This window comes from Peromyscus leucopus, chromosome 7 (genome assembly GCF_004664715.2).
Source record: "Peromyscus leucopus breed LL Stock chromosome 7, UCI_PerLeu_2.1, whole genome shotgun sequence".
Classification (NCBI taxonomy): domain Eukaryota; kingdom Metazoa; phylum Chordata; class Mammalia; order Rodentia; family Cricetidae; genus Peromyscus; species Peromyscus leucopus.
The window spans coordinates 23998626-24062230 of record NC_051069.1 but is presented as its reverse complement, the minus strand read 5'-3'; the positions used below and the strand labels follow the sequence as shown (position 1 = coordinate 24062230).

Here is a 63605-nt window from a genome sequence, read left to right as displayed (position 1 = left end):
ATCCCTGGCATTGGAGTTATAAATGGTTATGAGTGTCATGGTTACCTGCATGGAGGTCCTCTGCAAGAGCATAAGTACTCTTAACCATTGAACCATCTCTCTAACCCCTGTGGCACTTATTTTTAAGACAGGATGTTACCATGTAGCCCAGGTCAGCCTCACCAGCCTCCTGCTTCTGCCTCTTCCTGGGTGCTGGGATTACATACGTGCATTACCGTGTCCAACGTAATACATTATGTTTCTTCTTCTTCTTCTTCTTCTTCTTCTTCTTCTTCTTCTTCTTCTTCTTCTTCTTCTTCTTCTTCTCTTCTTCCTCTTCCTCTTCCTCTTCTTTTTTCTTTTTTCAAGACAGGGTTTCTCTGTGTAGCCCTGGCTGTTCTGGAACTCCCTCTGGAGACCAGGCTGGCCTCAAACTCACAGAGATCCACCTGCCTCTGCCTCCTGAGTGCTGGGATGGAAGGCGTGCGCCACTAACCCAGCATAATGCACTGTGCGTTGAAGAGAAGGAAGGGCCTGGCTATGTGGCACAATGGCTAAAGAGCCTGATGCCGAGTCTGACAACCTGAGTTTAATCCTTGTGACACACACATACACACACAAATAAAATATGGCTAAACCCAAGACATCCCCTCCTGTTTCATGAAGTCTGCATTTTTTTTCAATACACCATTGAGTAAAATGAATGTTCTAGAAAGGGAACACACTAACTCTGGCTCTGAGTGCACCTGGCATACTGCTCAGCCCCTCCTGGGATGCAGCCTCTCTAGACTGGAAGTTTGGTGTGAATTTGTTCTATAGCATCTGTGTTCCGTGATGGTTAGCTTTAAAGGAGCACGAAGGAATTGATCCAGCTAGAAAGAACCTGATGTGTTTGGGTGTACAGCATTCAGGAAGGTAGCTTCGGGAAGGAAGACCTCAATGGGGAAGGGTCCTCTGGACGGTGTGATGATGTGAGTGGGGAGGAGGAAGGAGCAAGGGGCGACTTAGACAAACTTTGGCTGGTGTGCCATCTACCAAATTCCATCTTGCTGCTCAAAGGCTGAGTGAGGGGCTGGGGCTGTAGCAAGACACACCTTGGAAGAAGAAGGCATTTACCTAGAGCTGAGAAGCCAAGACTCACCAAGGGAGCAGGGAAAGAAAACCTGCCCATAGCACCTACTCTTCCTGGCTCTCAGCCTGGAGCTCTGAAAAAAGGATGAGCAGGTGATCAGGGAGACCAGGAGCAGAGTGGTCCCTGGTGATACCCAGGATGGCCAATAACCCCATGTAGCTCAGGTGAGCCCTAGGTCTTTGGAACTGAATGCTAGGCTGCAGGAAAAGTAAGAAAGCAAGGTAAAGGTGAGAAAGTGACTCCCTCCATCCAGCAGTGTCTTCCAGCCCCTGCAGAAAGCTGCTCTGTGATTCCCGCTTTATGGCCTCTGCCAAATGAAGCACAAATTTAACTACATCACTTGCCCAACAGGACAGGGGAGAGGATGGGAGTGTCGTGCTGGGCTCCTTCAGCCCCCTAATCTAATCACTGGTGTGGGTCATTTCAATTACGGACAGCAGAGAGCAGTAGGGGACGTGGCTGCTCATAAAAGCTTCGTGCTGGGGCTCAGCTAATTATGAAGTTTCCACCGTCTCTGCAGGTAAATAACTCAGAACTGAGCAGTGGCAACATCCAAGGAGTCAGAACTGGGGGGGACTGAACAGGACATAGACAAGACAGGAATAGACATAGACAAGGTGACAAGGAGAGTGAGGCGGGGTTCCCGGACAGAGGGTGAGGATTCAGAGGATAGAAGGAGGCCCGTCCTTCCCAGAGAAACATATACGAGAACCTGAGTCTGTCCTGGGCTGACTGTCCACCATCGAAGGACTCTGTCTTGAAGCCACACACTCCTTTCAGGTCTACTCTGTGTCACCTTGTACTCTCCTTCTTACCCTGGGAGTGAGGCCACAGGAGACTTGCTATGTAAGGAGATTTCAATGCTAAAAGACTCAGCTTCTTCTACCCACCTCTAGAAAGTCTGTGAAAGGTGGTAGGGGTATCCCTTGTGTCCAGGGACACCCTCTGTCATTTCATTATTTGCAACACAAAAAGGCTAGGGAGGTAGCTCGGTTGGTAGAGTGTTTCTCTAGAATGCACAGGGCCCTGGTTTATTCACAGTACCATAAGAAACCAGGTGTGGTGGCGCATGCCTATAATCCCAGTATTTCGGAGGGAGAGGCAGGAGGATCAGAAGATGAACGTCATCTTCAGATGAATAGCAAGGTAGAGGTGAGTCTGGGCTGCATGAGACCCCATCTTTAAAAAAATCGAGACAACAAAACAAAACAAACAAGGACAAAACAAACAACAAACAAACCAGGCTACTAAGCTCAGGAAGGTTACCACAGCAGGCAGCTCTCTGAAAGTTATCTTGAGATATTAGGATGAAATAGAGGCCTCTTGGCTGGCCTGGGACCTGTGCTTTTCTCTCTTTGTATTCTAGACATCACCCTGGAGCTGTGATTTCTTAGATGGTGGGGACAGCAGATGGCAGGAGCCATCACAGCTGGGAGAATCCCATTTTTGTTCTGTTCCTCAGTTTCCTTCCTCTCTGAAACAAAACTTATGAAGAGAATGAGCATGTGGAAGGGCTAAGCTAAAATTGTTCTGTAAACCAGGACTGCTGGCAATCCCGTTCCTTCCAGGGCAGAGCACCGTAGAGACCTCCGTAGAGTCATGTACTCATGATGCTACTGCTTTGGGCTGCAGATCTGGCCCTTGTGGGGAGGGGGCTACCAGTTGATATCAGGGCCATGGGACTCTAGACGGAAGTAGTCTAGTTAGTGCTCAGGTTCCACCAAGGAAGGACTGCTTCTGAAAGAATGTTATAAAGAGCCTGGGTAACTGGGATTGCAGTAAAGTGAGCCAGGCAGGATGTGGGATGGGAAGTCTCTTCCAGGGCCCTTCACTACAAAGGGGGCCGTTGATGGCATCAACCCTTGATCTTTAGATCCCATAATAAGGTCACTCCTTGGGAGAAGCAGAGTCCATACTTAAGTCCTGATAGAGATTGCTGGAAATCAGACCCCACACCGAAGGCTCCCGACCGGAACCTCACTCTGTTGATAGCAGGCAGGCCCTTGTTCATTTTGTCATCTATTATTGACTTTTTAAAATGTCATTAAGATGTCTCATTTTGCCGTCAGAACTCTGTGACATGGAGATAGTAAATATTTATAGCATCAATTTCAAGTCCGTCTAATTGTAGTCTGAGAAATGAAGTTCAAGCTCCCCTGGGTAAACAATGATGGAACCAGGACCAGAATCAGACCTCCTGGCTCTGACTCTGGCACTTTCTCTAGCATGCAGTGAGAGAGGAGGAGGCTCCACAGCCATGCCTTCCTTACCTTCCCCTCTGTTGACAGAGGGAGAAAGTTGAGAAGGCCAGGATCAGTGTAGAGGCTAACACAGAGTACCATCGAGGCCGAAGAGGCCAGTGGTAGAAAGTAGGAAGTGAAGAAGGAAACAGGTGGAGTTGGCATGGACACTTCCTGTTCACAAACTTTTTTGCGTTCCCCATTTCATTAACAGCAGCAGTGGAATTTCATGGACAATTGGCGTCGAGCACTAACTGGGAGGTAATGAAAGAGGGAGGCTGTTGGAATTTAAATTCTTTTTCTTCAGGGTGGGGATGGGAGGGCAGATTTTTTTTGAAGGCAATTTTAGTCCTGGAATAGGTTCCTAGAAAACAGCTTTGGACTTTCATGGCCTGTGCTGGCAGCATCGGGGTGGATGACTGCCTCTAAGCCTTGCTTTGTCTTTCTGCCCACCAGGCTCCTGAAGACTACCCTCAGTGAGGGTGGAGATGTGAATGCCTGAGGACTGGATAGCTGACCTTGGGTAGATTTTGTCCCTCTGACTTGGGAAAGCACATCAGATATGAGTCCATCAAGCAGCGAGCTAGAATGAGCAATTATTACTGCATAACCCCTACATGTAGAACTCTGTGGACCAGGGTGGGCTAGCTATGGGGAAAGCAGAAAGAGAAAACAGAAAGCCAGAAGCCCACACTCACACCAAAGACTCAGACCAGAATCCATCTCTGTCAATTGATAGCAGGCAAGTCTCAGATATATTTTTGTCATTGACGATTTACTTTTCAAAATGTTGAGTTATTTTGCTCTCATAATTCTATGATATGGAGAGAGTAAACATTAACAGCCCCTACTTTAAATAAGGCAGAATGAAGTCTGAGAAGTGGAGTTTAAGGTCTCCTGGGTGAACAGTGACAGAACCAGGCTCTGGAAGCGTGTCGTCTATTGGGTAATCTCTGTCTATCTGTCTGTCATCTGTCTGTCTATTCCTCTTCCTCCTCACATATACACATGCATTAAAGAGGCTACCAAACATTTAAAGGGAGAAGGATATAAGGTAATATGAGACCAAAGACAGAATGGAGGAGACAGAGCCATGGGTTGATGATCCTGGAGGAATGAAGCTGTTTTTAACTGGGCTCGAGGTTAAGTTGACACATAGACTGTTAAAGCAGAATATATCAAATGGAGCTGGGCATGGTGGCACAGTATGTACAATCTCAGCACTTGGAAGGCAGAGGTAGGAGTATCAAGAGTCATCCTTGGCTGCATAGTGTTCAAGGTTAGCCTAGACTACAAGAGACGTCGCTTCAGAATTCTAAAACCAAACTTTTTTGCTTAAGCCTAAGTATGTACGGTCACTAATGGTGGTCTAGGGGAAGTGAGAGCTTGCTTGTTACTGTATACTCTATTCTCTTTATACATCTTTATTATGAATATGTATGTTTACTGGTTCAGTCAATAACCAATAAGATGCTCCTCTGTGTAGTCACTGAAAAGAGACAATGGAGTCTGGGAGACATTTTTTAAACCAACTCACTCTTTCCCTTTCAGCCCCTCTCCAAACACTGTTCAGCCTGCCTCAGCGTTGTGACCCCATAGTGAGAGCAGCAGGCTCCATTGTCACATTCTGCTCCACAGTGCCCAGAGAGTGCACAAGGTGACAGTATAGAGCCCCAGCACAGCAAGGTAGATTCGGAAGAGCAGCTGATCGAAGCGGTAAAGGATGGCCAGCCACTCCACCTCCTTCTGGTAAACCTGATCCCGAGTTCGGAGGGAGTTGTTGATGGATTGGAGCTGGAGCCAAACTTCCTTCAGGGTATCCGGCTGAACCTGGTGCTCCTGATGGACTGGGGACTCTGTGAGATGGAGGAAAATACTCTAGATGAACTGGGAGCTGCGTATTCTTACTCTTTAAGGAAGAGTCTTTGCTAGAGTTGGGGACTCTCATCTTGTCTGCCTAGGAGAGGCACAGCTGTGCTGAGGGAAGGCCCAGAGAACATGGCAGAGCTGTACTGTGTCAAGAGGGGTGTGTGAAAGCTAAATCTATCTAGGAGATTTCCTGAGCTAGGATGGTTCTTAAACTCCTTTATATAATGCAGCCAGAACCCAACTATTCATATTCCTCCCCACTTTTGTGTTTGTAGCGTGTGTATAATGTGATTTGTGTGTGTATATGTGTAGGATGTGTGGTGTGTGTGTGTGTGTGTGTGTGTTATGATGTGTGTATACAGTGGGATGTGTGGACTGTGGGGCATATGTGTGGTGTGATGTGTGTGTGTGGTGTGTGTGTGTGTGTGTGTGTGTGTGTGTGTGTGTGTGTGTACAGTGGGCTGTGTACTGTGTGTGGTGTGTGTGTATGTGTATGTGTGCGTGTATTCATGCACATGTGCTTGTATGCCAGAATTCTACAAATTTTGAGTTTGTAGCTCAGTCACTATGGTAGAAATGCAGCAAACTAGAGGTGACTGAAGACCTGACCTTCAAGCTAAAATCATCTCCAGCAGGAAGTTGCCTTCGGTCTGCAGAAGAAATATCAAACACAGAACAGGGCCTGAAAAGCAGGTGTTTCCCATTGTCCACACAGTTCAGCCATGGCCTGCTGCTGCCCCAGTGGACCCAGGTGCAGACAAAGCAAACAGGATGGGGATCTCAAGGCTTCTCACAAACCTGTTGTCTCAGCACTGGGAGCCCTGGGGTGCAATCCAGGCTCATCAGCATCAGAGTCTCCTCGAAGGCAAAGAAGAGGCCGTTCGTGTCCACTGTGTCTCTCCTCGTGGAGGAATTTGATCAACAAGATGGACTTGGATAAGCTGAGAACCAAAAGGGCCATGCAGACTGTAAAGAAGACCCCTGGGAAAGGACCGGAGCAGAGAAAAGGGATTAGTCTACCATCTACATGCACATCAGGTCTTGGCCAGGAGTGGTCTAGGAGGGTGTCCGGTGCCACTGGGGCTGCTTACCAATGAGAGACGTGCACCCTGCGCTCCTTGGCACCTCATCAGACATGTTGACCCTGAAGACTGTGTAGCCCACCAGCACATTGGTCTTGAATACAATTCTTGCACGGCAGTTGGGGGGCAGGTAGAAGCTCCCCAGGTCCACGAGCATCAGGAAGATGCTGGGAATCAAGAGGCTCACAACATAGGCCAACGGGCATCTGCGAATCACCACCTGGCAGAAGACAGGGAAGCTGATCCGTCTAAGCAAAAGGTCTAACACTTGGCTGAGTCCCTAGTCCTGAAGTCCCTGCCCTGTGTGTAATGCAAAATGGCTACATAGTTTATGGTAGGAATGTATTTGAGGCAGCTGGGTGTGCTGGTAACTGCCTGTAATCTCAGAATGTGGGGAGGTGAAGCAGGAGGATTGCTATGAGTGGGAAGCCAGCTTGGACTACATAATAAGACCCTGTTTCAAACAACAACAACAACAACAACACACACACACACACACACACACACACACACACACACACACGAGGCTACTTTGTGGTTCTAAAAGATGGAAAGTTTTCACATTTCATAGACTAATAATGTGTGTGTGTGTGTGTGTGTATGTGTGTGTGGTTGTACAAAGTTGTAGATATATTAAAAGACAGGAGGAGTGCTCTAAGACCAAGGATTTTTGTCCCAAGTATAGAGTGTGTCTGTCTGATTTACGCACATAGACACATGTCCATTTATACGCATGCAAAAACCAAATCAGGATGCCAGGTGTCTTCCTTTCTCATTCTTTGCCTCATTGCCTGCTACAGGGTATCCCTCTAAACCAGAAGCTCAGTGTTTTGGCTTGCTTGTGAGTTCTCTGGATCTGCCCATCTTTGTCCACCAGTGCTGGGCTTATAACTTGGGGGTGTAGCTCAGTTGATAAAGTGCCTGCCTAACATGTACAAAGCCCTGGATTCTATCCCCAAAACCACATAAACTAGGTGTGCTGGTACACACCTGTAATCCCAGCATTTGGGAGGTAGAGGCAAGATCAAGGTCCCATCTCCAAAGTGGTGATTTCCCCTCAGGGTTGATAACAAGACCTCTCTTGTGGTGTATATTCAATAAAGCCTGATGGGGCAAACCAGTATCCTGCTCCCTTTACTGTTGGATTTGCACCAGCACACTGCTTAACAGCTCCTGTTCCTTGGATTTGCCAGACAATGTGACACTTGACTACCTGCTATGTGTTAAACCACGTGCTGGGTGCTTTTACATCTATCATACCATTTATCTTATTCTCATTATCAATTTGTTGGATAGATAACATCCTCCATCTCATCGATTTTCAAAGCACTGCACCCTTAAGTAAGTTGAGTCAGTGGCCAAGCTGTGAGGTAGCCCCACATCTTCTGATCCCTGGTGCTCCTTCTGCTACAGCCTAACAACAAGTCTGGATCTGCCTAGGTGTGAGAGAGGAGACATTTATTCATTTTTTTCTTTTTCACCTCCATCTCTTGCTCTGGGAGAAAAGTACAAAGAAATGAGCACACAGAGGAGGTATAGAGGCCAGTGATGGAGTGGGGCAGGGCAGCTTGGCTGGGGGAAATCACACACCTTGTTGATGAGAGCTGAGGCTCCCTAGCCATCAGATCTGGGAACTTGTCCCGACTCAGTGGAGCTTGGCACACCAGAGCTGTTTGGTAAATTGTAGTATGGCTGTTGTCTTCCACATTAAACAAAATTGGCTGGAAATATCTACACCAGTGCACCACATGTTGCTTTGCAATAATTCGGTTAGAACACATTTCTACCAAAGTGCAGCCAACAAGAGAAAAAACAACACAATGAACTGTCATCAGCCTGCATCTCTGTTGGGCTGTGATGGAGATAGTTGTGGGAAGAGGAAGGGCATTGAGTGGGCAAAGCCCCTGGGAGGTTTATGTTGTGATCCAGCTTGGGATGCTGGTGGTCTGGTCTCTTAGAGTAGAGGATGGAGGGATCATCCATCCTGATCAGGTGGGAGGAAGAAATGGGATCACCCTTGGAGACTTCATGACAGAAATTGCATGAGATGGGGGTATGGGGGAGTCTATGAGAATCACCCTAAAGAAAAGCACAAGGCATGTTGGTTAAGGGGGAAGGGCCCAGATCTGTAGTCAAGGAAATAGAGCCTATGTATGTAAATCTATGTGATCCTGTGTGGGGCAGCCAACCTCTCCCTGCCTCAATTCCTCCTTCCTTTCTTTTGTATGTGTGTGTATAATGCATGTATGTATATATGTGTGCATGGGGGAGGGTTGTGTGTACATATGAATGTGTGCATGTGGAGGCCAGAGAGAAACTTTAGGTGTCATTCCAGAGGAACCATCCTCATTTTCTTTAGACAGTGCCTGCCATTGGCTTGAAACTTACTAAGTTGACTAAGCTGACTAGCTAGGGAGCCCCAGGGCTCTGCCTGTCTCTACCTCCCCAGTGATGGGATTACAAGCACATGGCCACACCAGCTTCTCATGTTCTGGGAACTGAAGTCAGGTCCTTCTGTTTGCAAGTCAAGCACTCTACCAGCCGAACTATCTCCTCAGCTCCTCTCCACTTCTTTTAAAGAAGCAGTGTGCTTTTGCTTTGCCAAACATCCCAGGTACAATCAAGTTGTTGTGCTTCAAAAGAGAGTTCTGATGTAATAGCACAGGTAGAGATGATTCCTCTCCATCATGTTCAGATGCAGACCTGAAACATAAATCTAGGCTGAAACCAAAGGTGAGTGGTGTGGTTCCTCAATGATCCTGATTTCCAAGGAAGCATAGATTTATCAGGTCAAAGGTTCCCAAGGTTTCAGGGGTTGAAAGAGGTCTGAGAAGAATTATGAGGTTCGTTGGCTTTTGACCTGTGCCTCTATACATGGTCCTGAACTTGGAAGGACCTTCACTGGATCTCAGTAGATGCTGAAAGCAGAAGGCAAAGACACAGGTAGCCCGTTAGGTAGTTAGCTTCTGCTGTGACATAAAACACAGAAACTCCCCTTGTCCATCTGTCTTACAAAACTGGAAAGCTGACTATGCCTTCTAAAACTACCTCACGTATATTCTCCTGTCTTCAATAAGGATGTTACCATTCTTAAGAGACGCCAAGTAGTAACACAGTTTGGGGTTTCTTCTAGAATAAAGGGTCCACCTTTTTCTTTGTTTTAGAGGCAATGCCTTCTAAGGATTAAATTAATGTTCTCTACAAGCCTGGTACAGCCAAAAACAAAAACAACAACAAAATGAGCTAGAAACAAAACAAACCTCTAATTTTATTTTTGCTTTCTAAAACTTTTATTGTTATCTCAGCCATTCTTCAGCTTTCTATTCCTTTGTTCAACAGACATGGAGCAGGAAGAGGCGGCTGACACACTACTGTAGATACTAGGGGCCTAGTGCCATGAGTGGGCAAGTCCCTGTCCTTGCCTGGTCTTAGGAGTTCAGGAGCCAGACTCTGGTGTGGCTGACGTTTGGTAAGTCTATGGGGCAGAAAGAAACCTTGCTCCAGAATGAACCAAAACCAGAGTCCCTATCTCATTTGCATGATGCCACTAAAGACTTCCTAAGCTTAGCTGCTATTCTATGCAGAGATTGAACCTAGAGCTTCCTGCATGCTAGACAAATGCCCTACCAACGGAGCTATAGCTCCTTGGGCAGATTTTGATGTCTATGACAGATACCAAGAGCTTTTCTGTCTTTTTTGTTTTGTTTTGTTTTGTTGTTTGTTTTTTGTTTTTCAAGACAGAGGCCAGCCTGATCTACAGAGCGAGATCCAAGAGCCTTTCTTATTCCTCTTTGTACTTTATATGTCTGTCATTGTCCTTGTTAGCTTAAATAGTCAATTTGACACAGCCTAGAGTCATCTGAGTGGAAAACCTTGACTGAGAAATTGTCTAGATCAGATTGGTCTATGGGAATGTCTGTGGGAGATTGTCTTGATTATTACTTGATGCAGGAGGGCCCTGCCCATTGTGAGTGGCACCATCCCTAGGAAGGTGGTCCTGGGCTGTATAAGAAAACTAGGCATGAGCCTGGGATTAAACAAACCAGAGAGCAAGCCAGCAAGCAGAGTTCCTCCATGGTTTCTGCTTTAGTTTCCTGCCTTGAGTTCCTACCCTGACTTCCTTTGATAATAGATTGTAACCTGGAAGTATGAGCCAAATAAACCTTTTCCTTCCCAGGAGGCTTTTGGTCGCAGTACTTTGCCCCAGCAACAGGAGATCAAACTCTAACAATCATTGATGCTTAGAAGATGTTCACTGAGCTACATCAGAATCTGTTAATAATGCTACTTTTTGCTTCAATAGACTGGAGATGTGAGATTAGCCCAAATTGGGGGAGGCATGCCATTGGGGTCAGTCTTCATATGGGCCTCCTCTCATAGATCACATGAGAGCTAATGACTCCTGCTTCTGCCCAGGGGAATGTGTCACCTGCTCAGTGTGACACTGTTCTTTGTAAGCCTGCCCTACCCAGAGCCCATCATTCCTAATGGACTAGAGGAGCTGGTGCCTTTAAATTCCACAGAAAAGGAAGAAAAAGCACTTTAGTTTCAGCCCGTGTTCTCCATTAGACACCCTTCAGGTGTTAGCAATATTATGCCACAATTTCATTATCCATTAAAGCCAGGTAATAATAAGTACACAAAGGTATTTGGAGCCTATTGATGTTAATGAAAGAGATCAATCTAATTCAGAATGTGTGTGTGGAGAGCTCCTTGGAGATGGAATAGGCCCCAAGGTTAGCCTCTAATTGCCTCCTTGACGGTAGACCCCACCAGTACTCAATTTTGCATGACCGTCTTTATGACATACTTGGAATTTTGACGCCCAGACTCATGCTCCATACAGAAGCCCATTTTCCTCCCCTCCCAAGTCCCTCCCAACACCCCTGGTTCAGAAGGAATGGGAAAGTTGTTGCCATTTAAGTGAGAGCCTTTTACCAGAGTGAGGGCTTTGGGGATGTAGATTGTGGGTTGGGCTGGATTAACAGAAAGTTTGTGATTCCTGTATTCCTTGAGCAACCCTAGGATGATTCTAGAGTTTAAGATTCCCTGCCCCTCCCTCCTTCCCTCTCCTTCCCTTCTCCTCTTTGGAAAGCTATCCTGTCAAGTATGAACTGCATTCACATTATTGATCAAGAATCTTTGAAAGACATAAGAATGCCTTGGATTCAATGGAAACCTCAATAAAATTGTCCCAATCCAGAAAAGACATAAGAATCATGATAAAAAAGAGATTGAGCAAGGCGTCTCTCTTTCTCAAATCTCCCTTTTCATTTCCCCAGTACTCTGTGAGTTTCCAGTGCCTGGTGAGTCCCTCACTCATTGTCAGAGCATCTTGATTGGCCCTATCCCTCCAAAATGACTTCTAGATTTTCTCCCTACCTCTGCCCACTCCTGCAAGGTCCTACAGAAACTGAATGTCTATCCTGCTGTTTTCTGGGAACCAGCACCTCCAATAATGTATTGGAAGAAATCTCCCCTCCTATGGCTGGTGGATTGGGTCCCAGGCTGTACACAAACATCCTTGCAGGGAGGAGAGCTTTGTCTAGGCCCCCCTATGGAATGTAGTTGGATTCTAAACCATCAGTGGTACCCTGTGATAAGCAGCATGTGTCCCAACACCAGTAACTGTGATTGTGTTAGCTGGAGCTAATGGAATCCTAAGCATCTGATGCCAGATAAATGGTAGCCGTGTGTGTTAGCTTGGGATGATGCTGTGTTTTGAAGAGAATGTTGTCTCTCTTGCCTGCTCCAACTGTCCCAGCTTGGTCTGGGACACAACAGGTGATTCGATTAAGAGGAAGATAGTCCTTTACCATCAGGACACCAGTAAGCACACTGTTGGCACAGAGTTGGACTCCAAATGCTACAACACTGGCCAAGGGCTTTTGAATGACACCAGGACACCTTGGATGCTAAATGCAGAATGTCTCCTGTGGTATGAAAACAATGAAGCCAGGCATGGGGCATGTGGCTGCCACGGGGAAGGTGTGGAGGTTGGGAGATGGAAACCAGTGAGTGTTCTGGAACATGAGAGTCTTTCCAAAGCTGCAGGATCACTTCTGAGTCTGGACCACTATGATCTGTGACTTTACTTAGGATTTTGGGGGATTTGGTTCCAGAGAATCAGGTGAAAGCCAGCCTTGGCCCTCAGAGCAAAGACACCTCGGAGAAAACTTCCAGGGCACGAAAACAAATGCATGTCTCCCTACCTCCAGCGTGCCTCTGTAGAAACACCATAACAGAGAGGGGTGTGGTGATGAAGAGGGCAAAGGAAGTGGACCATGGTTCCTACATGGAGGGACACCTCCCATGAAGCAGTGCTTACCTTCTCTCCTATTCCAAATGGACCCAGCTGCTCTCAAGAAGACAAGCTAATATTTAGGAGAAGGGATGACATGTCATTGCAGGGGGAGACCGAGCGAGGGCACGCAGGGGTATAGCCACACTCACGCTAACATTTCCCGCCACCTCTTGCCTTTGTCTGTCTCCGTGCAGTGTAGGTAATGATGTGTGCAGCACTCCGTGGAGCGCTTGGTAGGTGACTGGTTCCACCTTGCGCGTGCCGTTCCCTCACGTTTCCCTTTAATTCTCTCCATTATTTGGGCTGCATTAATAATGTTTGCAGGCTGATATCTTTAAAATTAATGAGGTGTTTACTCTTAGCCAAGAAACTCATTGAAATTTAAAAAAAAAAAAAAAAAGGTTTCTTCCCCCTACTTTCTTCTCTTACTGAAAACAAGTGGACAAGAACTAGGGATGTGGCTCAAGGGAAGAGTGCTTGCCTAGTGTGAGCAAGGTCCCTGTCTGAGTCCTAGGATCACAAAACAAAGAAGAAAGAGTGGGCAGGCCACAGGCCACAGGCCACAGTGAACACCTCCTTGAATTCTAAGTTAGAAAGAATTCCAGTCCCAAATCCCCTGCTTCACAGGCATGTTTTTTTTGATGGGCTGCTAACAAACAGGTTAGCTGTGAGGGAGGCTCCAACCCCAGTGCTTAGGGCTCTGGTTTAATGGGAGTTCTTCTAGAAAACACACACCTTTCGGCCAATGGAGGCCACTCATGCCCCTCAGGAACAGCTAATCTCACTCTTTGCACCAGCCCTCAATCTTGTCCGCAGGCACCTCATTCCCATGGCCTGATTCTGGAGGAATCCATGTCACCTGCACTCTTTAGTTATTTCCAAACACACACAGAACTGACTACGAGGTGGTAGTGGCCATGAGACTCAAAGCTAGACTTAGGGAAAAAAAGGATAGAGTATTTCCCTGTTTGCAGTCTCTAATTTTCCACTGGATTCATTCTTTGTCATGAACACCACCCTCTCACCCTGTCACCAGTGCCACCTTCACATTGTGGAGTGAAGCAGGACTCTCTGCCGAATTCTAGCACTGAGAGTCTATTGCTGATATGAACCTTCCCGTGACCATGGCAGAGTGGTTTGCCAGGAAAGCCAGAGAAGCAGAAGCTTGGCAGGGAAAGTGGTGGGCACCACTGTCCTTCTTCCCAGAGCCCCTCAGGCCAGATAAATTTCTCTGGGTACAGTTTGGCCAAGAGCACTCCCAGGGATGTATCAGAGCATCATGGGTTCCACCAAGCCCTGGTTAGCAGTTGTTCCCTCTGACCCTGAAGCCACTAGTACCTTGCTTGTTCTGTGTCTGTCAGTTTGTCTGCCTTCCTCCTTCCCTCCCTCCCTCCCTCCCTCCCTTTCTCTCTTTCTTTCTCTCCTCTTTCTTTCTCTTTTTTCCCCCTCCTTACCTCCCGCCCTCTCCTTTCCTTTTTTTTTTCTTTTTATGAAATAGGATCTCATGTAGCCCAGACAGGCCTCTACCCTCCTAGTGCTGGCATCACAGGTGTGAGTCGCCATGCTTGGTGTATGTGTGCCAGTGATCAACCCCAGGGATCCATGTAAGTTACCAACTCAGCTACATCCCCAGTCCTACTGGTTGTTTCTATGGGTCATGCAGATGACTATCAGCTCATCCCTTCAGATATTCGAGTTAGTAATATGATCATTTTATGCATCTGCATCTGAAATTAATTGATACTTTTCTCAATTAAAAATGGGACAATTATGCTGATGAGACAATTTTTTTGTTTTGTTTCCAATTCGTTGTAATGCTGATGGTGTGTACATCGCTTTGGGCTTTATTCTCAGTGGCAATTAGATGTGATAATGTTTGTGTAAGCCAAAAGGTTTGAAGACTTCTGCTGTGAGGTGAGCCCGATCTCTGGAGTTCTGCACACCACTCTCTCTGATTGCCTTGTAAATTACAGTGGTGGCTCCATAGCTCAGGACCTCGGCTCTCAAATACTGCAGCACAGGGGAATGGGCAGAGCCAGCTCCACACACTGTCCTCAGGTGACAATGAGAATATGCAATAGAGTAGATTCCACAGCTCAATAGAAAAGGCCATGGACTGCAGAGCCATGGGTAACAGGTAGGAAGGAGAACCTACGTTAAACCGAATCTGAGCGAAGTTTCCAACGCTGCTCCGCAGGATGTGGTATGCGGAGGACACTGAAAGAAGTTGCCACTCACTGTCATTCAGAAACACCCTTTTGTCATTCTCGATGTCTTCTCTATTCCTCAGGAAGCCCAGGTCTATGTCTTCCACTAAAAAATAACCGTAACAATGGACTTGTAGGGGGAGAAACAGGGGCCAGCATCCCCCCACTTTCCCAAACCCAGCTTGAGCCCTTCCTTTTGTCCTGACTCACACACACAGTATTCCCAGTATTTGAGCTAGAGAGTAGAGGTGGGGGACAAAAAAATTTCTAATCTTTTATTAAACCATAAATTTAGAATTGGAGCCTGCTCTCCACAGTCTATGAAGTGTCCTGTAGCTTTTAGAATGTTCTCAGTAGTGATAGAATCCTGATATCATAACGACAAATGAACAGCTCTGGTGGGTTATAGCATTGTACCTTGTCTGAATTCTAGAAACACCCACTACCACAAGACATTTTTTTTTTGAGGCAGAGTCTCATGTGTTCCAGCTAAACTAAAGCTCTCTATAGCCAAGAATGATCTTGAATTTCTGATCCTCCTGCCTCCACCTCCCAAGTGCTGCTGGGATTTCAAGCATGTGCTACCACATCCATCTAAAGTTTAGATTTTTTAAACAATCATGTGTAAGAGTAAAATAGACCTGAAGTTAATATCATTTCACCTATGTATGCCCACACAGCATAGGTATTCCCAGCAGACTGTGTCTCTTGTGATTATTTACCTGTATGCAGCATGCTATTGAAGGTGAGACTGCAATTCTGGATATCGAAGGGAAAAGCATACGTCTGCAAACTGCATGCAGAGACCACCTGGATGGGCTTGTGGTTACTAATGGTTCCAGAGGAGTTCACATATACATAGGGAAGGTCAGGAGATCTTTCAAGGTCCACACTATATGAAACACAAAAGAACCTATTATGGAGAGGACCTTCATTATTTCCAAACACACACAGAACTGACTACGAGGCGGTAGTGGCCATGAGACTCAAAGCTAGACTTAGGGAAAAAAAGATAGAGTATTTCCCATGAGATGATTCTCCCTGACACACACTCTCAGAAATGACAAGTCTCATCAATTAACTCACCTGCTACAGCTACAACATAAACAGTAACTCCAAGCACCATTAATCAAATATGTATCTTTTTCTAGAGTATTTTATCTTAAATCATATGTTTATAGGGATAATGTGCTCACGTGAGTGCAGGTACCCACAGAGACTAGAAAAGGGTATCAGATCCCCAGGAGCCGAGTTACAGGAGGTTATGAGCTACCCAATGTAGGTGCTGGGAACTGAACCCCTGGTCCTCTAGAAAAGCAGTACAGACTCTTAACTACTAAGCCATCTCTCCAGCCTTCAAATCTATATCTTCAATGGTGTCAACTCATGACAATCCCATCCTGAATATTCCCAGCAGTATGACCCCAGTAACCAGAGAAAACGAAAAGTATAACAACAATGACTGGAATTAAATGATGTTTGGCCTGAACAGGTAAACAATCCAAAGGTCACAGAAATATACCCCAGAACACTTACAACTCATTGATGATGATATCTGGGGCCCAGATGGCACTGAGAGGGAGAGAGATTTCTTGAATCTCATCAAACAGGCTAGAGTTCCAGGACAAAAACTCATCATTCCAAACCTGTTAGGAGTAGCCAAGTGGTAAACAACAACATGAGAAAGCTTAAGTGCACTGATGTAACTGAGTACTGATCCAATTCATCAGCCCCGTGATGCACTCTATTAGGGGGAAGGAAATCCTGTCTATGGCTACATCCTTGCATGGATTCTAATAAACTAGGCCTGCTCTGAGCTAAAGGACTATGCCTTAAGGCAGTACCTCCACCTTAAAACATCCACATTTTGTGGTAGATCCCCATCAGGAACCCAGCATGCTGAGAGGGAAGGAGAATTAGTTACCTCTTGGTACCACACACTTGTCTTTAATTTTTGATTCTGTACGTCCTGCAGAGAGAGAAAAAAAAAAAATAGAACATTCACACAGAATCTGAGCAAGCAAAGGCAAGTTCAAGAGCATCCCCATATCCCCTCAACACATCAATTATCAGAGGCAAGCGCAACCATCTGACAATTTAAGAGAGAGGAAAATCAAATGCAACCAACCAATGCTGATTTTAAAAACATTGCCTAGCTTCCTTGATACCCGAGTAGTCTCAGTTCCCGCTTATCATGCACACCTGTGGCTTTGAATGTTGCTCTATTATCCAGGACAAAATAGCAGTCTAACTGCACTTAACATTTTGAGTGATTTTCTAATCTCTTTTCCTGCTCTAATTAGTTACTCTGTCATTAATCAAACTAAAAAAAAAAATGATATGTAAGTCTTAGCCAATATTGAGCTGAAAAGATGAGACCAAACTTCTACTTCTAATCAAGATATTATTCATAATCTTTCAATGAAATCTATCTGCACTGACACATGCAGTCATTTCTGTTAAGTTACTTTGTGTTTAAATTTATCTGCTTATGAAACAGACTGATGAGCTCAATATAGGTGAGGTGTACTTCCTTGGCAACAGATGTGATTTTCCACGTCTGCAATAACTCGGTGAATTTTTTTTAATTAAAGAAAGTATTTTATGTGTATGAGACTTACACCTTCATGTATATCTGTGCACCATGTTCATGCCTGATGCCCATGAAAGCCAGAAAAGGACAGTGGACTCCCTGAAATTGGAGCTACAGACAACTGTGACCTATCATGTGGGTGATGGGAATCGAACCCAGATCCTCTGGAAGAGCAGCCAGTGTTCTTAACCATCGAGTCACCTCCCAAGCCCCTTGGTGATCTTTTTGTTAAGGATCCTCCCCAAACAGCAGATGTTGTGGAATATTAGTTGAAGATGTGTTACATTTGTTTATGCTGTGGAACAGCTGTTTAATAATAAAAAGATGTGTTGCATTCTTTTATGTCATATTTGTTTAACTCTGTGAAGCTGTGTTACCTTGCCTGTCTAAAACACCTGATTGGTCTGATAAAGAGCTAAATGGCCAATAGCCAGGCAGAGAGAAATAGGCAGGGCTGGATACAGAGAGAATAAATAGGAGGAGAAATCTGGAAAGAGGGTTTGGTTCAAGAAACAAGAAAAGGGGAAGAGGAGAATTCTAAGGCCCAGCCACTCAGCTACACAGCAAGTCACAGAGTAAGAAGTAAAGAAAGGTGTATAGACTAGAGAGAGAAAAATAAAAGTCTAGAGGCAAAAGATAGATGGGATAATTTAAGTTAAGAGAAGCTGGTTAGAAATAAGTCAAGCTCAGGCTGGGCATTCATAAGAAAGAATAAGACTCTGTGTGGTTATTTGGGAGCTGGGTGGTGGGCCCCTCAAAGAGTAAAGAGTAAAAATAATCAACGACAAGCAACAGCAGTAACAACGAAACTGTCTTTACCAAGATTTTTCATATCTAACCTAGTAGAGGACATTCCAAAAATAAGATGTTCTCGGGTATTAAAAGAGAAGGATTATTTCATCCATATAGTATCTAACAACTATTAACTATAAAAATGAATCACTGCTGTGGATATCGCTCTGTATAAATAAATGCTGATTGACTAGTAGCCAGGCAAGAAGTATAGGCAGGACAAGCAGAGAAGAGAATTCTGGGAAGTGGAAGGCTGAGGCGGAGAGATGCTGCCAGCTGCCACCATGAGTACCAACATGTAAGATACTGGTAAGTCACGAGCCATGTGGCAAGGTATAGATTTATAGAAACGGATTAATTTAAGATATAAGAACAGCTAGCTAGAAGCCTGAGTCATTAGACCAAACAGTTTAAATAATATAAACGTCTGTGTGTTTATTTTATAAGTGGGCTGCGGGACTGCAGGGGCTTGGCGGGACCCAGAGAGAAGCTCTCCAGCTACAAATCACAAGACTGAATGTTGGAGCTAAGACTAGAAAACTCAGACTCTTGGGGCTTTGAATTAAGCGATGGTTTCTTAGATATGAGAGCAGAAGCAATGAATGAAAAAAGTGGGATTTTTATCAAAATTAAAAACTTTTGTGTGGGATAGAGAGATGGCTCAGCAGTTAAGAGCACTTGTTGCTCTTGCAGAGGACCTGAGTTTGGTTCCCATACCCACATCTGGCAGCTCACAACCGCCTGTGACTACAGTTTCTAGAGCTCTGATTGCCTTTTCTGGCCTGCATAAACACCTGCACACATGCAGTCATGCAGGCACACACACATCCATAAAAATAAATGTAAATATTCTAGGACTGGAGAGATGGCTCAACAGTTAAGAGAGCTTGTTGCTCTTCCAGAAGACCCAGTTCCGGGATCTAACACCCACTTCTGGACTCTGAGGGCACCATGTACATGTGGTGTGTGGGCATATATGCAGGCAAATACCCACACACTTTAAATAAGATTAAAAATTTTAAAAATTTATAAAGGTAAACCAAGTTGACAAAATGAGGCATTATAACATTTAAATATCATTATCATCATCATTTTTACTATTGTTTGTGTGTTGTGTGGGCATGTATATGCCATGGCACACGTGTTGAAGTCAGAGAACAACTTTCCATAGTCAGTTCTTGTCTTCCACTGTGAGTCCTGGGGGTGGAACAAGTGCTCTGACCCTCTGAGCCCATCTCACCAGCCCCAAGATGTTACAATACATACCAAAGAAACACAAACACTCCTAAGAGACCCTATGAACAGCTGCATACCAAAGTATAGGAACACCTAGGGCAGATGGGTGCATTGCCAAACAAAGTATCAAAGCTGAACCACACAAGCTCACCAAAACCTAATTAGAGGAGCACTTGGCGATCTACTCCTTGTGGTCCCATCACTTGCAAGACAGAAATAGGAGGACCCAGAATTCAAAGTCATCCTCAGCTGTGTAAGTAGCTTAAGGCTTGCCTAAAGCACGTGAGACCCGACCCAGGCTTTTAAACATAATCAGGGAGCTGGAGAAATAGCTTAGTGGTTGAAAGCACTCTTGCAGAAGACCTGAGTTCAGTTCCTTCTGCCCCATCTCCCTAGTGCTGGGATTACAGGCATGCACCACCATGCCCAGTTTATGCCAGGGTGAGAAAAGAACCCCAGGTTTCTTGCACACTAAGCAAGCACTCCTCAGTTGAGCCACCTCCCAAGCCCTAAAGGAAACACAATAAACTTTTGGGATCTAAGTTTCCCCTTTTACAGTCAAGAAAGTGGGTTGTTACCGAATATGCATCTCTAAGTACAGTGGGAAGGAAGAAAGTGAGCAGTCAAGGAGTCCTGTCTCCAGGCTCCGCAAAGGCTGCTTTGAACTCACTGGTTCTACAGATTTTTATGGACTTTAAATAGATACTTGAGAGAGGCAGGTTTTTAAAGTGGTATGCAAAGTGAAAAGATTGAATTCACAAATATTTCCCCAAGGAACAGCTTGTAGAAGGACCAGTGGGGACCCCCAGCCAAGATTGGCTCAGCGGGGGTTCTGGAAGTTTGGTGGGGTTTTTTTTTGTTTTTGTTTTTAAGTCCTCTATTGAGAGCACAAGATTAGAGAATAGCACTCACTTCACTTCTTTGGGAAATGTATGAGCCAAGTGATTATGGAATAGGTCATGCCTTACTCACCCCAGTAATGCTAGGCTTAGTTACAGTCAATGAGGATTCCCTACAAATACTATTTTTAAAACATCCAACATGCAGTTTATACTAAGGGAAACATAGCGGTTAACTATGCTCACAGGAATACTTTTTTTTATTTAAAATTACATTTATGTTTCTGTGTCTATGTACAGCCACGCATGTGCCGTAGTGTGAGTGCGGAGGTCAGAGGGGCAACCTCAGGACTGGGTTTTCTCCTTCTTCTTTGTAGATTCTGAGGATGGAACCCAGTTCCTCAGGCTTGGAGGCAAGCTCCTTGACCTGCTGAGGATCTCGCAGGAATATGGTCTTCGTTTCAGCAACTCCCTTGTTTTTCCTGACTTCTCTGCCCCTGTCTTAGCGCCCTATAAACGTCTCTCATTGATCCGGATAGCTGGGAAGAGGGTCTCTCTCTGTTCCGATGCCTCCTTTGGCTATCCTTTGATCCAGCTGACCATGATTGCCAGCCATATCGATACTTTCTCTCTTCCTGCCTATTGCTTTGTTGTTTTACACCTAGAAATGATGTTTACACAATTTTTTTGTCCTAGAATTTTATGGGGGTGGCTAGGAAGATTCATCATTCAGTCCTAAAGAATGCAATGTCAAAAAGTAGTTTGAGGCTAAAACTAACAATCTTTTTTTTTTTTTTTTTTTTTTTGTCAAAGAAACAAGTTTCCCAATGCCAGCTGGTGAGTGTAATTGGTTCTCTGGTGGCATTATTCACAGCTTTTCCCTCCGCGTGCCTCTCTTTTTTTTTTCTTTCGATACCTTCCATCTTGCTTGTTAAAAGCAAAGGATATTTCCGAGAATTGGAATTCATTAGTCTTCCTAACAGAGGGAGTCTATTTAGATCTAAATTGGTGGTTAGCAAATATACAGATAATTCCCTCACATTCTTATTTATCTTTCCTAGTTCCGGAGACTATGGAAACAGATGCCTGAACGTCTGGCTGGGAGGCTCCAGTCAATGGACTGGAATACAAAGGTATCCGGGATTCGGAATTGACAAAACTCAATAGAAACAAATTGAAACTCTTCACTGTTGAGTAGATTATCTCTATAATCAGATTTCCCTAAGGTACTCATAATACTCAGAAATTCGAAGACAAGACTGTAGGCTTTTCCATAAACAAAACGGGAGGCAAAACATGAGAAGGGAGACGAGGGGCTGTGATGGGAGCCAGGCTGGGAGCTCTTCATTCAAACACAAGTTGCCAGCAGTACAGCTGCTGGCAGAGGCAGCCGACAAGTTCGCTATTCACAGTGGGAGCATCCTAGTCTGGACAAATCTGAGTGATTTTATCAGATCCTTCAGAACTGTTCCTAGGGCTGCAACTTACTTCGTCTGGCTCATCTAAATATAATAGTGAGATATGTAAAGTGCCTCCAGAGTAACCTAGTCATCAAGAGAGAGAAACTTAGAATTAGTGTTTTTTAATTCACTAGCCATTTTACAGTATTGATCAAGCATCTTGGAAGTAAAATATATTGCAATGCACGTGGTGGGAAATAAGAATACAAGCAGCAAAGACTTTCTATCAAGAAATTTGTAACAAGTTAGGGAATGTGTAGATGTAGTGACCCATGCTATAACCCTGGAACTCAAAGGGGTGGGTGTTGGAACTGCTCAGTTCAGGAAAATGCTTGTCCGGTTGTCGTATAATTTCTGTCAACTTGACACAAACCTGGGCATGAGAAGGGGGGAATCTCAGCCGAGGAAACGCCTCCATCAGATTGGTCTGTGGGCATATATGGGGGAGTGTTTTCTTAATTGCTAATTGATGAAGGAGGGTCCAGCCCACTTTGGGTGGTACCATCCCTGGATAGGTGGGCCTGGGCTGTGTAAGAAGATAACTGGTTCTCTTTCCTTTCCGCTCCTTCCTTCCATCTGTCCTCTCTCTCCCTCCCTCCCTCTCTCCCTCTCTTTCCTTCTCTCCCCCCTCTCCCAATAAAGCTCTAAAAAGGTAAAAGAAAAAAAGAGAAAAAAAGAAAGATAACTGAGCTAGGCATGAATGATGGAGCATGCCTTTAAACTCAGCACTGGGAGTCAGAACCTGTTCTACATAGTGAGTTCCAGGACAGCTAGGGTTGTGCAGTGAGATCTTGTCTCAAAAAAAAGAAGAAAGAGAAGGAGAAGGAGAAGGAGGAGAAGGAGAGGAAGGAAGGAGGGAGGGAGGGAGGGAGGGAGAAGGAAGGAAGGAAGGAGAGAGAGAGAGAGAGAGAAAGAAAGAAAGAAAGAAAGAAAGAAAGAAAGAAAGAAAGAAAGAAAGAAAGAAAGAAAGAAAGAAAGAAAGAAAGAAAAAATGAAAATTGAGCAAGCCAGGCAAAGCAATCTAGTAAGCCTCAGCTCGTGCCTCCATGTTCCTGCCTTGGCTTCCCTTCTTGTTGGGCTATAACCTATAAGCCCAACAAACTCTTTCCTCCCCAAGTTGTCTTTGGCCAATGTTTTATCATAGCAACAAAAAAGACGCTTGTGAACATAAAGACCTGAGTTCGATCCCCGAGAACGTATGTTTAAAAAAAAAATGCTGGAAGCAATGACTCGCACTTATAATCCAAGAACTATGGAGGCAGAGGCAGGTGGATTCCTAGGGCTCATTGGTGAGCCAGCCTAGCCTACTTGACCAGTTCAGTGAGAGACTCTGTTTTAAAAAGAAAACAGATAAAGTGACGGCATCTGAGGAATGATAGACAGCTAGGCACCTGTGAGATGCCTGCCACAAAGCTGGGACCCACATAACGGAAGGCGAGAACTGATTCACACTTGCACATTGTGGCTCAAACACACACACACACACACACACACACACACACAGAATGAATAAATAAAAATATAATTTTTACATAAGGAATGGCAGTGAGGTTGCTACCTGGCTTCCACCGGCATCCACAGCACCCACACACAGATTTGCATGCATGAACATGCTTGAACATACACATGCAAAAGAAAATTTACTCCATCTAATCATGAGACACATGTAACCTAGTCTAGTAACAAACAAGTATGTGTTACAACATGGGGCGGGGGACCCTGTATCTTCAGTGTTTTCCTTACCTACAATAATAATAGGACTTTACTTGCTTTTACCAAGGCAGGAAGAGTTAGACGTTAAAAGTTCAACTTGACATGCTGGTTCCAAGGGAAAATATTAATATAAAGACTTTATTTCTTTTCTATATTTATCTCCAAGTAAGTCTCTGAAGTCAAAGCTGAGCAGTTCTACTTTATCTTAATCAATAAAAAAAAAAAAAATCAGAAGAAGGTGAAGGAAGCAGCTGAGAGCCGTCCTAACCCCTTCTCAGGGCTCATTATCCCCCTGCTCTGGGGGCCCATAGCATAGCATAGCTCTTGTGGTGTGCCATTTATTTATTTGTTTGTATCTGTTGAGATAGAGTTTCTTGCCATCTCTCAGGTTGGCTTCACACTCACAGCAATCCTCCTGTTCCGTCTCCTGAGTGCTGAGATCACGGGTGTACACTACCCTGGCACTCATACCGTGTGTCTTTATTAGGATCATGTTTAACACTGAACTTTAGGAAGCAGGATGGCTGTAATGACCCACCGATGACTACAGAGGGGGAACCAAATCTCTTCTAGCCGGGAAGTGTCAGCTACAAGAAATTAAGTCTCCAAAACTCTAGTTCAATATCCAATTAAAAAAGAGACTTTAAAAGAGAGACCTTAAAGGGGTTATCTATTAGAAGTGTGTGACACTAGGCCTTTGGTGGGGGGCTAACTCCTGGCATAACATTCAACAGTCCCATCTAAGATCGTAGGCTGGTACTTTTGCTCGCTTATGGGAAAGTCAAACTGAGAAAAATGAAATTTGAGGACTGGAGGGATGGCTCAGAGGGTTAGTGCCAGTGCTGCTCTTCCAGAGGACCTGGGTTCGATTCCCTCACCCACAGGGTGGCTCATAAGTGTCTATAACTCTGGTTCCAGAGGATGAGACACCCTCTTCTGGCCTCCACAGGCACCAGGTTTATGCCTGTAATCTCAATACTTGGGAGACTGAGGCAGGAGGATTTGGTAAGAACCGGAGCCCAGCTTGGGCTACATATTGAGACCCTGTCTCTAAAACAAACAAAAACAAACAAACAAAAAAAAACAAATCAAACAAACAAAAGGTATCAAAGGTCAAAGGTCATGCATATGTGGTCCCATGTTTATGATTTTCTTGAAGTATAAAGGTTGAGTAGGGCTGGGGACACAGTTCAGTTACAGAAGAGCAAGGGTCTGACTTGAGATCCTAGAACCCACATAAAGCTAAATACATTAGCAAGAATTGTAATCCCAGTTTTCCTGTGGTGCGATGGAGCCAGAGAGAGGGGAATCCCCAGAAGCCCAAGGGCTTTTGGTCATGGTGTTTTTATCACTGCAATAGAAACTCCAACTAAGCATGTTGAAGGCTGGGTCAGCAGTGTGGTGCTATTGAAAGGTCATGAAACCCTTAAAAGGTAGGGCCTGGGAAGAGGTCTCTTCCTCACTGGAAGATATGCCTTTGAAGAGGACCTGGACCCCTCCTGCTCTTCTCCGCGTGAGGTTAGTGCCTCTGTTCTGTGGTGTGCTCCTGTGGTATGTGCTGCTGAAGGCCCCAAAGCGATGAAGCCCATTGGCTGAGGAACACAACATCTGAAAACATGAGCTGAAATAAATCTTTGCAAGGTTTTGTTTTTGTCTGTTTGCTTTTTAAAGATTTATTTACTTATTATGTATTCTGCCTGCATGTATGCCTGCACGTCAGAAGAGGGCACTAGATCTCATTATAGATGGTTGTGAGCCACCATGCAGTTGCTGGGAATTGAACTCAGGACTTCAGGAAGAGCAGCCAATGCTCTTAACCTCTGAGCCATTGCTCCAGCCCCCTGTTTTTGTTTTTGTTTTGTTGTTATTTTTGGTACAGGGTCTCAAATGAGTCCTTCTTCCCATCCTCAGCAAACAGTCTAGAAAAGCCCTTTATACATTCATGATAACCAGGGCAGAGAGTTTTCTTTTTTCCTTTTTCAGATTTCAGACTTGCCTCTCTCAACAGGCAAGTACTCAACCACTGAGCTGCAACCCCAGAGCTGGATGTTTACTTTAATATACCATTACCACTAACAATGGAAAAGATCATTAAATCAACCTCATCTCCAAAAATGCAGACTCTGCCTAGTACCAGCAGTTCAACCGGCATCTCTGGACAGGTTTCTGCATAAAGCACAGAGCTCCACAAGAGGTTGGCTGTGGAGGTTTACACCCGTGGTCCTAGTGCTTAGGAAGGCAAAGGCAGAAATATCAGAAGTCTAGTGCCATCCTTAGCCACATAACGAGTTTAGGGCCAACCTGGGCTACATGAGACCTGTCTCAATCAATCAATTATTCAATCAGTCAGTTGATCAGAACAACAAGAGCAAGCAAGGGTAGGGTAGTCCTTACCACATCCAATACAGCATGAACACAAAAGTCCAGGTAGACAGTGGTGGCCTCAGCCCAGTTGTAAACTGGCCTGACATTCTTGTGATACTGCTGTAAGAGCTGCCTGGTGAGATGATGCAGAGAGGAAGCCTTCGGATGGGGTGTCGCAGTGCCTGGGACACCTAGAAAAGAAAGCTGTCGCTGTGAAGACGAAGATAATGAGCTTCTTTAGGGAGCTGTAGACTGTCTGGGACATGGTGGCTTTTTGTGAGACAGTCAGCTGACTCCAGTCTGTGTAAATTCACAGCCAGCTGGTGGGCTGTCTAGCAGACACTTATTTAACGTAGGCTGCCAGCCCAAGTACCCTGTGGTGGCTAATCTTGGTTGTTGGTTTGAACTTACAACTGAGGAATTGCCTCCGCCAGACTGGCTTGTAAGCATGTCTGTGGGGGGTTGTTTTGACTATTAATTGATGCAGGAGGGTACAGTTCATTGTGTGTGGGGTGGGGGATAGGGAGGGAACTAGGCCATATAGGAAAGGCAACTGATCCAGACCCTAGGAGCAAGCCAGTAAACAGCGTGCCTCCATGGTATCTGCTCCAGTTCCTGTCTTAAGTTCTTGCCTTGCCTTTTCTTGATAGTGGACTGTAACCTGTAAGATGAACAAGCTGCTTTTGGTCATGGTGTTTATTACGGCAACAGGAAAACAAACCAGGACAAGCCCTCAAAAGAGATTGAATTTTAAAGATACATAAAGCAACTTCATCTTCAGGAATGCAAACTGTCCCTAGAGTTCCATTTCACACTGCTCCTGTAATGTGCTCTGCTGGTATGATGAAAAACTCACCCACACCCTTAGCCCAAACTTAACCTCCATGTTAATTTGTGTATCGAGTGTGGGCAGGTGCATATACCCACATGGAGGGCATTGGGTGTCCCAATCTATCACTCTTTGACTTACTCTCCTGAGAGAAGACTCTCACTGAGCATGGGGTCAGGCTAGCAACCAGCAAGCCCCTGGGATGCTCATTTTTGTCCCCTACAGTGCTGAAGCATACACAGCCATGCCCAGCTTTTTTCATAGACACTGGGGATTCAAACTCAGGTCTTCATGCTTTTGAAACAAAACGCTCTTACTCACTGAGCTACCTGTGAGCCTGTGTTTTATTTTTTCTTTCTTTCCTTTGATTTCCCATGTGTAATGGACAATCCATTGATCCCAGAGATCTGCATGGATTTCCACATAATGAAATTAATGGGAGTTCAATTCATGCTCTTTTGTTTCCATTGAAAAAAATCTATTTTCTCACACCATCTGTCTTCGAATAAAATGTGCTTGTCAGAAAATGAGATCTTTGCTTTGGGAAAATTCTCCCTGGTTTCAGGAAACAATCATTTCCTCTGATCCAGGCATCTTGATTTGTTAGAGGAGTCATGATTGGTGTCGAAGCTGGAGAAAGCAAACAAGAGAAACCAACACCAGGGATTGGAAGTGACAGATTTGTGAGGGCGCTCTCTGAATTGCAAAAAGATATTTTGTTCGGAAGCTTGGCCAACCCTTGGGGGATTTGAAGCTTCGATAAGTCATCGGACTGCGGCAAATTGCACACCTCCCGAGTTGGTGTAGAATGAAAGAGTCTCTGGTGTTCCGCGTCTGGATTGGCCCTATTTTGATGAGCCCATTTAAGTCTGAGAAATCCAGTAGGAAACTGAATGACATCACTTCTCCTTGTGCAACAATCCTGTTTGGACCCCTTTCTTTATGAATGAGGTCATGTCACCTGTCACCACAAGCAGCAATTTCTATGATTTGTCAATGTCAGGGGGGCGGGTGGGGACCAAAATGGCTAATGGCGATGCTGGAGTTGTCATCCCAGGCTGGTAGCGGGCAGCGGAACATTTGCTTTCATTGACGTCAGAACTGTGAACTTAATGATCATTTTAACTCCCTGACTCTTCACCCATGGAGAGGCTTAGGATGGGATCAGCTATGTGGGCGTGCAGGACGAAGGTGGGTGGCTTGCATGGGACATCGTTTTTTAAGGTTTGTGTGAATTGTTATTGTCAAAACATGCGGTATGACTCTCTATCTGAGAACATTTCTCACTATTGTACCCCAGGGAGGGAAGTCGGGAATATCAAACCAGGCTGGCCCCATGATCTCCCTACAAAGTTTGCTTTGGGCAGCAGCTTTTTTTAGCCTCTCTTGGGAATTCCCAATTCAAGTCTCAGTTGGAGAAATCCTGAAATGGGCACGATTCAACCCAGGAAATCAAGATGGAATTAAAATGCAATGCTGAGAGGTGAAGGTGTGTCCCTTGTACCCTCTGCTCATAAGTACCCAAATCTATCTCTCTCTCTCTCTCTCTCTCTCTCTCTCTCTCTCTCTCTCTCTCTCTCTCTCTCTCCTCTCCCCTCTCCCTCTGTGTGTATGTGTGTGTGTGTGTCTGTCTGTCTGTCTGTCTGTCTGTCTGTCTGCCTGTCTCTGCCTCTCTGCTATCTCATCAAGACAAGGTAAGATCCATAGATCTCCTGGGAATAGACCCATGCTTTCCACAATGTGTCAAAAGCCTAGGTAAAAAGAAAAAGTTTTGGGGGCTAGGACTAGGAACAAAGAGAAAAAGCAAAAGCAAATGGAAGTAAGCTTACATGTACTTGAAAAGAATAGAATTCTGGCATGAGCTGGGAGGAAATAATAAATTGCATTTCTACTATGAATGCAAATTTGCCCAAGGAGAAAGATCAATTACAGGAGAGAGATTAAGGATTTAAGTGACCATTAATTAGCGGCAAATGATGCCCCCTTGAAAGCTAATGTGACATTCACACAGCACTAAATGACTCAAAGTTCAGGGCTGTTTCCATAGACACTGATGGAAGCTATCGTCGGGCTCAGGAGAGATTCCTGGTCAACGCTGCCTCCTCAGATCCAGATAACCAGCTTATGTTAAGTCACTTGTATTGTTTCTGGAGAATAGAATGTGTTAGGGACTGAACTATGAAGGATTTGGAAGGGAAGAGATTTAAAAAGACAGTAAGAATACGATGGTGGCACAGGTCTGGAATCCCAGCCCTCAGAGACTGAGGTGGTGAATCACAAATCTGAGGCCAGCCTGGACTACATACTGAGTCCCTACTCAAAAAATGAAAACAGAAAAGCATTCTTACTTTTTCATTTGTTCTTTTCTGTTTGTTTATTTGTTTGGATTTGGGGTGTGTGTGTGTGCGTGTGTGCGTGCGTGCGTGCGTGCGTGCGTGCGTGCGTGCGTGTGTGTGTGTGTGTGTGTGTGTTTAAGATGGCACAATTACTACAGATTCAGTGAAGGTATAGATGCCCAGGGCCATAGCTTACAAATTAAGGGGATGGAGCTGAAGCATAGCTGGTCTGCATTCAGAGAACAACCTCATAGGCATGACACTATAGTGACCTGGTTGTCTAAAACTATCAGGACCAGCAACTGAGTAAGCCATCAGAAGGAAAACTGATACACCCAGCACAGTGTCTATTACTGAGCAGAAGCAGCCAGGGTGTTTTCAGAGCCTGCGCTTCCGGGTTGATAATATCTTACATTTGTGTCACACGTTACACTTCCACATTCTGATCTTCATGAATACCCAAATAAAAATCAATTTAAGGGTCGGAGGGTGAGGATCAGTGAATAGGGTTCTTGCCTAGCATACATGAAGGCCTGGGTTCCTCCCTCAGCACCACATACACAGGGCGAGATGATGCACGGCTGTAATCTGGAATTTGAGAGGTGGATGCAGGAGGATCAGAGTTCGGCGGTTAGTTACACAGTAAGTCCGAGGCTAGCCCCTACCTAAGGCTCTGAAACACTGCCTAGAGAATGAATTGATTCATTTGGGTCTTGTGGCTAGTGACTAGTGAGGCTGGGGTGGATCATCCCTAGCACACTCTCAGCACAAAGGAAAGAAAAAATCAGATCTGCTATTTACAAGTCCACTTTGTATTACCTTAGCAAAATGTCAGATTTCTTTGGCACCAACGCCTTCAGTGTGATTTATGAGGAGGCCTCGGTCATTAGACCCTGTTAAAACACTGTTCCTGCCCTGCTGAGAACCCAAATCAACATGAGTACAAAACATCAGAGGGAAAGCTGGTGAGAAGACTCTCCCAAGTCTTCTGGATGGCAGTTTTCTATTTTTCTTAGTTTCATGTTGATGGTTATTTTTCTGCAAAGAAATCCATTTGGCATTAATGAAATTTCCTCTATTTTACTCTTAGAGTTAAGATAGGCTTTTGTCTTTGACGTTAAATGTCCAGGACATCCGTGGCTATTTTTCTTCTCTACCAAGTAGAAAAATCATTTCTGGTGTTTTCTTCCTTTCTCTGTAAATTCCCAGCTTTCTAGTTACCAAATTTCTTTCTTTCCTCTCCATAACGGACTCATCCCCCTTCCAGCCATATTTTAAATTTTGAGAATTCAGATCCAAGTTCTAGGAGAACCCTCAAAGAGGTAGGGTATAAAGAGAAGATAAAAGAAAGTAGTGTGTTAGGAATCACCAACAGAAATAGAACTTTTCTCTCTCTCTCTCTTTTTAAGCATGGTTGGAGTGTAGGAAAAGACATTTTAACAGATTAGTCCCAGTAGTTCTTAATCTTCCTAGAGCTTCGATCCTTTAATGCACTTCCTCATGTTGTGGTGACCCCCAACATAAAATTATTTTTGTTGTTACTTCATAACTGTAATTTTGCTACTGTTATAAATCGTAATATAACTATCTGATATGTAGGATGGTCTTAGGTGACCCCTGTGAAAGGGTTGTTTGACCCCCCCAAAAGGGTCACGGCCCATGTGTTGAGAACCACCTGATTAGAGAATTGAATTTAAGAAAAAGAGAATGATACATACCCACGAGTAGGTATGGGCCAACCATAGATTCTTGATTTATATACTTTTTAAAAAATCAATTGCATCCTAAGTAAAACAGTTTAATTCAGTATAGTTAATGTTACCATGGAAATATCATTTTATACATTAAAACACATATAATCTCTAAAGTATTTTAAGAGAAATCATATACTCAAAACTTGCATGTTTTTGCACCTGCCGTTCGAAATGTACTAGCCACGTCTACAGTCTCTGTAAAGCTAGATTTAAACACTGTGGTATCAAAATGATATACAGGAATCTACAGCTGAGACAAATCCATGGCACTCTTCTTCTGCTCTGCCAAAGGCTTATAATAATGCTATCGGAGATCCTAAAACACCTTATTCGTACATATCTGAAAGAGATTACCCCATACTTAATTGCCACAGTGAGCCGGATTTCCTCAGAAGTGAAGATTTTCCCACCAATCATAATGCTTTGGAATGAATTTTCACCTGTATAAAAAGCTCCAGTGCATGGTACTGTACAGGTATGTGTGATTGTGTGTGTATGTATTGGGGGGTGGGGGTGGGGAGGACGGGGCGTGTCAGAGACATATCACCGGTCTCTGCAAATCTTCATAGGACTAGCATTAAACAGATTATGAATAAAAAAGAACGATCCTGAGATGTTCCCACACAGTGTGGACACCACACTGAGAGCTAAGACACAGTGCCCAGGCTAACCATTGACAGGACTTACCTACAGCAGCCACCAGGAGGCAGGACCACAGAAGAATCATTGCACTTTCCAATTGTTCTGGGGCAGGCACCCGAGAAGAGCAGTAACGACTGGGTGTGCTGCTGCTGCTCAGTTTTGCATCACTCAGCACCCCTCCACCCTGTTCTTCTCCTTGCTTTCTTGTGGTAACCTTGGTGCTATTTTGTAAACATCCCACTGGACCAAGGCATACAAGCACCACATGGAGGTCTGGAGACTGACGCCTTCGTGAGCCCCACCAGCTTCTCCATTTGGCTCTGCCCTAGGATGATGGCCGACAGTCCATCTCCCTTACAGGAGACGGCTAAGTGAATAATGCAATATAAGAGGAGCCCCTGAGGAGAGGAAATTCCTTGCTAATATGATTTCCTTTACAGCCTTTACCTAAGGCAATGTTCTTGCTGGCGTTCAGGACCCTAATTTCATTAATAATTGAGGTCCAGATAGCCGTCTTAAATCAGACTCAGGCCGTATCGTCTTCAGTCTTTGGGAACAGTCACTGGGCTCTTGAGTTACAAGCAGCTAATGGGGACCTGGTATTGTCTAATGAACATCAACTATAAACAATACAGAGAAGAGAGTGCTTTTTGTTTCTGCTAGGCCCCTTTAATTAAAGAGAAACATTGATTTTTGATAAATAGGAATGCTTTTTAAATTTTCACCAAGCACTGTCCACAAAGTAACTAAGATGCTTCTAGGCTTCTTGAAGATGAGAACTATTAATGTTTAACATCATTTGATAAAAGACTTTTTTAATGTCCCTTTTAAAAGGTATTTTTATTTATTTATTTTGTATGCAGGGGTGGGGTGGGCATGTGCTGCAGGGTACGTGTAGGGGTCAGAGGACAACTTTGGGGAGTTAGTTCTCTCCTTCCACCGTATGGGTCCTAGGGATCTAACTCGGATCGCCAGGCTTGGGGGGGGGTGGTAAACGCCTCTACCCAACGAGCCATCTTGCTGGCTCCCCGATAAAAGATTTGTTGCTGTGGCTGTTTGACTGACTGAATACTTGTTCACTTTTCATTATATCAGCTCCTCCTCTCTAGCTGCAGCTTTGGTTTGAGACCCTATCTCAAGGGAGGAAGTCATGGAGTGACAGAGCAGGAGTCCTCTGGCGTCTACATACCTGTGCACACAAGTGTGCAGACATCATTTGCATATACTCAAACAAACAAACAAACAAACAAAACGTCCTTGCCGGGCCCAGTGTAGCCGCTCACAGTTATAACCCCAGCATTTGAGAGGAGGAGGCGGGACCAGGAGTTCAAGTCCAGCCTGAGCTATGCACCAAGTTTCTGGGCCAGCCTGAGCTACATAAGACCTTGCCTCAAAAAAATAAGAAATGAAACAAAGAAAGCAAACACCCCTGCCCCACTAACAAACAGACTGCCATCTTTGCTGTGATATCCACACCCGAGCTAGCCAAAGGTGCAGTCAACTGGCTAAGAGTTGTGTCGGTGGGGGTGGGAGAAGAGGGCTGTCTCCACCGTCCTTCTGGTTTTGTCGTCCATGTGAAAACATTTCAGAAGAAAAGTAAAATTTAACCTGCTGGAGGTTAAATCTAGGAGGTTGGCTTTTCTTGGTCTTGTGTTACAGACGTTGGCACTCTGGGCTTCAAGAGATTAGCTTCCCTCCCTCCCCTCTCGTGCCAGTTCTGAGAGTCCGCCTTTGCCTCTGAGGAGAATCTGAACGAGAGGGAGCACATCTGTGGGTAGCGCCTCTCTGCGGGAGGACTCAACTGAGACGGTGATCTGCATGGTATCCTGCCACACGTTCTAGTGAGCCATGACTCTGGAATGTTCTTCCCTCCCTTTTCTTTGCACTGTCTCATGTGCCCATCTGTTACTGCAAGACCATTGCTAATGATGTGTAATGTAGGTACATTATGACCTTCATTAGCTGATTTAACGGCAGTCTGGGGCTGCTACCTGGTACGGCTCTTGGCTGCTGCCTCCTGCCAGGAGTTTGTGTGAGTTCCATTTCTTTATGGGAGTGTGTGGCCATGTACTAGCTCAGCTCTCTTCTGGGTGTCACCCTCCTACCAGGTTTTAGTTTATTTACTCAGTGGTTTTAGATTGGTATCATCTTACCATGTAGTTCCGGCTGTCTTGGAACTCATTATGTAGACCAAGCTGGCCTCCAGCTCCCAGAGATCTGTTTGCCTCTGCCTCTCTGCCTTCTGAATGCTGAGGTAAAAAGTGTGCACAGCCACACCCAGCTCAACCTTTCATTTTTGTGTGTGTGTGTGTGAAAATTGTGTCCTCTCTCTCTCCTTAAAGCCCTCCCTTGGAAGCCACATAGCTTTTTACTACCAAGGGCTTCTATGGGTCCTCTTTGAACACTTCCTAGGAAGGATAAATCCGGGCTTGAATTGCAGTGAGGCCTTTCAAGCAGATAGGTAGATTTAATTTTTTTTTTTTTGGTTATTTTTATTTTCTGTGTATGAATGTCTTGCCCGTATGTATGTATGTATGTATGTATGTATGTATGTATGTATGTATGTACACTACAGGCATGCCTAGTAACCATGGACGCCAGAAAAGGTGTTGCATCCCTGGAACTGGATGGTTGTAAACTACTTTGTTGGTACTGGGAACTGAACCTGGGTCCTCTGCAACAACAAAAGGTTCTCTTAACCACTGAGCCATCTCTCCATCCCCCCAAATCAGTATATTTATGATGCAAAGCTGGAGTCATGAGGGGCTAAACATTCATGTTTCATGTGTGTTGTTGTAGACAAATTTCTAAATAGTCTTTTTAGATAAAAAATATGGAGCCAAATATAGGGATGAAAGCCTTAGATCAGGGAAATAGGGAGAGCCGCCAGCCAACCTTGCCTCACCAACTCTGCAGCTTCCAAATGTGAGTTACTTCCTGTCTACCCACGCCTTTATTGCCTTGCTGTTCTGCCCTCTCATTGGCTATCTTAGTCCAGCTACCTCACTTCCTCTTCCTACACAGCTCTGTAACTTTCTGTCTATACAGACCTCCAGGTCTCTATGGTTGGTACTGGGATAAAGGCGTGTGTCACCACACTTGGTTCCGTTCCTTAGTGTGGCCTTGAACACACAGAAATCCTACCTGCTAAGGGATTAAGGGCATGTGCTGCCTGACTTCTTGTTTACTTAAAATGGTTGGCCTTTCCCCCTTGATCTCCAGGCAAGCTTTATTTATCAACGCACAAATAAAATATCACCACATTTCAGCACAAATAAAATACCACCACATGTGTGTTGTGTGTGGTGTATGTGTGCATGGTGTGTTGTGTTGGGTGTGTGTTGTATATATTGTATGTGTGTTGTGTGTATTGTGTGTGTTGTGTGTATATTTTGTGTGGTGTGTGCGTGCATGCGTGCGCGTGCGTGCATGTGTGTGTGTGTGTGTGTGTGTGTGTGTGTGTGTGTGTGTGTACATGTACCTCCTACCTCAGCCTCTGCTGATGCTACAGGCCTGTGCCACTGTGTTCTCTGGATCCTCAGTTCTCAGGAGTAACCAAAATGTCCAGTGAGGTTTGTGTCTACCATTCTCTAATCGCAACTCAGGCCAAGCCCACCTTAAGAGAGTTGCTAGAAGAATATTTTTTCAGAAGCCCCTCTCCACCACCCCAGAAAATCCAGTTCCATGCTCTTCCATTTCCAAGTAGGACGTGGCACCTTTTAGATGGACCAACGTCTTCTGGAAGAAGCAGGGGTAGAGGGCTTATTATGCAAACATAATAAGGAAGTGTTTATTATGCAAACGGCAACTGAGTTATGTGTCCTTTAAGACTACTAAATAGTTTTTAATTACTGCTATATCAGTAAATCCCATAAATATGCAAATGCAATTAGTTCACAAAATAGGCCTTAAATATCTTTATTCCTCTCCAACAAAGTTCTTTGAAGTTAATCGCTAACTCTCTTTGTTCAGTCCCGTGGCAGTTGTGCTCAAATTGACAGGAATTTTGACAGATGTACAAATTCAAGGAGAGCCAAGGTTCCTGAACACATCTGGTCAGGCTGGGTGGGGGAGAGCAGATCAATGCTCTAACCAGATCAGTGTCCACTGAGCACACCCCCTCCGGCAGTTTATTTTCTGTGCTGTTGCTTTGGGAGACAGAGTCTCAGCCTGTAGGCACTGACCTCAGAGGGATCCTCCTGCTTCAGCGTCCCTGAGATTAGAGACATGTACTATCTTTCCATTTGTGATTCACTGAATTGTTCATTTTATTTTTGACAAGATCTTGTGGAGCTCAAGCTGGCCTGAGGGTGGCATTGATCTTCTGGTCCTCTTGACTCTGTTTCCTGAGTGCTGAGATTACAGGTGTGCTCTCTCACATCTGTTTTTTGATGGTGCTGGTGATTGAACTAGTGATTTGTGTCTGCTAGGAAAGCACTCCACCAACTGAGTTCCCCCCAGCCCCCAGCCCATATGTACTTTTCATTACTCCAGTGAAATAAATATCAACCCAACTACTGAGGCAGCTCTTCCAATCCGAGCTCACACTCTGATTTCCCTTTAGATTGGGACTTGCATTTGATAATACATATTTTCTCGTCATTAATTAATTAATTAACATGGGCAGTCATGATGGCTCGTCATCATGGCTAGTCACAGTCCTTGGGATACTAATGCAGGAGATTAGAGTGAGTTCAAGGCCAACCTGGCTACAGTGCCTCTTAGGACAACCCACAGCCCAAATCAATATAGACAACCCCTTACTGAATTGAATCTCTCTTCCCAAGTGAAGCTGGTGATGTCAAGTTGAGAAGTGGAGCTAACCATCACACCATGGACATTGTGAAGGTGGTCTTGTTTGTCTCTGTGACTCCAGCACAGAGCTAGTGAATGCTCAGCAAAAGTTCAGAAGAATGGAAGGAAGGAAGAGTGAACAAATGAACAGAAAGGATTTTTTTTTTTTTTTGCTTACACAAGAAAGAGCATCCTTAGAGGGGTCCAGCTTTCTCAGGCCCACATTCAAGATGATATCTTTTTGCCACCATCTCCTAAAGCACAGTGAGGAGGATGGCTTGGATTTGAGCCAGACTGCTGCTACTTACTGGGCTCAGTAAGCAAGCAGCACACAGGGTAATAGGTGCAGGTGCACGTGGATACTGCTTCTCTTGGGTCTCTGAGATTGCCCACAGTCCAAGATCTTGTAAGCCCTTGGGAGCAAGATAGACCCCACGACACAGGAGGAACAGAGCCAAATGTGGTAACTCACATCATTAATCCCTGCTGCTTGGGAACGTGAGGCAGGAGGATTGGCATGAATTTGGGACCAGACTGGGCTCTGTAGGGAATTCATGGCAAACCAGAGCTACTCGGAAAGACGCTGTCTTAAAAGGTGACATGGGGAGAGGTTGAAGAGTGGTCCGTAGTGTGAATTGTAATTGGTCTTAATAATAAAAACCTGGAGTCAGACATCAGTGTGAAAGCTGAAAGATCAGAAAAGCAGAGCAGCCAGCCACTAGAAAGACTTCTTACCTCTAGGAATCCTCAGACCAAAAGGGCCGAGCTCCTGTCTCCATCCACCTTATATTCCGGTCTCCACTTCCCTAGTAATAGGATTAAAGGCATGAGCTTCCACTCACTGGATCTGTTTCTCTTTTAGACTGGCTCAATCTCATGTAGCTCAGGGTGGCCTTGAACTCCTGATCTTTCCTACTTCCTCCTCCCAAATGCTGGGATTAAAGTGTGTGCCACCACTGCCTGGCCTCTATGGCTAGCTAGTGGCCAGCTTCACCCTCTGATCTTCAGGCAAGCTATTTGTTAGAGCACAAACAAAATATCACCACAGTGGTCAGTAAAGTGCTTTGCCAGATGTGGTGGTTTGAACAGGAATGGCCCCACAGGCTCATCTGTTTGAATGCTTAGTCAGCAGGAAGAGGCACTATTTGAAATTGATTAGGGGGGTGTGGCCTTGTTGGAGAAAGTGTGTCACTGGGGGTGGGCCTTGAGGTTTCAAAACCCCATCTCAGGTCCAGTCTCTTTCTCTGCTTATGGGTCAGGATGTAGCTCCAGTGCCTGCCTGCATGCTGCCATGGTCCCCACCATAATGATAATGGACTAAACCTCTGAAATTGTAAGCAAGTCCCCAGTTAAATGCTTTCTCTTATATAAGAGTTGCTGTGGGAGCTGGAGAGATGGCTCACAGGTTAAGAGCACTGGCTACTCTTCCAGACGTCCTGAGTTCAACTCCCAGCAACCACATGGTGGCTCACAAACATCTGTAATGAGATCTGGTACCCTCTTCTGGCATATAGGGATACATGCAGACAGAATACTGTATACAAAAGAAAAAAAAAAGTTGCTGTGGTCATAGTGTTCTTCTCAGCAACAGAACAATGACCACTGCAACTATCCAGGCTCAGAACCAGGGTTATGAGCTGGCCCACCCCAACATCCACCCCATCTATGATCTGCTGGAGCATGAGAAGGGACCGGTCCTGCAGACTCAAAGTTATAGAATCTCCATGACACAGAGCAACAGCAGGATAGCCAAGAGGAGTCCCAGTGAGGGCACAGCATCCATAGTGTAGCAGAAACCAGGGACCTCGAACCAGGCCAATGACTCTTTGCAATGAACACTTTCACATAAAGATATAGGGAACCACTGCTGCCTCCCCATAGGAGGCCTTACCTTCTTGAAGGAGGGAATAAGGGGGTCAGTTGGGGAGGAAGGCTGGGGGGCGGGAGGAGGGGGAATCTGTGGTTGGTATGTAAAATGAATAAAAACTTCTTAATAAATGAAAAAGATATATGGAGCCAGGCATTAAAGGTGGTGCATGCCTTTAATCCCAGCACTTGAGAGGCAGGAGCAATTGGATCTGTGTGAGTTCGAGGACAGCCTGGTCTACAGAGTGAATTCCTGGTCAGCCAAGACCACACAGAGAAACTCTGTCTTGAAAAACAAAACAAAAATGTATAGATAAAAGGGTTTACTTTGTGACTTGCTGTATCACACTACAGACTCCATGAGGAGATTTTTCCCTCATATTTTATTTCATTTTATTTTGAGGGGGAGGTTGCAAGGGCAGAGGGTGGACACAAAGGAATAGGAAACGAATGGGATTGAAATGCATGATGTGAAAGACAGAAAGAATAAAAAGAAAGTCAGGGGAAAAAAAGAAAGAAAAAGCAGGCTGAGCGAGCCATGTGGGGCGAGCCAGTATGCAGCACCCCTCCATGGCCTCTGCATCAGCTCCTGGCTACAGGTCCCTGCCCTGTTTGAGTTCCTGTCCTGACTTCCTTTGATGATGAACAGTGGTGTGAAAGTCAGCCAAACAAACAAACAAACCCTTTCTTCTCCAAGTTGCTTTTGGTGATCCTAACTAAGATAGTAGTCCAGGCTGTCTTCAAACTCATGGCAATCCTCCTGCTGCTGTGGGATTTGTGTTGTTCTGATTGGTTGATAAATAAAGCTGTATTTGCCTATGGCAAGGCAGCTTAGAGGCAGGCAGGAAATTCAAGCAGATAGACAGGAAGAAGAAAGGAGCAGCAGAGAGGAGATGAAAGATGTAGAAATACCAGTAAGCCACAGCCACATGGCAACTTATAGATTAATGGGCTAAGTTATAAGAGCTAGTTGACGAGAAGCCTGAGCCATTAGGCCATACAGTTTGTAAGTAATGTAAGCCTCTGTGTGTTTAATTGGGTCCGAGTGGCTGTGGGACCAGGCGGGACACAGGAGAACATGCACCTACATCCTGCCTTAGCTGCCTGAGTGCTAGGATTGCAGGCAGGAGCTGTGACACCCAATTTAGAAGGTGTTTTATTTACTTGTCTATTTCTTCTCTTACTGTGTGAGGAATTGTGATGGACATCAGAAATGGAAAGATGCGAAAGCACCAGGGCCCTGGGGTGGAAGTTGAAGATAAATTTTGAGGGCTTTTTCTCAACCAACAGAGCAGAGGCAGCCACCCTCCTGGATTCTTCCCTAGCCAGGCTAGTAGTGGTACACATCTTCAGTCCCAGCACTTGGGAGGCAGAGGCAGGAGGATCTCTGAGATCAAGGTCAGCCTGGTCTACAGAGTGAGTTCCAGGACAGCCAGAGATACACAGAGAAACACTGTCTTGAACCAAGTCCCCCCTCCCCCCCCCACCCTTCGCTAAAAAAAAAAGAAAAAAAAGACTAAAAGATGGAGAAAGTAGATAGGATAAAGCCAGACAGGGCAGAGGAAAGCGGCCTTTGTAGCCAGGCTTGGTGGATCAGCCCCCACCTTTTCCAGGGTTCCTATGAGGAGGAGAGAGCAATAAAGAATATTAGGTAGAATAATAGGCCTAGCCAAGAGGAAGAAAGACAGAAACCAAGAAATAGCTTCAGGAGGACCTGGGTCAACACCCAAGGGCCCAGAACTTTATTCAAAGGGGCTTTTTATAACAATGCCAAGGGGTGGGGCAAAAGGCCTCCCCCTTGTTAGATACAACCAAGTGTAGACCCTTCCAAACACCTGGGACCCAGGCCGGTGGTCCAATCATCCTCTTATGCCATCCTGCTGGGTAAAGCAAGCTCAGATCTCACTAAGAAACCTCTGTGGGCTCCCACATCTAATCTCAGCCTTTGGGAGACAAATGCAGAAGGATCACTGAAAGTTTGAAGCTAGTTTAGTCTATAAAGCAAGTTCAAGGGCAGCCTGGGCTACATAGAGAACATAAGGTAAGACCTTATCTTGGGCAGGGCAGTGGCCAGGAAGCTAGAGATATAGCTCAGTTGATATAGTGACTGCCTAGCACATATAAGCCCTGGGGTCCCTCCAGGACACTACAGAAGCTAAGAACTGTAGCACGTGCCTATAATTGCAGCATTGGGTGGTAGAGGATGGAGAGGCTCAAGAACTCAAGGCCACCTGCAGCTGCACAGAGAGTTGGAGGCCAATGCAGGCTATACAAGCCCTTGGGCTTTTTGTCTTTTTAGCTTTGTTTTGTTATTGTTTTTGTTGTTTTGTTTATTTGTTTGTTTTTGTTGTTTTGAGAGAGTGACCTTTGTCCTGAGTACAGGTGACATTGCCATAGAGAGCAGGGCAGAAAGATGAGCAGCTCCTGGTGCCTTCCATGGGCCACAAGCACACTGGGAAACTGCGGGCAGAGGATTCCACACTCACACGAGTTGAACCAGTTCATGACACAGAATGCTAACGGGGCTTAAAATAGGACACCGAAATATTGTATAAGTCTGTATAAGCTCTGTGATTATAATGCTGTCTCCAAATGGCCTGCAGCAATTATTCTAAAAGGCACAACAGCTGTATTTGTCCCCTCCTTGCCACTGCTGAAATTGACACTGTCATTGCTTCAGGAGGAAGGCTTGGCACTAATGATAGGGGGGCTGACTATGGCTGGAGTGTGACAGACCTCTAGTTAGGGTCTTTAAAGACTGAGCAAGGAGTAAAAGAATAAAGCTCCCAGGAAGCCGGTCTCGGGCGATGGATGTAGTCAGAGCGCCACCGTGTGGCAGCCCTTCTGCTTGCTGTAACAAATTCTGTGTCGTGAGAAAACTAGAACCAACCTATTTTGAATTATTCGCTCATTTATGTATTTATTTGCTTATCTTGGCTTTTTGAAAAAAAGTCTCACTGTGCAGCCCTCTGTGGCCACGAACGTGTGGACTCTCTTGCCTCTGCCTCCCAAGTGCAACAACACACCACTCTTTAAAGTGTGCTTGTTGTTTATTGAAGTGAGGTAGGTCTCTTGTTACCCAAGGTGGTCTCAGTAAAGGAAGATGACCTTGAGCTCCTGTTCCTCCTATGTGTACCTTCTCAGACTGGGAATACTGGCAATCCCCACACTCAGTATTAAACTATCAAATTTTTCACATTTATGTGTTTATTTGATGTGCGTGTGTGTGTGTGTGTGTGTGTGTGTGTGTGTGTGTGTGTGTGAGTCTGAGCACATGTCATAATGTTCATGTGAAGATCAGAGGACAACCTTCAGGAGTCTACTATCCCTTCACTGTGTAGGTCCAGGGAATCAAACTCAGGTTGTCAGGCTCCTTGGCAGGTGGGTGTCTATAAATGATGAGGCATCCTGCCAACCCTAAACTTTATTCTTTATTTTTAACATAATTTCTTTATGGATTCTTTGGGAATTTCACATCATATACCCCAATTCTGCTCATTTCCCAGTCCTCCTATATCCACCCAGTCCTCTCATATCCACCCAGTCCTCCCATATCCACCCAGTTCTCCTATATCCACCCAGTCCTCCCATATCCACCCAGTTCTCCTATATCAACCCAGTCCTCCCATATCCACCCAGTCCTCCATATCCACCCAGTCCTCCCATATCCACCCAGTTGTCCTATATCCACTCAGTCCTCCCATATCCACCCAGTCCTCCCATATCCACCCAGTCCTCCCATATCCACCCTTCACCCTTGCTGTGTTCCCTGCCCCACCCCCTGCAATTTTAAAAGAAGAATTAAAACCAAACAAAATCAAACCAACCAACAAAACAACAGCAATAAAAACAAAATAAAGAAAGCCCTCTTGGCTCCTCCATCTTTCCCGCCTCTCCCACACCTCTTCATTCCTCCTGGTGACATTGGGAACCGAGGTGTGTCACACAGTGTACCCTTTGGTTCAGTCAGCTTTATTTGCAAACATTCATGGCAATGAGTCATTGGTGTGGTGAAAGCGCTCTGGTTTCCGCTCCACCAGCATCACTGGGCCCTCAACTTTCTTATATCTCAGTTTTTAGATGATTTGAAAGTCATGCCACTCTTCAATTTGTTCTTCACTCTTTCTTTGCTCTGAATTTCCCTCTTGGAGTTTCCTAACACCAACCCACACCCACCCGTCCACTCTGCTCCCTCTCCATGGACAACTGTCAACGAGATACCTACCCCACACTAACCCCTTCACTCCTGCTCCTCCAAATCTTGATTCAAAGGAGCCTTCCAGTTTCCTTAAGTGACTTCTTCAGAGCAGAACTCCTAAGAAGAGGAATAAATAAAGCCTTGGTTTCCCACCCCTGAAAAATTTTGAAACAGAGCTCAGAGTACAAGCCTGTAATCCCAGCATCCTGGAGGCTGGGGCAGGAGGATTGACAAGAGTTTGAGGCCAGCATAGGCTACACAGCAAGACTGTCTCAAAAGAAACATAAAAGTTACAATATTATTGAACAATATTATTAAATTCATATTGAATTTTAGCATATGCTATGAGAGATCAAATTCTATAAGGTCTTAGAAGTTCCATGCCATCAGGACCTGGCTACAACTGATTTATTTCATTTACATAATAGAAATCAGGAAATGGAAGGGATTGAGGGGAATCTGGCCATGAAAGCTGGACAAGGGGGCTGCCTTGCACACTGCCACTTACCCCACTGGTGTAAGGGATCTTTGTGGTGTAGGATCACAGGAAGAAGGGGACTCCCAGAGGTCTCCCACTCTTTTCCTGGGCAGACAAAGCTTTACTGGTCCAAGAAAGGTTTCTGGCAAAAAGTCAGCTGTAGGCCTTGGCAGTTAGAGCACACAGAAGCCCAGTGGAAGCATAGAAACTGTACCAGGGGTACAAAAAAGATCTGCAGATATTATGAAAGGTGCTCCATTGCAGAGAACAGCAAGATGTACTGGAGGTGCAGAGTTTCTAAGTCTTCAAGAGGCAAACACTATGTGTCCAAGATGAACTTCTGTGATCCTCCTATCCCTAACCTCCGGAGTGCTGGGATTACAGGAGTGAGTGGCATCATGCCTGGTTTATTGGTGCTGGGATTGGAACCAGGGCTTCCTCCATGCTGGGCAAACACTCTTCCAGCTGAGCTACATCCCAACACCCAGAAGACAGTTAAGTTCTAAGGAACCTCAGGCCTAGCTTTTTCAGAACTCAATCATGCAGAAATGCATCTAACTATTTGCAAATGAGCATTACCCCTACCAGAGGATGCTCTTCTCTCCCCCAACAGCTTTGAAGATTTTTCTATCAATTTTATCAGAGGCACATGGTCCATGACCAGATCACATTTTTTTTTTTTTTTATTGTGGGTCACAATTTCAGAGTTACAGTTCACTGAGGCCGGGAAGGCACCGTGAGAACATAAAACAGAAGCAGACATTCCCAAAGAAGATTTTCATACGCATTAAAGCAGAAGTTAATCATTGGATGGAAATTCATCCTGGCCATATACCAGTGAGTCTGCTTTTGTTTGAGCTTCTCATTTGAAGATGTGGCCACACATGACAGTCACCATGGAGTTTCACATACACTAGTGCCTGTTCCCACAGCCCATGACTTCAGAGGCAGTCAAGGTAAGCCTCAGTCATTTTGTGTCTGTGTATGTGCATGTGTGCATGCATGAGGGTACAAGTGTGTTTGAGTGTATGTGTGCAAATATGTGTGTTTGCATGTGTGGGGAATCCAGAGATCAACATCAGATCACTCTTGACTTTTTCTTTCCTTTTCTTCTTTTTTCTTGTTTTTAGTCAATGTCTCTCACTGAACCTGAGTCTCACTGACTATGATAGGCTGGCCAGCCAGTGAGTTCCTGGACTCTTCCTGCTGCCACCATTGGGAACACACACACACACACAGTGAGAGAGAGAGAGACACAGAGAGACACAGAGAGACAGAGAGACAGAGAGAGAGATAATTGTTATATTGCCCAGGTTGACCTCAAAATCTCCAGTGATCTTTCTGCCTGAGGCTCTCAAGTGGTATGTACCACCACACCCAGGTAATTTCCTCCTTCTCTCCTCATCCTCCTCTTTTCCCTCCCCCCTCTCCTCTTCCTCTTGAGACTCAGTTTCCTGTAGCCCAGGCTGGCCTCACATTCTATATTTAGCAGGAGATGTCCTTGGACTCTCAATCTTCATGCTGGGAATATAGGTATGCACTGTCAACACACTGATTCATATTTTGCTCTTAAAGGATATGGTTAGGAAAGCTGACACAATAGTACACACCTGTAATATCTGTATCTGAGAGGCTGAGGCAGGGGGATTGCTTTGAATGTGAGGTCAGCCCAGGCTACATAGCAAGATCTTGTCTCAAAAATCAAAACAAGGGGGCTGGAGAGATGGCTCAGAGGTTAAGAGCACTGGTTGCTCTTCCAGAGGTCCTGAGTTCAATTTCCAGCAACCACATGGTGGCTCACAAACATTTGTAATGAGATCTGGTGCCTTCTTCTGGTGTGCAGGCATACATGCAGGCAGAACACTATATACATAATAAATCTTGAAAAAAAAATCAAAACAAAAAAAGGACTTCCAGAAACCCTCAGCAATCAGAACCATGTCCCTAGTTCTGGTGGTCAATGGTGATTACCTTGTCTGTAGACCCAGGGATATGGACTTCACCTAGAAAACTGAATGGCACACAACTTTGGCTGTGGCCAGCACTTCAACCCTGAGGCCAATGTAGAAGGTATTGCACCTACTACCCAGGTGTTGCAGTCTTTCATGATGCACTGCTCAGTGACTGCGTGTTTACCTTCCATATACAAAGCCATCATTATCGTCACAAAAATAAAAGATATGTCTCATCCTCCTCCCATCCCCAGACACATCATCTGAGTGGGTAAAAGTCCTTGCTGAGCAAGCCTGACTAGCTGGGTTTTGAGACCTGGAACCATTGGTGAGAGGAGAGAACGAACTTCTGAAGATTGTTTTCACAAATGTGCTTGCACACACATTAATGATAATAATAATAATAATAATAATTTTTAAAGAATAGTGTGTCCTGGTTAAATGGAAATACTTTCTCCAAGGCCATATCCTATCCTGGGGTGGCTTACTTCCTGTGAGTTTTGTTATGGCCAGCTCTGTCTCTCTTCCCACTTAGGGCTAATCCAACACCAAGAAGGTTCCGCTGAGGTCGTTACCCTATCTTGCAATTCAATGTCTCCTTTTCAGTCTTGCTTCTCTTCCTTCTCTCTTGACCCCCAAAACACTCAACAGGATTTCCTCACACATGGCCCTTTGTGTACTGTTGATGTAAATGAATGCCAATAGTGATCCATGATGACAGATGTGGACTCTGCAGATGGACAGCCTGAGTTCTAGCTAGCAGGAGGACAGCATCATTGTTAATAGTGCTCACACCAAGAAGCAGCAGGACTCTTCCAACGTTGCCTGGTGTTGCATTAGAACGGCATACCGAAGGAGAGAAAAGGGTTGCTAGCCAAGTGCGATATCTCAGATATCTGAGGTTTGTTTGTTGTGCTGGTTTTTGTTCCTTTGTTCATCCATTTCTGCCATTTTGTTTTATTTTAGATAGTCTGGCTTCAAAATTAATAACTGAGGATGAACTTGAACTTCATTTTTTTTTTAAATTATTTATTTATTTTTTGGTTTTTCGAGACAGGGTTCCTCTATGTAGTCCTGGCTGTTCTGGAACTCATTCTGTAGACCAAGTGGCCTCAAACTCAATGAGATCCGCCTGCCTCTGCCTCCCAAGTGCTGGGACTAAAAGGCTTGCACCACCACTGCCCCATTGACCTTCAACTTCAGATTTTCCTCCCTCCACCTCCTGAGTACTGGGATTTACAGGAGTGGTCTTTAAAAGACATTGAGTGTCCTGGCTTAACCTAACTAAAGCTCTGAGGAAAAATAAGGAGAAGCAGAAAACAATTAACCAGCAGTTAAAAGCTTTGTGTGAATGCAGAGAGCCTCCAAGGTGGAGGGTTAAAGGTCATTATCTCCTGAGGTCAAAGGTGAATAAAACTGAGAATCCGGACTTAACCAGCACACTAGCCATGTTCCCAAGAAGTCAATTTCCCAGCAAAAACACTGTTCAAGTTCTTGCTTTTTAAATGCCAATTCATTAAACTCTTCCTTTTAATTAGAATGTTTGATTCATTAATATTTAAAGTAATTATTGACATTAACAGATTGAGATCTCTCATCTTATCTGCTTTCCAGCTTGCTGTTTGTTTTTTGTTTTTGCTTTTTTGGTTTTTCCAGACAGGGCTTCTCTGTGTAGCCCTGGCTGTCCTAGTACTCACTCTGTAGACCAGGCTGGGCTTGAACTCACAGAGATCTGCCTGCCTCTGCCTCCCGAGTGCTGGGATTAAAAGAACATGCCACCACCACCAGGCTCCAGCTTGCTTCTTAGTGTTTTTTGGTTTTTGATTTTTTTTTGGTAGGCTGACATCAAACTCAGTACACAGCTGAGGATGACCTTGAACTTCTGATCTTCCTTCTTCCACTTCCTCAGTGTTGGATTTACAGGCACAGCACACCATCATGCCTGGTTTAGGAGGTGGTGGAGTTTGAACCCAGGGCATCCTGCCTACCAAGCAAGCACTCCAGCCAACGGAGGTACATTGTATATCTGCACTGTTTATATTGTGCTAAGAATCAAGCCTAGGACCTCTTTCTTGCTAGGCAAGCCTTTTATGAAGGGAGCTATATCCCTAAACTCCTGCCTTTGATTTGTCTACATTTCTATCTTCATTTCCTATTAGCTTTTTAGTTACAGGTTTTGCTTTTTTACTTAGTAGTTATTGGGATTCATACATACACTGTTTTTCTTTTCCTTTCTGTCTTTTTTTTTTTTTTTGAAACAGGGTCTTAATAAAGTTCAGGATGACCCAGTACTTACTATGTAGCCCATCCACACTCGCTTGAAATTTGCAGAAATCTTCATGCCTCTGCTTCCCCAGTGCTGGGACTGCAGGGTGATGGCACCATGGCCAGCCATTCTTGCATAGTCTACAGCATCGGTGGATCTGGTTTGTAGTTCTTTGTCTTTCTCATTGGCTTTCATACCTCCCTCACTTTTGTGTGTCTGTTTTTAAGTCTTGGTTCACAGTTCCTAAAGCTAGAGGGCTGGATGCTTTTTCAACCACTAGTCATACTGTGACTGTGGCCTGCTGTTTTTGAGTAAAGCTACAAAGAGGGCACACACCCTTTGTAGAACTTTGGTTTCTGTTTTGATTTCCTTTTCAAAACTGTGGTTGATCTCTGGAGCCTTTGTTAGCCTGTAGGCAGGTACTTTTAGAGGTAAATACCCATGCTTCAGAGGTAGGGTATGGGGAGAGGGAAGGCTGCTGCCCCTGTAAAGGACTGATTATGGAGCCTTCAAAATTGTTCATTGTTGTTATTTCAGATAATGGTCTCCTGAGAAACAACTAAAAATAGCTGGTTCATTTGGATTTACTCTTTTTATGAGTCCTAGGATAAACTTTGCTCATTATAATACTAAATTCTCCACCCAGAGGCTTTGCGCTCCCCTATGTGAGAGAGGGAGACAGACTTTTTATTATTACATTTATTCATTTTTGTGGATGTGTGTGGGATAATGTTCTGTGTGCCACAACAAGTGTGTGGAGCTCAGAGGACAGCTTGCAGGGGTCTGTTCTCTCCTCCCACCATGAAGGTCTTGGGACTCTAACTCATGTCTTCAGGCTTGGCAGTAAGAGCCTCTACACAACTGAGCCATCGCTCAGACCTCTGCCATTGTTTTGAACATGTGTACGAGCTCAAATTGAGCATGCTCAGGAATGTGCTCCATTCTATTTTTCCAATCGGAGTATGTATATTTTTCTCCAACAAAAGCCTGTTTCTGCCAGGCCTGATGGCACAGGCCTGTAATCTCAGCAGTGGGAGGCTGGGGCAGTAGGTTCAAGAGTTGAAGGCCAGCCTAGGAAACACAGTGACATGTTATCTTAATAAAAATTCTGTTCATAGAGGCCTTGCTTTGAACTCCAGTGCATATCTTTCTTGTTTGTTGCCGTTTGTCCATTCTTTGTTGAGATTGGCTTTTGTTTATATATCCCAGGCTAGCCTTGGGCTCACTATATAGTTAGTTCTAGTCCAGTCTCAAACGCATACCAATTCTTGTCTCAGTCTCCCAAGTGCTAGGATTATAGGTTATGTACCATCACATCCAGCCCTCCTTTCAATCTCAACCCAACTCCGCTGTTTTTGGTTTTTGAGACAGAGTCTCACTGTGTAGCTCTGGCTCTCCTGGAACTCACTATGTAGACCAGGCTGGCCTTGAACTCAGAGAGATCCACTTGCCTCCTGAGTGCTGGGATTAAAGGCATGGGCCATTTATGCTCGGCCTTCCCCAGCTCTAAACTATCATAGATGTATACTATGTCTTTTGACCATAGTCACCCTATTACCCTCACTTCTCTCACTCCCACTGAACCCCTTTCTTTACAACAAGCCCTCCTCCTAATTCCATGTCTTACCATTCTTTCAGTGATACTGAGTGTCACTATTCCTAGGGAGATGTAAACAGACATGCCACACAGAGAGCTGATGACAGAACATAGTAAGAATACCCAAGTCCAAACTTGGCAAACCACTGAGTTTTATTGGGGTTACTTATAGAAGTGTGGGTGAGGGGCACTTACAGGAGCAGAAATAACTCACCAACAAAGCCCATGCCAGCATGGGTGACTGTCCAATAAAGCTGGAAACCTGAAGCACACTGCACACCTTGCAGGCGGCTTGACAACTAGGAGTGGGTCTCTCTCCAGGCAGCCCCGCTTACCTGAGAGCATCTCTCAGCAGTTCTGTTTATATGTGCTTGGGGAAGGAGGGAGCTAGTCAATCTGGTCAGTTTCAGGTAGCTTTTGAAGCTATCTGAAGCCTTTGAGGTGTTTACTTCCTGAACTTAAGGAGCTACCCTCCAAAGTAGGTTTTATTCTGGAGGAAATTGCCCCACAACAGTGCCCCACGGAGCTCTGTCAGGGCTGCTTACGTGGGAATGAGTAAGAGGTTACTTAAAGGCACATGAAGAGCTTAACTGACTACATCACCGAAGAAAATGTCTCTTCTGGGGGCTGGAGAGATGAATCAGTGGTTAAAAGCATATAATGCTCTCGCAGAGGCCCTAGGTTTGAGTCCCAGCACCCAAACAGTAGATGGTTTACAACTGCCAAGGCAGCCTCTTGTGCTGACACCTCCTGTTTTGTGATTTGGCTCTCCCACGTGTGCAGACACGGGAAACACCTCATCTTTGATTGTGTAAGTCAACCTGACCAATCCCTTTGCCATTTTATAAAGTGCAAGGGTTCTCTTCCTCAGAGAATCCTGACAAAGATGGACCTGGTTAAGCACGGTTCCCAACTCCCAGCCACACAAGAGGCTAAAGCAGAAGCATAGAAAGTTCAAAGTCAGCCGGGGCAACTTAATGAGACTGTCTCAAAGTAAAACATCGTTGAGCATGATAGTACAGACTTACTATCATACACGATCAGGTGGAGACAGAGGATCAAGAGTTCAAGGCCAGCCTTGGCTACTACTGAGGCTAGTATTATTAGCCACGTGAGATGATGTCTCAAAATTCCAAACCTAAACCACCAACAATAAAAACCCTCCTCCCAAACATTAAGAGGAGTAGGGTGTGGCTTAGTGCCCTAGGCTCCACACAGCTTACACACACAGGGCCTGAAAACGGGAAATTAGAACATTTGGCGACCCTGTTTAAGATCAAGGATACCATGCTGAGCTCTGTGAGTGTGCTGGCCCGCTCAGTTGTCTTTAGAGAGATCACTGGGGTCAGCCTATGTCTCTCTTCGCGTGCCCAGACTAAGAAATGGCTCGAAGGCCTGGTTGAAAAAGTGTCAGCACAGGGAACCCAGCAGCCAGCCTCGCAGGGCCTACGGGGACTTGGGACCAGGCCGGACGCGGATGCGGGGCTCAGGCACCGCAGGCTGGAGAAAGAAGGAGTCTTGGAGACCGAGAGGCCTCGCCGCCCACTTCCTGGGCACCGAATGCGGAAATGGCAACGGCGGGCGACGCGACGCCGACCCGTTAGTCAGTGCCCGGCTGCGGTCACGTGGGCCTAAGCACGCGGAGAAGCCCCGCCCTGGACTCACGCAAGCCGGGGGCGGGCCTCCGGCGCACGCTGCGGGCGTGACAGAGTGTGTGGGCGGGGCCTCGGGGGGGGGAACCTCGGGTGTGAGGGTGGGGCGTGTGGGCGGGGCCTCCGGCGCAAGCTGCTGGAGGGATGGGAGCCAGCGGGCGGGGCGGGCGGGGTTGGGGGGTGGGGCCTCCCGCGCGCGCCGTGGGCGGAGCCTGTGCCGCGTGCTGCGGGTGGGGGGGGAGTGTTGGGAGCGGGGTGGTGTGGGCGGGGCCTCTAGCGCGCGCCGCGGGCGGGGGCGGGACGTGTGGGCGGTGCCTCCCGGTACTCCGGGGCTTCGGGGGCTGCGGCGGCGGCGGCGGCGGCGGCGACGACGAAGACGACAAGAGTAGGGCTACGCGCAGAGGGGCGCCACGGCCATGACTGCGGAGCTGCAGCAGGACGACGCGGCAGGGGCGGCGGACGGCCATGGCTCGGTGAGCGGCGGGTGAGGGTAGCGGGGCCCGAGCTCCGGCCGAGAGGGGCGCGGCGGGCCAAGCGGGCGCGGGCCGGCGGAGGCCAGGGCCTGTGGGCTGAGGGCGGGAGCACCCCCGGCTCGCCGGGGACTTAACGAGGCTGGGGTCGCGTGCCGAAGTGAGGTTGCCTGGTTGTATGGGCCAACTCAGGTTCCGAGTGGGATCGAGTGCGGTACCCGGTGCTGGGGAACCCTACCGAGAGGGGGTTGCACGTGAGGTCGTGGGCATCGGGGTCACCCCGAAGTGTGCGCCCGGCCCTACCCAGGAGCTACAAACTTCCAAAAAGCTCGGTTGCAGTGTCTTATTCTGACTCTCAAATCAGTTTTAAGGCAGTGGCTTCCCAGAGGCTTAAGCAGACTCAAGTTATCTCACTTAAAGCCGGCGTTTATCAACAAAGTGCAAACAAGACCTGGAGCCCCACTCCCCCCTCTTCCCGCCCGGCTTTTCGTTCGGTTCTTCCTTTTCTTTCGGGAACAAATCAGCTTCCCCAATTACCTCATTGATCACTGTAGATTTTGAAAGAAGGGAGAGGAACATAATGAATAAAAAGGCACACCGATTAGGTTCCTAATATTTAAGAAGGTTGAAAAATATTACAAGGATCTTTGGGATGAGGTGGTGAGGGTTCACAAACGCTAGCTTGGAGGAGAACATTAATAAAAGGCTAATAATAATGTCTCTTGAAGAAACTTGGGAGGTGGGCAATTTGAGACTGTCATCTTGTGTTACAAAGTAACACTACATCCTCACCCCTCAGGAACTGCACTTTTTAAAAGAATGGAAAATCTGTACCAAGTATTCAAATACCATGCTTTTAAGTGAGAAAGTTCATAAAATATTTAGAATACGAAAGTCAGTTTCTGCTAAGAAACCCCTTATATCTTAGTTTTAATTAATTTGACGAGATGGGGGTCAAGTCTGGAGCCTATTCACATGGAGTGGGGCAAGTACTACACTCCCAGACTAGGAGTTTAAAACATTGGAAGCTCTTTAAAATTTAGAAAAAAAAGGTATCTCTAAGACTTGGGCTGGGAAATGAAAGTAGGTGGATGGTTTTTCTGTGATCAGATAAAATTGCATTGTTAGATACTCACCAATGTCTTTTGGATGCTGGGTTTTATATTTTTCTGGTTTTTTTTCTTCAGAGAATAAGTCTACTTGTTTTGGGGACAGTGACTTAAAAACAGGTGGTGAGATTTGGTTTTGAGACAGTCATTGATACTATTTTAAGGGAGAGCAAGTCATATTTAAATTTGTTCCGGGCTCCGTCATTTAAGACCACATGGCTTTTAATCAGTGGTATCTTCATTTACCTCTGCCACAGTCTGAGTAGTGACCCCTCTTTCAGCACTCCCTATTGGAGGGTTTGTATGTGAGGTGTTTGATGAGCATTGTGTATAAAGTCATAGCTATTTTGGGAAGGCTTGGCACTCCCAGGCTGTGGCTGGCTGCAGTAGCATGATTCCTGACGGACAGACGGCCTGCAGAGTGATGACATTTGCTGGTATTCCCAGAGATTTTGCCCCAGGCTAACAGATGATAAGCTCTGAATGCTTGATAACTGTTGCCCTTTTTGCTCAGGCTAGGATGAAATGCTTGAAGGCACAGGTTGGGTTGAAGGAACTTAATATGTGGAGCATAACTTTTACATTTCGGGAGAGTATTAATAACTTCTTCCTCTTGGTGAGTTCAATGTAGGATGGCTTCTTTTCTTTTGAATTCGCGGAGGCATTCTGCCTTCCCTTAAAAGATGTTTAATGTAGTTGAGAAGCGCTATCCTCCCCCGACACTCAGGAGCTATTTAAAACCTACCATGCTTTCCCTGCCTTCCCCAGTTGGTCATCTGTACAAAGGACAGACAAAACTATGTATAGGCTCTCCATGGTTTTAGTGAGTGAAAAATACAGTTCTCTGAAAACATGATCTGGAATCGGAGTGGACACTGAGTTATCTCTAAACCCCTTAGACTGATGAGTTAAGGACAGCTTCTTGTGTTTTAATCACAAGATTAGCTTAGATAAAAACCAGCAGGAAAGTTTACTGTTAGGGTGGGATAAGCAGCTTGATGTCAGTTTGCTTCTTAGGAACCTGTCGCCCTTGGCAGCAGCACTGAGGAGTCACATCACACGCTCCCCTCCCCTTCTCTCCCACTTGGAACCCAGGGCCTTGTGCATTCTGGGCCAGGACTTCACACCACTGAGCTGTATGCCTTGTTCGCTTACTGTCTTTTGGTTTATTGACTCTTTATTTTCCTTTACTCCATGGCATCTTTGTATGTATTTGAGACCAAGGCTGGCCTAGAACTTGAAGTAGTCCTCCTGCCTCAGTCTCCCTGGTGCTGGGGCTAGAGATGTGAGCCTCTGCACTCAGCTCCTATTATGTTGTGATTTTTGGAGTGTTGGAAAGGTGTGACTTGGCTCCATCATTCTCCTGCTCTTTCAGCTGAAGTTATTGCTCACACTGAGTGTTCAGTATCTTGAGCTCGTTAACAGATAAGCTCTTATCAGGTGGGCGCTCTGTGTTCTGTTTTCATCAAAATGACTTTGTGTGTGTGTGTGTTGTGTGTGAGACTGGTTTTCTTGAAGCCCAGACTGACCTTCAAATTTGTAAGGGAGGATGACCTTGAACTCTTGATGCTCCTGTGTCTGTTTTCTAACTAGTGGGATTATAGGCTTGTGTGACAGTGTCTTGCAGTCAAAGAAAATTTAAAAAAACTGATGCTAACAATACAAGTAATAGCTAACTCACACTCTTTCTCTATCTCCCGCCCCCTTCCTCCCTGTAGCCCAGGCTGGCCTAGAACTCTTACTCCCCTCCTGTCCTCCTGAGATCAGGGATTACAAACTTGTGCCGTCATACCCAGGTCAAAGTTCAGCCTCCCCTAGCCCCTGCCTTGGTTTGTCAGTCCTCACTTCCCACCTTGTTTGAGATGGGTCTGTCTTCTGTCTCCTCTGAATATGGCAGGCTAGCTGGTCCTCCCATCCTTCTGTAGGTAGGAATGCTGGGATGACGGGTGCTCTTGTGTGTCCATCTTTTATGTGGATTCGTGGGAATCAAACTCAGGCCCTTATGCTTGTCTGGCGAGTGTTTTTCACCACTGAGCCATCTCACACACCCTTTTAGAAAAAGGTTTACTTGTCTATTTTTACGTGTGCGCGCGCGCGCGCGCGCGCCTCGTGCGTTTATGTGTACCGTGTGTGCAGAGGCCAGAAGAGGGCATCAGATCTTCTAGACTAGAACTGGAGTTAGAGGTGGTTGTGAGCTACCTGATACAGGTGCTAAGAACTGAACCCAGATCGGAATCTGCAAGAGCAGTAAGTGCTCTTAACTTCAAACCATCTCTCCAGCCTTCACCTCCATTTTGAGGACATGACAGGTTTTTTGTTTTTGTTTTTGTTTTTAGCCCAAGCTGGATGGAGCTCAATATCTTCGTGCTTCCTCTTCCGAATTACTGGTGTCTCAGCTGTGCCACCGTATTTCTCCCAACCCTTTTTCTTTTTTCTTTTTTTGAGAGAGGGCATAGGGTCTCACTATATATCCCTGGCTGACCTTGAACTTGTTAAAGACCAGTCTAGTCTGGATTCACTGAGATCTCAGTCTTCTTACCCTAGGAGTATGCCACCACACCCAGCCTCTTTTTATATTCTTGTTTTGTTTTGTTTTCTGAGACAGGGTTTCTTTGTATAACAGTCATGGCTGTCCTGGAACTTTGTAGACCAGACTGGCCTGGAACTCACTGAGATCCATCTGCCTCTGCCTCCCAAGTGCTGGGATTAAAGGCATGCCTCACCCCCCCCCCCCCCACCGCTGCCGCCGCCGCCGCCGCCGCCACCACCACCACCACCACCACCACCACCACCACCACCACCACCACGGGGCTCTTTTTATATTATACTTGATGGCTTTCACTGTTGTTTGGTCTTCCCGTGCAGCCCAAGCCAGCCTTGAACTTGGAATAATTCTCCTGAGTGCTGGAATTATCTTGTGTATTTACTTTCCAGCAACTGAGCATTTTCTGTCAGGGCAGCTTTACTCCAAACTGGGGCTTTTGTTTGTTTTTGTCTGAGGTAGTCTCGATTAGTGTAGCCCTTGACTGGCCTGGAACTGGCTGTGTAGGCCAAAGTGGCCTTGAACTTACAGATCTGCTTGCATCTGCCTCCCAAATGCTACATTACAGGAGTGTGCCACCATGCTTGACTCAAATTGAGTATATTTTGTTGGTGTATTTGTGGTGCTGGGGATCAAACCCAGGCTTCCAGCATGCTAGGCAAGCCTTTTACCCCCTGCTCTGTCCCCATTCTCATTGGTTTTTCTCCCCCCTGCTTTTGTTGTTTTGTGTTTTGTTGTTGTTGTGTTTTTTTTTTGTTTTTTTTTTTGAGACAGGTTCTTGGTATATAGCTTTTGAACATTTGGTGATGATCTTCCTACTTCAGCCTCCAGGATCCCAGCACTGCGGCTGTGCCCCACCACACTCAGACCTGCCCCCACAGCTTTGCTTTCCCTCCCCTTCTCTCTCTTCCCTCCCCCCTCTCCCTTCCCCCTCTCTCTTCCTTTCTATTTGCTGTTTGTTTGGTTTGGGGTGTTTTTGGGTTGATGTTTTTCTTTATTGAGATAGGCTGTCATGTAGCCCAGTCTGACCTTAATCTTACTACCTAGTTGAGGATGCTGAGGATGACATTGAACTCCTGATCCTCTTGCCTCTACCTCCCAAGACTTGAGTCATAGGTGTGCACCACACTTGGGTTCCATAGTTCTCTTAAAGTCTTTCCCAGAACTCTTCTAGTGGTTTAAACTTTGAAAAGATTAATATCATTTTTAACATAATTTTATGGGGGGAGGGCAGGGAGGGGCACAGGCATCCACATGGAGGTCAGAAGGTAACTTGTAGGAGATGGTTCTCTTTTTCCAGCGTGGGTGCTGGGATTGGGCTAGGGTAGTCGGCAGGTGGTGGTACTTGTTTTCACAGCCCTATGTCTGTCTCAGTGTTTAGTTTTCTCCAGTCTAAGAGCTGTCTGATGGTTTGTTCACTCCATCCCCAGCATCTCATCTCTTTATTTCCCTGGAAAAATTATATCTTCTTTCATCCCCCTTGTTCTTAGAGGCAAACCTCCATTAGGGGGTCTCACCAGGGATAGTTTGCACTCCAGGAGACATTTGGCAATACCTGGAGGATTTTCTTTTTTGTTTTTTTGAGACAGGGTTTCTCTGGATCTCGTTCTGTAGACCAGGCTGGCCTCAAAGAGGATTTTCTTTTTAATTGGTTTATTTTTAATTTATGTATAGGGGTGTTTCGCCTATATGGATGTCTGCTCCATGTGCATGGGATGTCCACAGAGGCTGGAAGAGAGTATCAGATCCTCTGGAATTGGAGTTGTAGATAGTTGTAAGCAGCATCGTGGGTGCTGGGAATCAAACTTAGCTGCTCTGCAAGAGCAGCCAGTGCTCTTGACCACTGAGCCATCTCTCCAGCCCTGGAGATGTTTTTGATTGTGACTGTAGGGAAGGGTACTGCTGGAGTGTAGTGGGTACAGTATCTTACCTGGTACAGTTTAAGCCCCCAAAGAGTATTGCACTCCAGGAGACATTTGGCACTTAAGACTACAGTAGAAACTGTAGTCTTAAGTGATGCCAACCTTTTAGCTCACCCCTGAATGATAAAAAGGAAAGAAAAGGACACGACTACTCCTAGGTATGGTGGAAGAGAAAGTTTATTATAGATATATGGGAGAGCATGGTCATAGGTAGGGATATCTAGAAGAGTCCAGAGTGGACATTACCTGACTGAGTTGGGCTATATGGGAGAAGGGGAGGGGAAGGGAGATGGGAGAGAGGGGAGCCAGGTGCAGCAGCCAGGAGGTCAAAGGTCCAAAAGGGAAGGGTAGCCAAAATGTCTGGATTATATAGGGAAGAGCCTTTGGGGGAAGGGCAGTCCAGCCCCTGGACTGGAGAGTTCAGGGTAGAGGGCAAGGTATGCAAGTCATACCCTGTAACAGGTAGGGACTGAGGGATGCTGGGAGAACTTGGTGGCCGGGTCCAGCTTTGACATGTTAAATAGGCACCTGGGCTGTTTGTCCCAGACAACCCCCACAAACCTTCACTGACTTCACTGATACCTAGGAGGACCATCAGCTTCTGCCCACTGGAATTTAAACATGTAGAAGTCGGCGTGTGAGCTGGCCAGTCCTGCTTTCCAGCTATTGTCTGTCCAGCTCTTCCAGCTCTGTTCAGTGGCCATTGTTGACAGGTCAGAACACCAGGATGGAGTGTTGATCCCGTGGAATCAGGTGTGTTGAAGGTCAGGACCGGGATCTGGACCTCCGCCTTAGACCTTCTAAATCAAAGTCGACTGTGTTTTGTTTTGTTTTAGAAAGGGATTTACTCTTATCCCAGGACTGCCTGGAACACATTATGTAGCCCAGGCTGTCCTCAAACTCAAAGCAGTCCTCCTGCCTCAGTGTTCCAAGTGCTGGGATTACAGGTGTGGGCTACCACACCTGGTTTGAACAGTGCCAGAGATGAAACCCAAGGCTTCATGCAAGGCCAGCACTCTACCTTCGGAGCTACATCCTAGCCCAAATTCTGCCTTTTGACTCCGTCCCCGGGGAACTAACTCATTTGCACATTAAACTTTAGAAGCTTAAGGATAGAATTCCCATTCTGCTGTGCATAGGAGCCCTTAATCCTGAGCACAGCAGCAGCAAACCCTCCAAACACCATGTCAACAACATTTTCTGCTGCCCCCCTGCCCCCCCTCGCAGGTGGAGTCTCCTTCACTTAGATTCCAGATCAGCCTGTTGTCTTTTTCTTTTCAAATGAATAGAACCTCATGGTTTTATTGTCTTCTTTTCTCATCCTATAACAGAGCCCTTCCTCCTCCTCTTCTGTCCCCTCCTCTCCTCCCCCACCTCTCTTCCAAGCCAGATCTCTCTGCCTTAGCTCTGCTGACAGGCTCAGAACAGTCACCCCTCAGCAGTCTTCTTACACTTGTAGTCTTTTTCTAGAAAATAGGCTTGGTCTGCCCACTTGATGCCAGAATTCCACTTTTCTGGTCACACAGAGAGGCACTGTGTCACTGTGGTGCTTGCCACAGTCTTACAGAAAGTTGGGAGAGTTTTAGAAATGGTGACTATTTTTGCCAGAGTGCCATCGACATTAAAACCCTCTTTGTTTTTTTTTTTTTTGTTTTTTTTTTTTTATTTTTCGAGACAGGGTTTCTCTGTGTAGCTTTGCGCCTTTCCTGGGACTCACTTGGTAGCCCAGGCTGGCCTCAAACTCACAGAGAACCGTCTGCCTCTGCCTCCCGAGTGCTGGGATTAAAGGTGTGCGCCACCACCGCCCGACAAAACCCTCTTCTAAAAGCTTTGCTGAAGCAGGAGGATTGATTCAAGCCTGGGCTACATGGTGAGTTCCAAGCCAGTATTGGTGACAAAGTGAGACCCTGTTTCAAAACCAAGCGCGCCCCCCCCCCCCAGTGTGATTAAGAGTTAGTGTAAAAAACTTGGAAAATACGGGTAAGCAGATTAACTCAAGCTAAGAGGAGACAGGCAGGATCTACTAGATCCTAAGGAAGGATGGAAGTGGCAAGTGCAGCTTCTTAACACTCGTCATGTTGGGCTCCAGCAAGCCCAGAACTGTTGAAATGGCCAGGGGCTTGCAGAGAGCCTGACCTGGGAGCAGCAGTTTGTAGACAGTTAGTGGTTTACCTAATCAGCATCTGCTAGGTGCCTGATGGTGAGGCTTGCCAAAAAGCCTTTAAAAACAGAGACTTTATTCTTGTGTGCATGCTTGGTGGGTGTGAGTGGCCATCAGAGGGCAGCTTTGTGGGGTTGGTTCTCTCCTCCCTTTATGTGGTTCCAGGGATCGAACTTGGGCTGTCGGGGCTGCTCAGCAAGCACTTCACCTGCCAGGCCCTCTTGTTGGCCCAAGCGAGGCTTTTAAGGCGAATTTGATTTGTTACTTCTTTGAAGCAGGGGCTCTCTGTGTCCCAGGCTAGCCTACACTTTACAGCAGTCCCTTTGCCTCAGCTTCCCCAGTGCTGGGATTGCAGGCATGGGCCACCACACTTGGTCTGCCATTGTTAGTTGTTTTCTTTCTTTGTGCTCCCTCATTATCATGTTTTAAACTGATACTTGTTGTGGAGTTTGAGTTTTTGTTTTCATGAGTTATTCTACTTTTTTTTCTAAAAACTCCCACTATATATTTAAATCACTTGCTGTAGTCTCTTTACAGACAGAACTCTTAAAAAATAAATATTAGACCTGGAAAATTAAGTTTGGATTCAACACATTATATATTCTTGTTTTGTTTTCGCTTTGTTGTTTTAGAACTGTATCTTTAGCCCAGGCTGGCCTCACACTTGCAGCAGCCCTCTTGTTCCCACTGCCAAGTGCTGGGATTGCAGGAGTTCTCTACCAGGCCTGCCTGCCTGCCTACGGCTGTTTCTTCTGTTCCTGGGGGTTGACCCTAAGGCCTCCTGCATGCTAGGCAAGCAGTGCTCCAGTGAGCTACAGTCTCAGTCCTTTGCCCTTGAAAATACAGTGCCTGGTTTAGGGAGTTGATTGGCTCCCTATTGCACAGTGAGACAGAAAGAAGCCTGGCCCCTCTGTCTATGCATCTGTGTGGTCTTAGCAAGCTTACTTCTTCCTTGCTCCCTTGGATTATTGGGCCTTGCCTATTAATCTGGTCGACACTTTTCTAGGGACTGTTTATTAACTGAGTCTAAATCTGTGTGTTTCTAATCCTTAGTTGCAGTTAAGTCTACTCCATTTATAGGTCTGAGATACCAACCTCTTTTACTGTGTACCTATTCTCCTGAGGGTTATTATAGTAGGCATGGAATGCTTACTAGTGTGTGCTACCTGCCAGTTACTACTGTAACACATTTCTGTATAGTTTTTCTGTGTGTGTGTGTGTAATGGTGGTGGTGAGGTGATTGTGCCTGTGTATATGCAATCTCACCTGTGTATGGGTGCACATGGAGGCCAGAGCAATATTGGGGATCTTCCTTAAACTTTTCCCAGCTTATTCATTGAGGCAGGGTCTCTCAGTTGACTGATGGCTAAACTGGCTAGCCAACTTGCTTCAGAGATGCCATCTCTGCCTTCTGAGTAACTGCAGTTAGGTGGGGTTTCTATTGCTTTGAAGACACCATGACCACAGCAACTCTTTTTTTTTTTTTTTTTTTTTTTTTTTTTGAGACAGGGTTCCTCTGTGTAGCTTTGTTCCTTTCCTGGATCTCGCTCTGTAGACCAGGCTAGCCTCGAACTCACAAAGATCCGCCTGCCTCTGCCTCCCCAGTGCTGGGATTAAAGGCGTGCGCCACCACTGCCTGGCTGAAGTGGTGAAGTGGTCTGTCTTATTGGGCATGGCTTGAGCATATATGAGACCTCAAAGCCCACCTCCACAGTGACATACTTCCTCTAACAAGACCACAACTCCTCCAACAAGGCCACACCTCCTAATAATGCCACTCCCTTTAGAGGCCATTTTCTTTCAAACCACCACCACCTGGGAAATTTTAAACTGATTCCTTTACCTCCATACTACACATGACTGACACAGCCTGGCCTCAGTTCTGAGTTGCAGAGCTCTAATGTCAAAGAGTTTCCCCCACTGTACCATGAGCCCCTCTAAAAACAAACATCTTGATGCCCACTTGGTCGTAAAACACTTGAATTTAAATTCTCATTTGGATCTGCTTCATACCTGTGAAGTCAAGTATGTCTAGAAAATAGTTTTCAGAGTGACATGTCTAGTAGGTAGTGATGCTGGGCCTGTAACGGGCCCTGCTCTCTAGGTGTCAGTGTTCTTACTACACACAGGAGAAGACTGTAGTTGGACAGAGGGGTCACATGGCAGGTTGTCATTTTACTGACCATGGCTGTGAGCGTTTCTTTATTGACATCTTGCCAGTGCTGTTGAAGTGGATGCTGTGAACCTCATTTTCCAGGTGCAAAAATCCAGTGAATGCATGGGAAGGTTGAGATTGAGAGGTGAATCTGTAGCAGTCTGGGCTGCCTTTCCACATGGAAAGGAAGGTCAGAGTATCAGCCAACCCAACCTAAAGGAATTTAGGAGGCAGTTTAAATTTGAGTCTGCTGGACAATGGTGGTGTACACTGTCATTCCAGCACTCAAGTAAAGCCACCCTGTGTCCCAGAGCAGGACTCTGTCTTATTTATCTTTTTTTTCCCCATAGTCTCCAAATTTTGATTATCCTAAAAAAATTCCGTATCCATTATGCTGTCACTCTGTTTCCCCTGCCCTTAATATCTGGCAGTGCCAGCTGCTTTCTGTCTTAGATGTATCTGTTCTGGGTGTTTCATGTCAGTGGACTCATGCAGCATTTAGTGTTGTGTGTATGGCATCGTTGGTGTTGGGCAGTGCATTTGTGTGTATACGCACAGGTGTTTATGCGTGTGCATGTGGAAGTTCAGGGTGGGCATGTCTTTCCTTGGTCACACTCTACTCTTAAGTTTTCCTGTTAGTATTATTGTGGGGGGGGGAGGGGGGTCGTGGAATATCTGCACACCACAATGCACCTGTGAGGGTCAGAGGACAACTTTGTGGAGTCCGGCTGCCAACATTTGACCAAGCTTTGTCCCCGTTCTCTGAGCTGTTCAGGGTATGTTCTACCTCCTCATTGCTCCTACCAGCATCCTGTCCCTCTCCTTACTCCAGTTTGCTCAGAAGCCCTGGGACTCAGCGATGAGGCCTTCTTTCCCTTGTCTCACCCCACTCTGACCAGTTGTTGACAAGGCTATTTAAATACCTTTCCCAAGGGCTGGAGAGATGGTTTGCTTAAGAGCACTGGCTCCTCTTCCCAAGGACCTACGTTCAGTTCCCAGCACTATTTACAACCATCTTGAACTCCAGTTGCAGGGGATCGTATGCCTTCTTCAGTCCTCATACATGCAGCCAAAACACCAGTACATATAAAAATAATAAATAATCAAAATATTTTTTAAAAAATTGCCTTATCTGAGCCGGTGAGATGGCACAGCGAATACAGGTGCTTGCTGCCACACCTAACAACATGACCCGAGTTTCATCCTTGTGACCCACATAGTGGAAGGAGAGAGCCGACTTCCATAGCTCGTGCTCCTACTCCATGCATACGTAACAGAGCATTTACATACACACATACAAACACTTGTGTACACACAGTGTCTTCACCCCATCTGTTCCCTGCCCTTCTGTCATCGCAGCAAGTCTGAACTCATCCTGACTTTAAATCTTCAGGACCTAGCACCATACCAGGGACACCTAAGAATCACATTTTACTGTGCCCAGATCTCTAAACTGGCCAAGGAAACCTGGTGGCTCATCTTCCTCTCCTACTTTGCCCTCGTAGTTGTTGTTGAATGGTGTTTTTCTTAGGTTTTGTAGGTGCGTCCACACAGCTGAGTGATGACTTTGTGCTCGTCTTTCTCATATTTGTTTGGATGTGTACTGAAAGAATGGAGTGTTTTCTCAGGTCTTGTAGAGTAAGAAAGAAGCAAGGTGTGTGGTATGATAAATACTCATGCTCACGGGGTCCGTAGAGATCATCAGGGCAAACCCCAGGGGTTGGGTGGGGAGGAGGAGGAGGAAGAGGGCAGTTCCTTTTTATTTTAGGTTCTCTTGTGCTTTTGGGACTTCTTACTCCCGGGTTGTGGAGAAAAGTAAGCTGTTTAATAAGTAATAAGTTCTTTTTGTTTTGGGCTGTAAGCTAAATTATTTTTTTAAAAAACCTTAATTATAAATGCTTTAAATTTCAATTTATTATTATTGTGTGTGTGGGTGATCCATGTGGGGTGGTGCATGTCACAGTCTGTGTGTGGCTGTCAGAGGACAACTTGTGAAGTAAGTTCTTCCTTCCAGTTGCTGTGTGTGTTCTGGGACCAAACTCTCTTGCAAGGCAGACACTGTACCAGTTGACATCCCTGGGCCTCAGATGTCTTTCAGTTGTTCCTTTCCTCCCTCCCTCCCTCCCTCCCTCCCTCCCTCCCTCCCTCCCTCCCTCTCTCCCTTCTTCTTTCCTTTCTTTTTTTAGTGCAAGCCAGATAATTACCAAAACAGGTATATTTCATCCTATTTTGACTTTTTGTTATCCCTGTATGACCTAGCCAAAATTTTCTTTCTTTATTTCTTTTGTTTGTTTTTTTTTTTTTGAGACAGGGTTTCTCTCTGTAGCCCTGGTTGTCCTGACACTCTGTAGTCCAGACTGATCTTGAACTCACAGAGATCTGCCTGCCTCTGCCTCTACCACCACGGCCCAGCTGAAATTTTCATTTCATTTTTTGAGACAGTGTTTTATAGTTCAGCCTGGCTTTGACTTTAGCTAAAGCTAATCTTGAGTGCCTGATCCTCTTGCCTCAACCTCAAGTATTGCTGTTACACGTAGGTACCCCCCCACACCATTGTAAAGTTTTGTGTGTTTGGCTGTTTGGCCTACATGTATGTTTGTGTACCATGTGTGTGCAGTGCCTAAGGAGGCCAGAGGAGGTCATTAGATTCCCTGGAATTAATAGATGGTCCAAAGCTGCTATGTGGGTACTTGGAATTGAACCTCAGATCCCCTGGAAGAGCAGTCAGTATTCTTAGCTGCTAAGCTATACCTCCTGCCCCAACTTAAAAAAAGTTTTCATTGTTCTATATTAATTGTATTCAACAATGAATGTTTCCTTCTGACTCCTGCTGATCCCCCTTCTTCTTAGCAACTAGTCCTACTTTGATGTCTTTTTGGGGACCCCGTGGGTTTAATTACAATTACAGGAGCATGGCTTAGGGGTTATTTACTGGTGTGTGGACAACTTTCCTGTGGCTATACAACTGAAGGAAATGTCTTCCTCTCCCAGCAACCATTATCTGTCCATAGGTTTTGGGGGAGGTAGGCCTTGAGCCCTTCCCCTTGTTTGTGTTTTAAGACTAGGCGGCGC

At 45.6% G+C, this 63605-nt stretch overlaps 2 protein-coding genes across 9 annotated transcripts in view; one reads left to right on the top strand and one right to left on the bottom strand.

Moving 5' to 3' along the window:
• Nucleotides 1–4728: 4728 nt before the first annotated feature.
• Nucleotides 4729–31456, bottom strand: Htr3b (5-hydroxytryptamine receptor 3B). The gene is made up of 9 exons (XM_028865120.2): nt 31417–31456; nt 25841–26001; nt 16738–16782; nt 16350–16459; nt 15536–15705; nt 14762–14919; nt 6312–6522; nt 6019–6201; nt 4729–5207 (listed from the first exon to the last, which is right to left on the bottom strand). The coding sequence occupies exons 1-9, from the start codon at nt 31454–31456 to the stop codon at nt 4972–4974; spliced, it is 1314 nt and encodes a 437-aa protein (XP_028720953.1). The 3' UTR covers nt 4729–4971.
• Nucleotides 31457–50489: 19033 nt separating this feature from the next.
• Nucleotides 50490–63605, top strand: part of Usp28 (ubiquitin specific peptidase 28) — a 63469-nt gene continuing 50353 nt past the window's right edge. For all 8 annotated transcript variants that reach the window (XR_005091957.1, XM_028864864.2, XM_028864862.2 and 5 more), the window contains exon 1: nt 50490–50647. Coding sequence is in view for 7 of the 8 variants with exons in the window: in XM_028864864.2 (XP_028720697.1) it covers nt 50591–50647 (57 nt within the window). In the remaining variant the exon portion in view is untranslated. The remainder of the gene's footprint in view (nt 50648–63605) is intronic.

Excerpts from the sequence above, each read along its gene's own strand:
- Htr3b (XM_028865120.2), bottom strand. The coding sequence starts at position 31,456 with ATGATTCTTCTGTGGTCCTGCCTCCTGGTGGCTGCTGTAG. Across the intron at positions 26,002-31,416 it reads CCTCCTGGTGGCTGCTGTAG|GTGTCCCAGGCACTGCGACA; the intron begins GTAAGTCCTGTC and ends TTTCTTTTCTAG. Across the intron at positions 16,460-16,737 it reads CAAGTGTGTGGTACCAAGAG|GTTTGGAATGATGAGTTTTT; the intron begins GTAACTAATTCT and ends TACTCCTAACAG.